The following is a 72,089-nucleotide window of genomic DNA, read 5'->3' as shown; positions in this document are numbered from 1 at the left end:
GCTTTTTGGAAATGTAGCAACCATTTTGGATTGGACTCACCACTTCGTCGTGATGTATGAGGGATTTCGGCCATTTTTTGGAAGAATGAGAACATCCATATGTGAAACGCTTGGAGAGTCGGCGTACGAAGAAGTGAGCGTAACTTTTGCACACGGTGTCCGTTTTGGGCCCATACGTACTTTTCATAAATGTAGCGACCATTTTAAATTGAACTCACGACTTCATCGTGACGTACAAAGGATTTTGGCCATTTTTCAAAAGAATGAGCACTTGCATATTTGGAACGCTTGGAGAGTCGGCGTACGAAGAATTGAGCGTAACTTTTGAACATGGTGTCCATTTTGGGCCCATAAGTGCTTTTTGGAAATGTAGCGACCATTTTGAATTGGACTCACCTCTTTGTCGTGATGTATGAGTGATTTCGGCCATTTTTCGAAAGAATGAGCACTTGCATATTTGGAACGCTTGGATTGCCGGCGTAAGAAGAATTGAGCGTAACTTTTGAAAACGACTTCCGTTTTGGGCCCAAAAGTACTTTTTGGAAATGTAGCGACCATTTTGGATTGAATGCATCGCTTCATCACGATGTATGAGGGATTTCGGCCATTTATTGAAAGAATGAGTACTTTCATATTTGGAACGCTTGGATTGTCGGCATACGAAGAATTGAGTGTAACTTTTGCACATGGTGTTCGTTTCGGGCCCATAAGTACTTTTTGGAAATGTAGCGACTGTTTTGGATTGAACTCAACACTTCGTCGTTACGTATGAGGGATTTCAACCATTTTTTGAAAGAATGAGCACTTGCATATTTAGAATGCTTGGAGATTCGGCGTTCGAAGAATTGGGCGTCACTTTTGCAAACGGCGTCCGTTTTGGGCCCATAAGTACGTTGTAGAAATGTGGCGACTGTTTTGGATTGAAGTCACAATTTCATCGTGACATACGAGGGATTTTGGCTGTTTTTCGAAAGAATGAGCACTTGCATATTTGGAACGCTTGGAGAGTCGGCGTATGAAGAATTGAGCGTAACTTTTGTACGCGTTGTCCTTTATGGGCCCATAAGTACTTTTTGGAAAGGTAGCGACCGTTTTGGATTGAATTCACTGATTCATCATGGTGTATGGGGGATTTCAGCCATTTTTCGAAAGAATGAGCACTTCCATATTTGGAACGCTTGGATAGTCGGCGTACGAAGAAATGAGCGTAACTTTTGCACACGGTGTTCGTTTTGGGCCCACAAGTACTTTTTGGAAATGTAACGACCGTTTTGGATTGAACTCACAACTTCATCATGTCGTATGAGGGATTTTGGCAATTTTTCGAAAGAATGAGCACTTGCATATTTAGAACGCTTGGAGAGTCGGTGGACGTAGAATTGAGCGTAACTTTTGCACACAGTGTCTGTTTTGGGCCCATAAGAACTTTTTTAAAATATAGCGATCATTTTGGATTGAACTCACCACTTCGTCGTGACGTATGAGGGATTTCAGCCATTTTTCAAAAGAATGAGCACTTGCATATTTGGAATGCTTTGATTGTCGGCGTACGAAGAATTGAGCGTAACTTTTGCACACAGTGTCCGTTTTGGGCCCATAAGTACTTTTTGGAAATGTAGCGACCGTTTTGGATTGAACTCAGCACTTCGTCGTGACGTAAGAGGGATTTCAGCCATTTTTCAAACGAATGAGCACTTGTAAATTTGGAGCGCTTGGATTGTCCGTGTTCGAAGAATCGAGTGTAACTTTTGAAAACGGCGTCCGTTTTGGGCCCATAAGTACTTTTCAGAAATGTAGCGACCGTTTTGGATTGAACTCACGACTTCATCGTGACGTATGAGGGACTTTGACCATTTTTAGAAAGAATGAGCACTAGCATATGTGAAACGCTTGGAGAGTCGTTGTACGAAGAATTGAGCGTAACTTTTGCACGCGGTGTCCATTTTGGAGCCATAAGTACATTTTGGAAATGTAGCGACCATTTTGGATTGAACTCACCACTTCATCGTGATATATGAGGGACTTCGGCCATTTTTCGAGAGAAAGAGCACTTTCAAATTTGGTGTAACTTTTGCAAACGACGTCCATTTTGGGCCCATAAGTACTTTTCGAAAATGTTGCGACCGTTTTGGATTGAAGTCATGACTTCATCGTGGCGTACGAGGGATTTTGGCCATTTTTCGAAAGCATGAGCACTTGCATGTTTGTAACGCTTGGAGAGTCGGTGTACGAAGAGTTGAGCATAACTTTTGCACATGGTGTCCGTTTTGGGCCCATAAGTACTTTTTGGAAATGTAGCGACCGTTTTGGATTGAACTCACTGCTTCATCGTGGCATATGAGAGATGTCGGCAATTTTTTGAAAGAATGAGCATTCGCATATTTGGAACGCTTGGAGAGTCGGCGTACGAAGAATAGAGCGTAACTTTTGCAAACGGTGTCCATTTTGGGCCGATAGTACTTTTTTGAAATGTAGCGACCGTTTTGGATTGAACTCACCACTTCATCGTAACGTATGAGGGATTTTGGCCATTTTTTGAAAGAATGAGCATTTGTATATTTGGAACGCTTGGATTGTCGGAGTACGAAGAATTGAGCGTAACTTTTGTACACGGTGTCCGTTTTGTTCCCATAAGTACTTTTTGGAAATGTAGCGACCGTTTTAGATTGAACTCACCACTTCATCGTGACATACGAGAGATTTTGGCCATTTTTTGAAAGAATGAGCACTTGCATATTTGGAACGCTTGGAGAGTCGGCGTACGAAGAATTGAGCGTAACTCTTGCACACGGTGTCCGTTTTGGGCCCATAAGAACTTTTTGGAAATGTAGCGACCGTTTTGGATTGAACTCACCACTTAGACGTGACATATCAGGGATTTCAGCCATTTTTCAAAGGGATGAGCACATGCATATTTGGAAAGCTTGGATTGTCGGCGTACGAAGAATTGAGCGTAACTTTTGCACACGGTGTCCGTTTTGGGCCCATAAGTACTTTTCAGAAATGTAGCGACCGTTTTGGATTGAACTCACAACCTCGTAGTGACATACGTTGATTTTGGCCATTTTTCTAAAGAATAAGCACTTGCATATTTAGAACATTTGGAGAATCGGAGGTCGAAGAATTGAGCGTAACTTTTGCACACAGTGTCCGTTTTGGGCCCATAAGAACTTTTTGGAAATGTAGCGACCGTTTTGGATCGAACTAACCACTTCGTCGTGACGTACGAGGGATTTTGGCCATTTTTTGAAAGAATGAGCACTTTCAAATTTGGGATGCTCGGATTGTTGGCATTCGAAGAATTGTGCGTAAGTTTTGCAAACGACATCCATTTTGGGTCCAAAAGTACTTTTCGGAAATGTAGCGACCGTTTTGGATTGAAATCATGACTTCATCATGGCGTACGAGGGATTTTGGCCATTTTTCAAAAGAATGAGCATTTGCATATTTGGAACGCTTGGATTGTCGGCGTACGAAGAATTGAGCGTAACTTTTGCAAACGGCTTCTATTTTGGGCCCATAAGTACTTTTCGGAAATGTAGCGATCGTTTTGGATTGAACTCACCACTTCATCATGACGTAGGAGGGATTTTGGCCATTTTTCGAACGAATGAGCACTTGCATATTTGTAGCGCTTAGATTGTCGGCGTTCGAAGAATCGAGCGTAACTTTTGAAAACGGCGTCCATTTTGGTCCCATAATTACTTTTCAGAAATGTAGCAACCATTTTGGATAGAACGCACAACTTCATCATGACGTACAAGGGATTTCGGCCATTTTTTAAAAGAATGAGCACTTGCATATTTGGAACGCTTGGAGAGTCGGCGTACGAAGAATTGAGCGTAACCTTTGCACACAGTGTCCGTTTTGGGCCCATAAGTGCTTTTTGGAAATGTAGCGACCATTTTGGATTAGATTCACCGCTTCGTCGTGATGTATGAGGGATTTTTGCCATTTTTTCGAAAGAACGAGAGCGTGCATATTTGGAACGCTTCGAGAGTCGGCGTACGAAGAAGTGAGCATAACTTTTGTACACAGTGTCCATTTTGGGGCCATAAGTACTTTTTGGAAATATAGCGACCGTTTTGGATTGAACTCACCACTTCATTGTGATGTATGAGGGATTTCGGCCATTTATCAAAAGAATGAGCACTTGCATATTTGGAACGCTTGGAGAGTCAACTTATGAAGAGTTGAGTGTAACGTTTGCACACAGTGTTCGTTTTGGGCCCATAAGTACTGTTTGGAAGTGTAGTGACCGTTTTGGATTGAACTCATCGCTTCGTCGTGACGTGTGAGGGATTTTAGCCATTTTTCGAAAGAATGAGCATTTGCATATTTGGAACGCTTGGATTGTCGACGTACAAAGAATTTAGCGTAACTTTTGTACACGGTGTCCGTTTTGGGCCCATAAGTACTTTCTGGAAATGTAGCGACCGTTTTGTATTGAACTCACCACTTCGTCATGACGTAAGAGGGATTTTAGCCATTTTTTGAAAGAATGAGCACTTGCATATTTGTAGCGCTTGGATTGTCGGTGTTCGAAGAATCGAGCGTAACTTTTGAAAACAGCGTCCGTTTTGGCCCTAAAGTAGTACTTTTCAGAAATGTAGCGACCGTTTTGGATTAAACGCACGACTTCATCGTCACGTATGAGGGATTTCGGCCTTTTTTTGAAAGAATGAGCACGGGCATATTTGGAATGCTTGGAGAGTCGTCGTACGAAGAATTGAGCGTAAATTTTGCACACGGTGTCCGTTTTGGGCCCATAAGTGCTTTTTGGAAACGTAGCGACCATTTTGGATTGGACTCACCACTTCGTTGTGATGTATGAGGGATTTCGGCCATTTTTCGAAAGAATGAGAACAAGCATATTTGGAACGCTTGGAGAGTCGGCGTATGAAGAAGTGAGCGTAAATTTTGCACACATTGTCTATTTTGGGCCCATAAGTATTTTTTGGAAATGTAGCGTCCGTTTTGGATTGAACTCACCACTTCGTCATGACGTATGAGGGATTTTGGCAATTTTTCGAAGGAATGACCACTTGCATATTTTGAATGCTTGGATTGTCGGCGTTCGAAGAATAGAGCGTAACTTTTGAAAACGGCGTCCGTTTTGGGCCCATAAGTACTTTTTGGAAATATAGCGTCCGTTGTGGATTGAACTCACCACTTCGTCATGACGTATGAGGGATTTTGGCAATTTTTCGAAGGAATGACCACTTGCATATTTTGAATGCTTGGATTGTCGGCGTTCGAAGAATAGAGCGTAACTTTTGAAAACGGCGTCCGTTTTGGGCCCATAAGTACTTTTTGGAAATATAGCGTCCGTTGTGGATTGAACTCACCACTTCGTCATGACGTATGAGGGATTTTGGCAATTTTTCGAAGGAATGACCACTTGCATATTTTGAATGCTTGGATTGTCGGCGTTCGAAGAATAGAGCGTAACTTTTGAAAACGGCGTCCGTTTTGGGCCCATAAGTACTTTTTGGAAATATAGCGTCCGTTGTGGATTGAACTCACCACTTCGTCATGACGTATGAGGGATTTTGGCAATTTTTCGAAGGAATGACCACTTGCATATTTTGAATGCTTGGATTGTCGGCGTTCGAAGAATAGAGCGTAACTTTTGAAAACGGCGTCCGTTTTGGGCCCATAAGTACTTTTTGGAAATATAGCGTCCGTTGTGGATTGAACTCACCACTTCGTCATGACGTATGAGGGATTTTGGCAATTTTTCGAAGGAATGACCACTTGCATATTTTGAATGCTTGGATTGTCGGCGTTCGAAGAATAGAGCGTAACTTTTGAAAACGGCGTCCGTTTTGGGCCCATAAGTACTTTTTGGAAATGTAGCGACCGTTTTGGATTGAACTCATGACTTCATCATGACGTACAAGGGATTTTGGCCATTTTTTGAAAGAATGAGCACTTGCATATTTGGAACGCTTGGATTGTCGGCGTACGAATAATTGAGTGTAACTTTTGCACGCGTTGTCCGTTTTGGGCCCATAAGTACTTTTTGGAAATGTAGCGACCTTTTTGGACTGAACTCACCACTTCGTCGTGACGTACGAGGGATTTTGAACTTTTTTCGAAAGAATGAGCACTTTCAAATTTGGAACGCTCGGATTGTCGACGTTCGAAGAATTGTGCGCAACTTTTGCACACGGTGTCCGTTTTGGGCCCATAAGTACTTTTTGGAAATGTAGCGACCGTTTTGGATTGAAGTCGTGACTTCATCGTAGCGTATGAGGGATTTTGGTCATTTTCGAAAGAATGAGCACTTGCATATTTGGAAAGCTTGGAGAGTCGGCGTACGGAGAGTTGAGCGTAACTTTTGCACACGATGTCCGCTTTTGGCCCATAAGTACTTTTTGGAAATGTAGCGACCGTTTTGGACTGAACTTACCGCTTCGTCGTGACGTATGAGGGATTTCGGCCATTTTTTGAAAGAAAGAGCATTTGCATATTTGGAACGCTTGGATTGTCGGTGTATGAAGAACTGAGCGTAACTTTTGTACACGGTGTCTGTTTTGGGCCCATAAGTACTTTTTGAAAATGTAGCGACCGTTTTGGATTGAACTCACCACTTCATCATGATGTATGAGGGATTTCGGCCATTTTTCAAAAGAATGAGCACTTACATATATGGAACGCTTGGATAGTCGGCGTATGAAGAAATGAGCGTAACTTTTGCACACGGTTTTCGTTTTGGGCCCGTAAGTACTTTTTGGAAATGTAGCGACCATTTTGAATTGGACTCACCGCTTCGTCGTGACGTACGAGGGATTTTGACGATTTTTTGAATGAATGAGTACTTGCATATTTAGAACGCTTGGAGAGTCGACGGACGAAGAATTGAGCGTAACTTTTGCACACGGTGTCCGTTTTGGGCCCATAAGAACTTTTTGGAAATGTAGCGACCGTTTTGGATTGAACTCACCACTTCATCGTGACGTATGATGGATTTTGGCCTTTTTTCGAAAGAATGAGCACTTGCGCATTTGGAACGCATAGATTGTCGGCGTACGAAGAATTGAGCGTAACTTTTGCACACTGTGTCCGTTTTGGGCCCATAAGTACTTTTTCGAAATGTAGCGAACGTTTTGGATTGAACTCACCACTTCATCATGACGTACGAGGGATTTTGGCCATTTTTCGAAAGAATGAGCACTTGCATATTTAGAACGCTTGGAGAGTCGACGAACGAAGAATTAAGCGTAACTTTTGCACACGGTGTCCGTTTTGGGCCCATAAGAAATTTTTGGAAATGTAGCGACCATTTTGGATGGAACTCACCACTTCATCGTGACGTATGAGGGCTTTCGGCCATTTTTTTAAAGAATGAGCACTTACATATTTGGAACGCTTGGATAGTCGGCGTACGAAAAAATGAGCGTAACTTTTGCACACGATTTTCATTTTGGGCCCGTAAGTACTTTTTGGAAATGTAGCGACCGCTTTGGATTGAACCCACAACTTCATTGTGACGTACGAGGGATTTTGGCGATTTTTCGAATAAATGAGCACTTGAATAATTAGAACGCTTGGAGAGCCGTCGGACGAAGAATTGAGCGTAACTTTTGCACACGGTGTTAGTTTTGGGCCCATAAGATCTTTTTGGAAATGTAGCGACCGTTTTGGATTGAACTCACCACTTCATCGTGATGTATGAGGGATTTCGGCCATTTTTCGAAAGAATGAGCACTTGCGTATTTGGAACGCTAGGATTGTCGGCGTACGAAGAATTGAGCGTAACTTTCGCACACTGTGTCCGTTCTGGGCCCATAAGTAATTTTTGGAAATGTAGCGACTGTTTTGGATTGAACTCACCACTTTGTCGTGACGTATGAGGGATTTTGGCAATTTTTTCAAAGAACGAGCACTTGCATATTTGGAACGCTTGGATAGTCGACGTACGAAGAAATGAGCGTAACTTTTACACACGATGTTCGTTTTGGGCCCATAAGTACTTTTTGGAAGTGTAGCGACCGTTTTGGATTGAACTCACAACTTCATCGTGATGTACGAGGGATTTTGGCAATTTTTTGAAAGAATGAGCACTTGAATACTTAGAATGCTTAGAGAGTCGGTGGGCGAAGAATTTAGCGTAACTTTTGCACACGGTGTCAGTTTTGGGCCCATAAGAACTTTTTGGAAATGTAGCGACCGTTTTGGATTGAACTCACCACTTCATCGTGACGTATGAGGGATTTTGGCAATTTTTTGAAAGAATGAGCACTTACATATTTGGAATGCTTAGATTGTCGGCGTTCGAAGAATTGAGCGTAACTTTTGAAAACGGCATCCGCTTTGGGCCCATAAGTACTTTTCATAAGTGTAGTGATCGTTTTGAATTGAACTCACGACTTCATCGTGACGTACGAGGGATTTTTGCCATTTTTCGAAAGAATGAGCACTTGCATATTTGGAACGCTTGGAGAGTCCGCGTACGAAGAATTGAGCGTAACTTTTGTACACAGTGTCTGTTTTGGGCCCATACGTACTTTTCGAAAACGTAGCGACCATTTAGGATTCGACTCACTGCTTCGTCGTGACGAAGGAGGGATTTCGGCCATTTTCCAAAAGAATGAGCACTTACATATTTGGAACACTTGGAGAGTCCGCGTTCGAAGAATTGAGGTAACTTTTGCACACGGTGTCCGTTTTGGGCCCATAAGTACTTTTTGGAAACGTAGCGACCATTTTGGATTGGACTCACCGCTTCATCATGACGTATGAGGGATTTTGGCCATTTTTCGAAAGAATGAGCACTTGCATATTTGGAACGCTTCGATAGTCGGCATAAGAAGAGTTGAGCATAACTTTTGCACGCGTTGTCCATTTTGGGCCCGTAAGTACTTTTTGGAGATGTAGCGACCGTTTTAAATTGAACTCACCATTTCGTCGTGATGTATGAGGGATTTCAGCCATTTATCGAAAGATAGAGCACTTGCATATATGGAACGCTTGGATAGTCGGCGTACGAAGAAATGAGCGTAACTTTTGCACACGGTATTCGTTTTGGGCCCATAAGTACTTTTTGAAAATGTAACGACCATTTTGGATTGAACTCACAAATTCTTCATAACGTACGAGGGATTTTGGAAATTTTTCGAAAGAATGAGCACTTGTATATTTAGAACACTTGGAGAGTCGACGGATAAAGAATTGAGCGTAACTTTTGCACACAGTGTCCGTTTTAGGCCCATATGAACTTTTTGTAAATGTAGCGACCGTTTTGGATTGAACTCACCACTTCGTCGTGACGTACGAGGGATTTCAGTCATTTTTCGAAAGAATGAGCACTTGTATATTGGGAACGCCTGGAGAGTCCGCGTACGAAGAATTGAGCATAACTTTTGCACACGGTGTTCGTTTTGGGCCCATAAGTACTTTTTGGAAATGTAGGGACAGTTTTGAATTGAATTCACGGCTTCATCATGACGTACGAGGGATTTTGGCAATTTTTCAAAAGAATGAGCACTTGCATATTTGGAACACTTGGAGAGTCGGCGTACATATATTTGAGCGTAACTTTTGCACGCGGTGTCCGTTTTTGGCCCATAAGTACTTTTTGGAAATGTAGCGACCGTTTTGGATTGAACTCACCGCTTCATAGTGACATATGAGGAATTTCGGCCATTTTTCGAAGGAATGAGCATTTGCATTTTTGGAACGCTTGGATTGTCGGCGTATGAAGAATTGAGCGTAACTTTTGTACGCGGTGTCCGTTTTGGGCCCACAAGTACTTTTTGGAAATGTAGCGACCGTTTTCGATTGAACTCACAACTTCATCGTGACGTACTAGGGATTTTGGCGACTTTTCGAAAGAATGAGTACTTGCATATTTAGAAAGCTTGGAGAGTCGACGGATAAAGAATTGAGTGTAACTTTTGCACACAGTATCCGTTTTGGGCCCATAAGAACTTTTTGTAAATGTAGCGACCGTTTTGGATTGAACTCACCACTTCATCGTGACGTATGAGGGATTTCAGCCATTTTTCGAAAGAATGAGCACTTGTATATTTGGAACGCTTGGATTGTCGGCGTACGAAGAATTGAGCGTAACTTTTGCACACGGTGTCCGTTTTGGGCCCATAATTACTTTTTGGAAATGTATCGACCATTTTGGATTGAACTCACCACTTCATCATGACGTACGAGGGATTTTGGAAATTTTTCGAAAGAATAAGCACTTGCATGTTTAGAACGCTTGGAGAGTCGGTGAACGAAGAATTGAGCGCAACTTTTGAACACGGTGTCCGTTTTGGGCCCATAAGAACTTTTTGGAAATGTAGCGATCGTTTTGGATTGAACTCACCACTTCGTCGTTACGTATGAGGGATTTTGGCCATTTTTCGAAAGAATGAGCACTTACATATTTGGAACGCTTGGATAGACGGCGTAGAAGAAATGAGCATAACTTTTGCACACGATTTTTGTTTTGGGCCCATAAGTACTTTTTGGAAATGTAGCGATCGTTTTGGATTGAACTCACAACTTCATTGTGACGTATGAGGGATTTCAGCAATTTTTCGAAAGAATGAGCACTTGCATAGTTAGAACGCTTGGAGAGTCAGCGGACGAATAATTGAGCATAACTTTGGCACACGGTGTCCATTTTGGGCCCGTAAAAATTTTTTGGAAATGTAGCGACCGTTTTGGATTGAACTCACCACTTCGTAGTGGTGTATGAGAGATTTCGGCCATTTTTTGAACGAATGAGCACTTGCGTATTTGGAACGCTTAGATTGTCGGCGTACGAAGAATTGAGCGTAACTTTTGCACACGGTGTCTGTTTTGGGACCATAGGTACTTTTTCGGAAATATAGCGACCGTTTTGGATTGAACTCACCACTTCATTGTAACGTAAGAGGGATTTTGGCAATTTTTCGAAAGAATGAGCAGTTGCACATTTGGAATGCTTGGATAGTCGGCGTACGAAGAAATGAGCGTAACTTTTGCACACGGTGTTCGTTTTGGGCCATAAGTACTTTTTAGAAATGTAGCGACCGTTTTGGATTGAACTCACAACTTCATTGTGACGTACGAGGGATTTTGGCAATTTTTCGAGAGAATGAGTACTTGCATATTTAGAGCGCTTGGAGAGTCGGCGGACAAAAAATTTATCGTAACTTTTGAACACGGTGTCCGTTTTGGGCCCATAAGAACTTTTTGGAAACATAGCGACCATTTTGGATTGAACTCACCACTTCATCGTGACGTATGAGGGATTTTGGCAGTTTTTTGAAAGAATAAGCACTTGCATATTTGGAATGCTTGAATTGTCGGCATTCGAAGAATTGAGCGTAACTTTTGAAAACGGCGTCCGTTTTGGGCCCAGAAGTACTTTTCATAAATGTAGCGACCGTTTTGAATTGAACTCACGACTTCATCGTGACGTACGAGGGATTTTTGCCATTTTTCGAAAGAATGAACACTTGCATATTTGGAACGCTTGGAGAGTCCGCGTACGAAGAATTGAGCGTAACTTTTGCACACAGTGTCCGTTTTGAGCCCATAAGTACTTTTTGGAAATGTAGCAACCATTTAGGATTGGACTCACTGCTTCGTCATGACGAATGAGGAATTTTGGCCATTTTCCAAAAGAATGAGCACTTGCATATTTGGAACGCTTGGAGAGTCGGCGTTCGAAGAGTTGAGGTAACTTTTGCACACGGTGTCCGTTTTGGGCCCATAGGTACTTTTTGGAAACATAGGGACCATTTTGGATTGGACTCGCCGCTTCATCGTAACGTATGAGGGATTTCGGCCATTTTTCGAAAGAATGAGCACTTGCATATTTAGAACGCTTGGATAGTCGGCATAAGAAGAATTGAGCGTAACTTTTGCACGCGTTGTCCGTTTTGGGCCCATAAGTACTTTTTGGAAATGTAGCGACCATTTTAAATTGAACTCACCGCTTTGTCGTGATGTATGAGGGATTTCAGCCATTTATTAAAAGAATGAGCACTTACAGATTTGGAACGCTTGGATAGTCGGTGTACGAAGAAATGAGAGTAACTTTTGCACACGGTGTCCGTTTTGGGCCCACAAGAACTTTTCGTAAATGTAGCGACAGTTTTGGATTGACCTCACCACTTCGTCGTGACGTATGAGGGATTTCGGCCATTTTTCGAAAGAATGAGCACTTGCATATTTGGAACATTTGGATTGTAGGCGTACGAAGAATTGAGTGTAACTTTCGCACACAGTGTCCATTTAGTACTTTTTCGAAATGTAACGACCATTTAGGATTTGACTCACCACTTCGTCGTGACGAATGAGGGATTTCGACCATTTTCCAAAAAAATGAGCACTAGCATATTTGGAACGCTTGGAGAGTTGGCGTTTGAAAAATTGAGGTAACTTTAGAAAACGGCGTCTGTTTTGGCCCCATAAGTACTTTTCATAAATGTAGCGACCGTTTTGAATTGAACTCACGACTTCGTCATGACGTACAAGGGATTTTGACCATTTTTCGAAAGAATGAGCACTTACATATTTGGAACGCCTGGAGAGTCCGCGTACGAAGAGTTGAGCGTAACTTTTGCACACGTTGTCCGTTTTGGGCCCATAAGTACTTTTTGGAAATGTAGCGACCCATGTATGAGGGATTTCAGCCATTTGTCGAAAGAATGAGCACTTGCGTATTTGGAATGCTTGGAGAGCTATAAGTACTTTTTGGAAATGTAGCGATCGTTTTGGATTGAACTCATAACTACGTCGTGACGTATGAGGGATTTCAGCCATTTGTCGAAAGAATGAGCACTTGCGTATTTGGAATGCTTGGAGAGCTATAAGTACTTTTTGGAAATGTAGCGATCGTTTTGGATTGAACTCATAACTACGTCGTGACGTATGAGGGATTTCAGCCATTTGTCGAAAGAATGAGCACTTGCGTATTTGGAATGCTTGGAGAGCTATAAGTACTTTTTGGAAATGTAGCGATCGTTTTGGATTGAACTCATAACTACGTCGTGACGTATGAGGGATTTCAGCCATTTGTCGAAAGAATGAGCACTTGCGTATTTGGAATGCTTGGAGAGCTATAAGTACTTTTTGGAAATGTAGCGATCGTTTTGGATTGAACTCATAACTACGTCGTGACGTATGAGGGATTTCAGCCATTTGTCGAAAGAATGAGCACTTGCGTATTTGGAATGCTTGGAGAGCTATAAGTACTTTTTGGAAATGTAGCGATCGTTTTGGATTGAACTCATAACTACGTCGTGACGTATGAGGGATTTCAGCCATTTGTCGAAAGAATGAGCACTTGCGTATTTGGAATGCTTGGAGAGCTATAAGTACTTTTTGGAAATGTAGCGATCGTTTTGGATTGAACTCATAACTACGTCGTGACGTATGAGGGATTTCAGCCATTTGTCGAAAGAATGAGCACTTGCGTATTTGGAATGCTTGGAGAGCTATAAGTACTTTTTGGAAATGTAGCGATCGTTTTGGATTGAACTCATAACTACGTCGTGACGTATGAGGGATTTCAGCCATTTGTCGAAAGAATGAGCACTTGCGTATTTGGAATGCTTGGAGAGCTATAAGTACTTTTTGGAAATGTAGCGATCGTTTTGGATTGAACTCATAACTACGTCGTGACGTATGAGGGATTTCAGCCATTTGTCGAAAGAATGAGCACTTGCGTATTTGGAATGCTTGGAGAGCTATAAGTACTTTTTGGAAATGTAGCGATCGTTTTGGATTGAACTCATAACTACGTCGTGACGTATGAGGGATTTCAGCCATTTGTCGAAAGAATGAGCACTTGCGTATTTGGAATGCTTGGAGAGCTATAAGTACTTTTTGGAAATGTAGCGATCGTTTTGGATTGAACTCATAACTACGTCGTGACGTATGAGGGATTTCAGCCATTTGTCGAAAGAATGAGCACTTGCGTATTTGGAATGCTTGGAGAGCTATAAGTACTTTTTGGAAATGTAGCGATCGTTTTGGATTGAACTCATAACTACGTCGTGACGTATGAGGGATTTCAGCCATTTGTCGAAAGAATGAGCACTTGCGTATTTGGAATGCTTGGAGAGCTATAAGTACTTTTTGGAAATGTAGCGATCGTTTTGGATTGAACTCATAACTACGTCGTGACGTATGAGGGATTTCAGCCATTTGTCGAAAGAATGAGCACTTGCGTATTTGGAATGCTTGGAGAGCTATAAGTACTTTTTGGAAATGTAGCGATCGTTTTGGATTGAACTCATAACTACGTCGTGACGTATGAGGGATTTCAGCCATTTGTCGAAAGAATGAGCACTTGCGTATTTGGAATGCTTGGAGAGCTATAAGTACTTTTTGGAAATGTAGCGATCGTTTTGGATTGAACTCATAACTACGTCGTGACGTATGAGGGATTTCAGCCATTTGTCGAAAGAATGAGCACTTGCGTATTTGGAATGCTTGGAGAGCTATAAGTACTTTTTGGAAATGTAGCGATCGTTTTGGATTGAACTCATAACTACGTCGTGACGTATGAGGGATTTCAGCCATTTGTCGAAAGAATGAGCACTTGCGTATTTGGAATGCTTGGAGAGCTATAAGTACTTTTTGGAAATGTAGCGATCGTTTTGGATTGAACTCATAACTACGTCGTGACGTATGAGGGATTTCAGCCATTTGTCGAAAGAATGAGCACTTGCGTATTTGGAATGCTTGGAGAGCTATAAGTACTTTTTGGAAATGTAGCGATCGTTTTGGATTGAACTCATAACTACGTCGTGACGTATGAGGGATTTCAGCCATTTGTCGAAAGAATGAGCACTTGCGTATTTGGAATGCTTGGAGAGCTATAAGTACTTTTTGGAAATGTAGCGATCGTTTTGGATTGAACTCATAACTACGTCGTGACGTATGAGGGATTTCAGCCATTTGTCGAAAGAATGAGCACTTGCGTATTTGGAATGCTTGGAGAGCTATAAGTACTTTTTGGAAATGTAGCGATCGTTTTGGATTGAACTCATAACTACGTCGTGACGTATGAGGGATTTCAGCCATTTGTCGAAAGAATGAGCACTTGCGTATTTGGAATGCTTGGAGAGCTATAAGTACTTTTTGGAAATGTAGCGATCGTTTTGGATTGAACTCATAACTACGTCGTGACGTATGAGGGATTTCAGCCATTTGTCGAAAGAATGAGCACTTGCGTATTTGGAATGCTTGGAGAGCTATAAGTACTTTTTGGAAATGTAGCGATCGTTTTGGATTGAACTCATAACTACGTCGTGACGTATGAGGGATTTCAGCCATTTGTCGAAAGAATGAGCACTTGCGTATTTGGAATGCTTGGAGAGCTATAAGTACTTTTTGGAAATGTAGCGATCGTTTTGGATTGAACTCATAACTACGTCGTGACGTATGAGGGATTTCAGCCATTTGTCGAAAGAATGAGCACTTGCGTATTTGGAATGCTTGGAGAGCTATAAGTACTTTTTGGAAATGTAGCGATCGTTTTGGATTGAACTCATAACTACGTCGTGACGTATGAGGGATTTCAGCCATTTGTCGAAAGAATGAGCACTTGCGTATTTGGAATGCTTGGAGAGCTATAAGTACTTTTTGGAAATGTAGCGATCGTTTTGGATTGAACTCATAACTACGTCGTGACGTATGAGGGATTTCAGCCATTTGTCGAAAGAATGAGCACTTGCGTATTTGGAATGCTTGGAGAGCTATAAGTACTTTTTGGAAATGTAGCGATCGTTTTGGATTGAACTCATAACTACGTCGTGACGTATGAGGGATTTCAGCCATTTGTCGAAAGAATGAGCACTTGCGTATTTGGAATGCTTGGAGAGCTATAAGTACTTTTTGGAAATGTAGCGATCGTTTTGGATTGAACTCATAACTACGTCGTGACGTATGAGGGATTTCAGCCATTTGTCGAAAGAATGAGCACTTGCGTATTTGGAATGCTTGGAGAGCTATAAGTACTTTTTGGAAATGTAGCGATCGTTTTGGATTGAACTCATAACTACGTCGTGACGTATGAGGGATTTCAGCCATTTGTCGAAAGAATGAGCACTTGCGTATTTGGAATGCTTGGAGAGCTATAAGTACTTTTTGGAAATGTAGCGATCGTTTTGGATTGAACTCATAACTACGTCGTGACGTATGAGGGATTTCAGCCATTTGTCGAAAGAATGAGCACTTGCGTATTTGGAATGCTTGGAGAGCTATAAGTACTTTTTGGAAACATAGGGACCATTTTGGATTGGACTCACCGCTTCGTCGTGACGAATGAGGGATTTCGACCATTTTCCAAAAAAATGAGCACTAGCATATTTGGAACGCTTGGAGAGTTGGCGTTTGAAGAATTGAGGTAACTTTAGAAAATGGCGTCTGTTTTGGCCCCATAAGTACTTTTCATAAATGTAGCGACCGTTTTGAATTGAACTCACGACTTCGTCATGACGTACGAGGGATTTTGACCATTTTTCGAAAGAATGAGCACTTGCATATTTGGAACGCCTGGAGAGTCCGCGTACGAAGAATTGAGCGTAACTTTTGCACACGTTGTCCGTTTTGGGCCCATAAGTACTTTTTGGAAATGTAGCGACCATTTAGGATTGGATTCACCGCTTCGTCCTGACGAATGAGAAATTTTGGCCATTTTCCAAAAGAATGAGCACTTGCATATTTGGAACGCCTGGAGAGTCCGCGTACGAAGAATTGAGCGTAACTTTTGCACGCGTTGTCCGTTTTGGGTCCATAAGTACTTTTTGGAAATGTAGGGCCCATTTTGGATTGGACTCACCGCTTCGTCGTGACGTATGAGGGATTTCAGCCATTTTTCGAAAGAATGAGCACTTGCATATTTAGAACGCTTGGATAGTCGGCGTAAGAAGAATTGAGCGTAACTTTTGCACGCGTTGTCCGTTTTGGGTCCATAAGTACTTTTTGGAAATGTAGCGTCCATTTTAAATTGAACTCACCGCTTTGTCGTGATGTATGAGGGATTTCAGCCATTTATTGAAAGAATGAGCACTTACAGATTTGGAACGCTTGGATAGTCGGTGTACGAAGAAATGAGCGTAACTTTTGCACACGGTGTTCGTTTTGGGCCCATAAGTACTTTTTGGAAATGTAGCGACCCTTTCGAATTGAACTCACAAGTTCTTCATCACGTACGAGGGATTTTGATGATTTTTCATAAGAATGAGCACTTCCATATTTAGAACGCTTGGAGAGTTGGCGGATAAAGAATTGGTCGTAACTTTTGCACACGGTGTCCATTTTGGGCCCATAAGAACTTTTTGTAAATGTAGCGACAGTTTTGGAATGAACTCACTACTTCATCGTGACGTTTGAGGGAATTCGGCCATTTTTCGAAAGAATGAGCACTTGCATATTTGGAATGCTTGGATTGTAGGCGTACGAAGAATTGAGCGTAAACTTTTGCACATGGTGTCCATTTTGGGCCCATAAGTACTTTTTGGAAACTTAGCGACCATTTAGGATTGAACTCACCACTTCGTCATGACGTACGAGGGATTTTGGCCATTTTTTGAAAGAATGAGCACTTGCGTATTTAGAATGCTTGGAGAGTCGGCGGACGAAGAATTGAGTGTAACTTTTGCACACGGTGTCCGTTTGGGCCCATAAGAACTTTTTGGAAATGTAGCGACCATTTAGGATTGGACTCACCACTTCGTCGTGACGAATGAGGGATTTTGGCCATTTTCCAAAAGAATGAGCACTTGCATATTTGGAACACTTGGATTGTCGGCGTACGAAGAATTGAGCGTAACTTTTGCACACGGTGTCCGTTTTGGGCCCATAAGTACTTTTTGGAAATGTAGCAACCGTTTAAAATTGAACTCACCGCTTCGTCATGATGTATGAGGGATTTCGGCCATTTATTGAAAGAATGAGCACTTGCAGATTTGGAACGCTTGGATAGTCGGTGTACGAAGAAATGAGCGTAACTTTTGCACACGGTGTCCGTTTTGGGCCCATAAGTACTTTTTGGAAATGTAGCAACCGTTTAAAATTGAACTCACCGCTTCGTCATGATGTATGAGGGATTTCGGCCATTTATTGAAAGAATGAGCACTTGCAGATTTGGAACGCTTGGATAGTCGGTGTACGAAGAAATGAGCGTAACTTTTGCACACGGTGTCCGTTTTGGGCCCATAAGTACTTTTTGGAAATGTAGCAACCGTTTAAAATTGAACTCACCGCTTCGTCATGATGTATGAGGGATTTCGGCCATTTATTGAAAGAATGAGCACTTGCAGATTTGGAACGCTTGGATAGTCGGTGTACGAAGAAATGAGCGTAACTTTTGCACACGGTGTCCGTTTTGGGCCCATAAGTACTTTTTGGAAATGTAGCAACCGTTTAAAATTGAACTCACCGCTTCGTCATGATGTATGAGGGATTTCGGCCATTTATTGAAAGAATGAGCACTTGCAGATTTGGAACGCTTGGATAGTCGGTGTACGAAGAAATGAGCGTAACTTTTGCACACGGTGTCCGTTTTGGGCCCATAAGTACTTTTTGGAAATGTAGCAACCGTTTAAAATTGAACTCACCGCTTCGTCATGATGTATGAGGGATTTCGGCCATTTATTGAAAGAATGAGCACTTGCAGATTTGGAACGCTTGGATAGTCGGTGTACGAAGAAATGAGCGTAACTTTTGCACACGGTGTCCGTTTTGGGCCCATAAGTACTTTTTGGAAATGTAGCAACCGTTTAAAATTGAACTCACCGCTTCGTCATGATGTATGAGGGATTTCGGCCATTTATTGAAAGAATGAGCACTTGCAGATTTGGAACGCTTGGATAGTCGGTGTACGAAGAAATGAGCGTAACTTTTGCACACGGTGTCCGTTTTGGGCCCATAAGAACTTTTTGTAAATGTAGCGACAGTTTTGGAATGAACTCACCACTTCGTCGTGACGTTTGAGGGAATTTGGCCATTTTTTGAAAGAATGAGCACTTGCATATTTGGAACGCTTGGATTATAGGCGTATGAAGAATTGAGCGTAACTTTTGCACATAGTGTCCATTTTTGGCCCATAAGTACTTTTTGGAAACTTAGCGACCGTTTAGGATTGAACTCACCACTTCGTCGTGACGTACGAGGGATTTTGGCCATTTTTTGAAAGAATGAGCACTTGCGTATTTAGAACGCTTGGAGAGTCGGTGGACGAAGAATTGTGTGTAACTTTTGCACACGGTGTCCGTTTGGGCCCATAAGAACTTTTTGGAAATGTAGCGACCATTTAGGATTGGACTCACCACTTCGTCATAACGAATGAGGGATTTTGGCCATTTTCCAAAAGAATGAGCACTTGCATATTTGGAACGCTTGGAGAGTCAGTGTTCGAAGAGTTGAGGTAACTTTTACACACGGTGTCCGTTTTGTGCCCATAAGTACTTTTTGGAAACATAGGGACCATTTTGGATTGGACTCACCGCTTCGTCGTGACGTATGAGGGATTTCAGCCATTTTTCGAAAGAATGAGCACTTGCATATTTAGAACGCTTGGATAGTCAGCGTAAGAAGAATTGAGCATAACTTTTGCACGCGTTGTCCATTTAGGGCCCATAAGTACTTTTTGGAAATGTAGCAACCGTTTAAAATTGAACTCACCGCTTCGTCATGATGTATGAGGGATTTCGGCCATTTATTGAAAGAATGAGCACTTGCAGATTTGGAACGCTTGGATAGTCGGTGTACGAAGAAATGAGCGTAACTTTTGCACACGGTGTTCGTTTTGGGCCCATAAGTACTTTTTGGAAATGTAGCGATCCTTTCGAATTGAACTCACAAGTTCTTCGTCACGTATGAGGGATTTTGATGATTTTTCAAAAGAATGAGCACTTGCATATTTAGAACGCTTGGAGAGTTGGCGGATACAGAATTGGGTGTAACTTTTGCACACGGTGTCCGTTTTGGGCCCATAAGAACTTTTTGTAAATGTAGCGACAGTTTTGGAATGAACTCACCACTTCGTCGTGATGTTTGAGGGAATTTGGCCATTTTTTGAAAGAATGAGCACTTGCATATTTGGAACGCTTGGATTATAGGCGTACGAAGAATTGAGCATAACTTTTGCACAAGGTGTCCGTTTTGGGCCCATAAGTACTTTTTGGAAATGTAGCGACCGTTTAGGAATGAACTCACCACTTCGTCGTGACGTACGAGGGATTTTGGCCATTTTTTGAAAGAATGAGCGCTTCCATATTTAGAACGCTTGGAGAGTCGGCTGACGAAGAATTGAGTGTAACTTTAGCACACGGTGTCCGTTTGGGCCCATAAGAACTCTTTGGAAATGTAGCGACCATTTAGGATTAGACTCACTGCTTCGTCGTGACGAATGAGGGATTTTGGCCATTTTCCAAAAGAATGAGCACTTGCATATTTGGAACGCTTGGAGAGTCGGCGGTCGAAAAGTTGAGGTAACTTTTACACACGGTGTCCGTTTTAGGCCCATAAGTACTTTTTGGAAACATAGGGACCATTTTGGATTGGACTCACCGCTTCGTCGTGACGTAGGAGGGATTTTGGCGATTTTTTGAAAGAATGAGAACTTGCATATTTAGAACGCTTGGAGAGTCGGTGGATAAAGAATTGAGTGTAATTTTCGCACACGGTGTTCGTTTTGGGCCCATAAGTACTTTTTGGAAATGTAGCGACCGTTTTGGAATGAACTCACCACTTCGTCGTGACGTAAGACAAATTTTGGCCATTTTTCGAAAGAATGAGCACTTGCATATTTGTAGCACTTGGATTGTCGGCGTTCGAGGAATCGAGCGTAACTTTTGAAAATGGCGTCTGTTTTGGTCCCATAAGTACTTTTCAGAATTGTAGCGATCGTTTTGGATTGAACGCACGACTTTATCATGACGTATGTGGGATGTTGGCCATTTTTGGAAAGAATGAGCACTTGCATATTTGGAACGGTTGGAGAGTCGGCGTACGAAGAATTGAGCGTAACTTTTGCACATAGCGCCCGTTTTGGGCCCATAAGTGCTTTTTGGAAATGTAGCTACCATTTTCGATTGAACTCACCACTTCGTCATGACGTATGAGAGATTTTGGCCATTTTTCAAAAGGATGAGCACTTGCATATTTGGAACGCTTGGAGAGTCGGCGTACGAAGCGTTGAGCGTAACTTTTGCACACGGTGTCCGTTTTGGGCCCATAAGTACTTTTTGGAAAATGTAGCGACCGTTTTGGATTGAACTCACGACTTCATCGTGGCGTACGAGGGATTTCAGCCATTTTTCAAAAGAATGAGCATTTGCATATTTGGAATGCTTGGATTGTCGGCGTACAAAGAATTGAACGTAACTTTTGAAAACGGCGTCCGTTTTGGGCCCATAAGTACTTTTCAGAAATGTAGCGACCGTTTTGGATTGAACTCACGACTTCATCATGACATACGAGTGATTTTGACCATTTTTCAAAAGAATGGGCACTTGCATATTTGTATCGCTTGGAGAGTCGGCGTACGAATAATTGAGCGTAACTTTTGCACACGGCGTCCGTTTCGGGCCCATAAGTACTTTTTAGAAATGTAGCGACCGTTTTAGATTGAACTCACCACTTCGTCTTGACGTGCGAGGAATTTCGGCCATTTTTCAAAAGAATGAGAACTTTCAAATTTGGAACGCTCGGATTGTCGGCGTTCCAAGAATTGTGCGTAACTTTTGCAAATGACGTCCATTTTGGGCCCATAAGTACTTTTCGGAAATGTAGCGACCGTTTTGGATTGAAGTCACAACTTCGTCGTGGCGTACGAGGGATTTTTGCCATTTTTTGAAAGAATGAGCACTTGCATATTCGGAACGCTTGGAGAGTCGGCGTACAAAGAGTTGAGCGTAAGTTTTGCACACGGTGTCCGTTTTGGGCCCATAAGTACTTTTTGGAAATGTAGCGACCGTTTTGGATTGAACTCACCGCTTCGTCATGACATATGAGGGATTTTGGCCATTTTTCAAAAGAATGAGCATTTGCATATTTGGAACGCTTGGATTGTCGGCGTATGAAAAATTGAGCGTAACTTTTGCACACGGTGTCCGTTTAGGGCCCGTAAGTAATTTTTGGAAATGTAGCGACCGTTTTAGATTGAACTCACCACTTCATCTTGACGTGTGAGGGGTTTCGGCTATTTTTCGAAAGAATGAGCACTTTCAAATTTCGAACGCTCGGATTGTCGGCGTTCGAAGAATTGTGCGTAACTTTTACAAATGACCCCCATTTTGGGCCCATAAGTACTTTTCGAAAATGTAGCGACCGTTTTGGATTGAAGTCACGACTTCGTCGTGGCGTACGAGGGATTTTGGCCATTTTTTGAAAGAATGAGCATTTGCATATTTGGAACACTTGGAGAGTCGGCGTACGAAGAGTTGAACGTAAGTTTTGCACACGGTGTCCGTTTTGGGCCCATAAGTACTTTTTGGAAATGTAGCGACCATTTTTGATTGAACTCACCGCTTCATCGTGACGTATGAGGGATTTTGGCCATTTTTCGAAAGAATGAGCATTTGCATATTTGGAACGCTTGGATTGTCGGCGTACGAAGAATTGAGCGTAACTTTTGCACACGGTGTCCGTTTAGGGACTATAAGTACTTTTTGGAAATGTAGCGACCGTTTTAGATTGAACTCACCACTTCATCTTGACGTGTGAGGGATTTCGGCCATTTTTCGAAAGATTGAGCACTTTCAAATTTGGAACGCTCGGATTGTCGGTGTTCGAAGAATTGTGCGTAACTTTTGCAAATGACGGCCATTTTAGGCCCATAAGTACTTTTCAAAAATGTAGCGACCATTTTGATTTGAAGTCACGACTTCATCGTGGCGTACGAGGGATTTTGTCCATTTTTGGAAAGAATGAGCACTTGCATATTTGGAACGCTTGGAGAGTCGGCGTACGAAGAGTTGAGCGTAGGTTTTGCACACGGTGTCCGTTTTGGGCCCATAAGTACTTTTTGGAAATGTAGCGACCGATTTGGATTGAACTCACCACTTCGTCATGACGTATGAGGGATTTCGGCCATTTTTCGAAAGAATGGGCATTTGTATATTTGGAACGCTTGGATTGTCGGCGTACGAAGAATTGAGCATAACTTTTGTACACGGTGTCCGTTTTGGGCCCTTAAGTACTTTTTGGAAATGTAGCGACCGTTTTGGATTGAAATCACCACTTCGTCGTGACGTATTAGGGATTTTGGCCATTTTTCAAAAAAATGTGCAATTGCATATTTGGAGCGCTTCGATTGACGACGTTCAAAAAATCGAGCGTAACTTTGGAAAACGGCGTCCATTTTGGGCCCATAAGTACTTTTCAGAAATGTAGCGACCATTTTAGATTGAACTCATGACTTTGTCCTGACGTACGAGGGATTTCAACCATTTTTCGAAAGAATGAGCACTTACATATTTGGAACGCTTGGAGAGTCGGCGTAGGAAGAATTGTGCGTAACTTTTGCACACGGTGTCCGTTTTGGGCCCATAAGTACTTTTTGGAAATGTAGCGACCATTTTGGATTGGACTCCCCACTTCATCGTGACATAAGAGGGATTTTGACCATTTTTCCAAAGAATGAGCACTTGCATATTTGGAACGCTTGGAGAGTCGGCGTACGAAGAGTTGAGCGTAACTTTTGCACACGGTGTCCGTTTTGGGCCCATAAGTACTTTTTGGAAGTGTAGCGACCATTTTAGATTGAACTCACCACTTCTTCGTGATGTATGAGGGGTTTTGGCCATTTTTTGAAAGAATGAGCACTTGCGTAATTGTAGAGCTTGGATTGTCGGCGTTCGAGGAATCGAGCGTAACTTTTGAAAACAATGTCCGTTTTGGGCCCTTAAGTACTTTTTGGAAATGTAGCGACCATTTTGGATTGAACTCACCACTTTGTAGTGACGTATTAGGGATTTCGGCCATTTTTCAAAAAAATGTGCACTTGCATATTTGGAGCGCTTTGATTGACGGCGTTCGAAAAATCGAGCGTAACTTTTGAAAACGGCGTCCGTTTTGGTCCCACAAGTACATTTCAGAAATGGAGCAACCATTTTGGATTGAACGCACGACTTCATCATGACGTATGAGGGATTTTGGCCATTTTTTGAAAGAATGAACACTTGCATATTTGGAACGCTTTGAGAGTTGGCGTACGAAGAATTGAGCGTAACTTTTGCACACGGTGTCTGTTTTGGGCGCATAAGTGCTTTTTGGAAATGTAGCGACCATTTTGGATTGGGCTCACCGCTTCATCGTGATGTATGAGAGATTTTGGCCATTTTTTGAAAGAACGAGAACATCCATATTTGGAACGCTTGGAGAGTCGGCGTACGATGAAGTGAGCGTAACTTTTGCAAACGGTGTCCGTTTTGGGCCCATAAGTACTTTTTGGAAATGTAGCGACCATTTTGGAATGAACTCACCACTTCGTAGTTACGTATGTTGGATTTTGGCCATTTTTCAAAAGAATGAGCATTTGCATATTTGGAACGCTTGGATTGTCGGCGTACGAAGAATTGAGCGTAACTTTTGCAAACGACGTCCATTTTGGGCCCATAAGTAGTTTTTGAAAATGTAGCGACCGTTTTGGATTGAAGTCATGACTTCATCGTGGTGTACAAGGGATTTTGGCCATTTTTCGAAAGAATGAGCACTTGCATATTTGGAGCGCTTGGAATGTCGGCGTTCGAAAAATGGAGCGTAACTTTTGAAAACGACGTCCGTTTTGGGCACATAAGTACTTTTCAAAAATGTAGCGACCGTTTTGGATTGAACTCACGAGTTCGTCATGACGGACGAGGGATTTCGACCATTTTCTGAAAGAATAAGCACTTGCATACTTGGAACGCTTGGAGAGTCGGCGTACAAAGAATTGAGCGTAACTTTTGCACACGGTGTCCGTTTTGGGCCCATAAGTGCTTTTTGGAAATGTAGCGACCATTTTGGATTGGACTCTCTGCTTCGTCATGAATTATGAGGGATTTCAGCCATTTTCAAAAGAATGAGAACATGCATATTTGGAATGCTTGGAGAGTCGGCGTACGATGAAGTGAGCGTAACTTTTGCACACGGTGTCCGTTTTGGGCCCAAAAATACTTTTTGGAAATGTAGCGACCGTTTTGGATTGAACTCTCCATTTCGTCATTACATATGAGGGATTTTGGCCATTTTTCGAAAGGATAAGCATTTGTATATTTGGAACGCTTGGATTGTCGGCGTACGAAGAATTGAGCGTAACTTTTGCACACGGTGTTTGGTTTGGGCCCTTAAGTACATTTTGGAAATGTAGCGACCGTTTTAGATTGAACTCACCACTTCGTCATGACGTACTAGGGATTTCAGCCATTTTTCGAAAGAATGAGCACTTGCATATTTTGAGCGCTTGGATTGTCGACGTTCGAAAAATCGAGCGTAACTTTTGAAAACGACGTCCGTTTTGGGCCCATAAGTACTTTTCAGAAATGTAGCGACCGTTTAGTATCGAACTCATGACTTCGTCAGGATGAACGAGGAATTTTGACCATTTTTCAAAAGAATGAGTACTTGCATATTTGGAACGCTTGGAGAGTCGACGTACGAAGAATTGAGCGTAACTTTTGCGCACGGTGTCCATTTTGGGCCCATAAGTACTTTTTGGAAATGTAGCGACCGTTATGGATTGAAGTCACGACTTCAGCGTGGTGTACGAGGGATTTTGGCCATTTTTTGAAAGAATTAGCATTTGCATATTTGGAACGCTTGGATTGTCGGCTTACGAAGAATTGAGCGTAACTTTTGTACACGGTGTCCGTTTTGGGCCCTTAAGTACTTTTTGGAAATGTAGCGACCGTTTTGGATTGAACTCACCCCTTCGTCATGACGTATTAGGGATTTTAGCCATTTTTCAAAAGAATGAGCACTTGCATATTTGGAGCGCTTGGATTGTCGGCATTCGAAAATCGAGCATAACTTTTGAAAACGACATCCGTTTTGGGCCCATAAGTACTTTTCAAAAATGTAGCGACCGTTTTAGATTGAACTCATGACTTCGTCATGACGTACGAGGGATTTCGACCATTTTTTGAAAGAATGAGCACTTGCATATTTGGAACGCTTGGAGAGTCGGCGGACGAAGAATTGAGCGTAACTTTTGCACACGGTGTCGTTTTTGGGCCCATAAGTACTTTTTGGAAATGTAGCGCCCGTTTTGGATTGAACTCACAACATCGTCGTGACGTACGAGGGTTTTTGGCCATCTTTCGAAAGAATGAGCACTTTCAAATTTGGAACGCTCGGATTGTCGGCGTTCGAAGAATTGTGCGTAACTTTTGCAAACGACGTCCATTTTGGGCCCATAAGTACTTTTCGAAAATGTAGCGACCGTTTTGGATTGAAGTCATGTCTTCATCGTGGCGTACGAGGGATTTTGGCCATTTTTTGAAAGAATGAGCACTTTCAAATTTAGAGCGCTTGGATTGTCGACGTTTGAAAAATCGGGCATAACTTTTGAAAACGACGTCCGTTTTGGGTCCATAAGTACTTTTCAGAAATGTAGCGACCGTTTTGGATTGAACTCACGACTTCGTCGTGACGTACAAGGGATTTCGGCCATTTTTCGAAAGAATGAGCACTCTCAAATTTGGAATGCTCGGATTGTCGGCTTCGAAGAATTGTGCGTACTTTTACAAACGACGTCCCTTTTCGGCCCATAAGTACTTTTTGAAAATGTAGCGAACATTTTGGATTGAAGTCATGACTTCATCGTGGCGTACAAGGGATTTTGGCCATTTTTCGAAAGAATGAGCACTTGCATATTTGGAACGCTTGGAGAGTCCGCGTACGAAGAGTTGAGCATAACTTTTGCACACGGTGTCCGTTTTGGGCCCATAAGTACTTTTTGGAAATGTAGCGACCGTTTTGAATTGAACTCACTACATCGTCGTGACGTACGAGGTTTTTCGGCCATTTTTCGAAAGAATGAGCACTTTCAAACTTGGGACGCTCGGATTGTCGGCGTTCGAAGAATTTTGCGTAACTTTTGCAAACGATGTCCATTTTGAGCCCATAATTACTTTTCGAAAATGTAGCGAGCGTTTTGGACTGAAGTAACGACTTCATCGTGGCGTACAAGGAATTTTGGCCATTTTTCGAAAGAATGACAACTTGCATATTTGGAGCGCTTGGATTTTCGGCTTTCAAAAAATTGAGCGTAACTTTTAAAAACGACGTTCGTTTTGGGTCCATAAGTACTATTCAGAAATGTAGCGACCGTTTTGGATTGAACTCACGACTTCATCATGATGTATGAGGGATTTCAACCATTTTTTGAAAGAATGAGCACTTACATATTTGGAACGCTTGGAGAGTCGGCGTACGAAGAATTGAGCGTAACTTTTGCACACGGTGTCCGTTTTGGGCCCATAAGTACTATTTGGAAATGTAGCGACCGTTTTGGATGAACTCACAACTTCGTCGTGACGTACCAGGGATTTCGGCCATTTTTCGAAAGAATGAGCACTTTCAAATTTGGAACGCTTGGATTGTCGGCGTTCGAAGAATTGTGCGTGATTTTTGCAAACGATGTCCATTTTGGGCCCATAAGTAATTTTGGAAAATGTAGCGACCGTTTTGGATTGAAGTCACGACTTCATCGTGGCGTACTAGGGATTTTGGCCATTTTTCGAAAGAATGAGCGCTTGCATATTTGGAGCGCTTGGATTGTCGGCGCTCAAAAAATCGAGCGTAACTTTTGAAAACGATGTCCATTTTGGGCCCATAAGTACTTTTCAGAAATGTAGCGACCGTTTCGGATTGAACCCATGAGTTCGTCATGACGTACGAGGGATCTTGATCATTTTTCAAAAGAATGAGCACTTGCATATTTGGAACGCTTGGAGAGTCGGCTTACGAAGAATTGAGTGTAACTTTTGCACACGGTGTCCGTTTTGGGCCCATAAGTACTTTTTGGAAATGTAGCGACCGTTTTGGATTGAACTCACAACTTCGTCATCTCGTACGAGGAATTTTGGCCATTTTTCAAAAGAATGAGCACTTTAAAATTTGGAACGCTCGGATTGTCGGCGTTCGAAGAATTGTGCGTAACTTTTATAAACGACGTCCATTTTGGGCCCATAAGTACTTTTCGACAATGTAGCGACTGTTTTGGATTGAAGTAACGACTTCATCGTGGCGTATGAGGGATTTTGGCTATTTTTCGAACGAATGGGCACTTGCATATTTGGAGCGCTTGGATTGTCGGCGTTCGAAAAATCGAGCATAACTTTTGAAAACGACGTCCGTTTTGGGCCCATAAGTACTTTTCAGAAATGTAGCGACCATTTTTGATTGAACTCACAACTTCGTCGTGACGTACGAGGGAGTTCAGCCATTTTCCGAAAGAATGAGCACTTTCAAATTTGGAACGCTCGGATTGTCAGCGTTCGAAGAATTGTGCGTAACTTTTGCGAACGACGTCCATTTTGGGCCCACAAGAACTTTTAGAAAATGTAGCGACCATTTTGGATTGAAGTCACGACTTCATCGAGGCGTACAAGAGATTTTGGCCATTTTTCGAAAGAATGAGCACTTCCATATTTGGAACGCTTGGAGAGTCAGCGTACGAAGAGTTGAGCGTAACTTTTGCACACAGTGTCCATTTTGGGCCCATAAGTACTTTCTGGAAATGTAACGACCATTTTGGATTGAACTCACCGCTTCGTCGTGACGTATGAGAGATTTCGACCATTTTTCGAAAGAACGAGCACTTGCATTTTTGGAACGCTTGGAGAGTCGGCGTAAGAAGAATTGAGCGTAACTTTTGCACGTGTTGTCCGTTTTGGGCCCATAAGTACTTTTTGAAAATGTAGCGAACGTTTTGGATTGAACTCACCGCTTCATCATGATGTATGAGGGATTTCGGCAATTTTTCGAAAGAATGAGCACTTGCATATTTGGAATGCTTTGATAGTCGGCGTACGAAGAATTGAGCGTAACTTTTGCACATGGTGTCCGTTTTGGGTCCATAAGTACTTTTCAGAAATGTAGCGACCGTTTTGGATTGAACTCACGACTTCATCATGACGTATGAGGGATTTCAACCATTTTTTGAATGAATGAGCACTTGCATATTTGGAACGCTTGGAGAGTCGATGTACGAAGAGTTGAGCGTAACTTTTGCACACGGTGTCCATTTTGGGCCCATAAGTACTATTTGGAAATGTAGCGACCGTTTTGGATTGAACTCACAACTTCGTCGTGACGTACCAGGGATTTCGGCCATTTTTTGAAAGAATGAGCACTTTCAAAGTTGGAACGCTTGTATTGTCGGCGTTCGAAGAATTGTGCGTGATTTTTGCAAACGACGTTCATTTTGGGCCCATAAGTAATTTTGGAAAATGTAGCGACCGTTTTGGATTGAAGTCACGACTTCATCGTGGCGTACTAGGGATTTTGGCCATTTTTCCAAAGAATGAGCACTTGCATATTTGGAGCGCTTGGATTGTCGGCTCTCAAAAAATAGAGCGTAACTTTTGAAAACGATGTCCATTTTGGGCCCATAAGTACTTTTCAGAAATGTAGCGACCATTTCGGATTGAACCCATGAGTTCGTCATGACGTACGAGGGATCTTGATCATTTTTCAAAAGAATGAGCACTTGCATATTTGGAACGCTTGGAGAGTCGGCGTACGAAGAATTGAGCGTAACTTTTGCACACGGTGTCCATTTTGGGCCCATAAGTACTATTTGAAAATGTAGCGACCGTTTTGGATTGAACTCACAACTTCGTCGTGTCGTACGAGGAATTTTGGCCATTTTTCAAAAGAATGAGCACTTTAAAATTTGGAACGCTCGGATTGTCGGCGTTCGAAGAATTGTGCGTAACTTTTGCAAACGACGTCCATTTTGGGCCCATAAGTACTTTTCGACAATGTAGCGACTGTTTTGGATTGAAGTAACGACTTCATTGTGGCGTTTGAGGGATTTTGGCTATTTTTCGAACGAATGGGCACTTGCATATTTGGAGCGCTTGGATTGTCGGCGTTCGAAAAATCGAGCATAACTTTTGAAAACGACGTCCGTTTTGGGCCCATAAGTACTTTTCAGAAATGTAGCGACCATTTTTTATTGAACTCACAACTTCGTCGTGACATACGAGGGAGTTCAGCCATTTTCCAAAAGAATGAGCACTTTCAAATTTGGAACGCTCGGATTGTCAACGTTCGAAGAATTGTGCGTAACTTTTGTGAACGACGTCCATTTTGGGCCCACAAGTGCTTTTCGAAAATGTAGCGACCGTTTTGGATTGAAGTCATGACTTCATCATGGCGTACAAGAGATTTTGGCCATTTTTCGAAAGAATGAGCACTTCCATATTTGGAATGCTTGGAGAGTCAGCGCACGAAGAGTTGAGCGTAACTTTTGCACACTGTGTCCATTTTGGGCCTATAAGTACTTTCTGAAAATGTAACGACCATTTTAGATTGAACTCACCACTTCATCGTGACGTATGAGAGATTTCGATCATTTTTCGAAAGAACGAGCACTTGCATTTTTGGAACGCTTGGAGAGTCGGCGTAAGAAGAATTGAGCGTAACTTTTGCACGTGTTGTCCGTTTTGGGCCCATAAGTACTTTTTGGAAATGTAGCGACCGTTTTGGATTGAACTCACCGCTTCATCATGATGTATGAGGGATTTCGGCCATTTTTCGAAAGAATGAGCACTTGCATATTTGGAATGCTTTGATAGGCGGTGTACGAAGAATTGAGCGTAACTTTTGCACATGGTGTCCGTTTTGGGCCCATAAGTACTTTTTGGAAATGTAGCGACCGTTTTGGATTGAACTCACCGCTTCGTCATGACGTATGAGGGATTACGGCCATTTTTCGAAAGAATGAGTACTTGCATATTTGGAACGCTTGGATTGTTGGCGTACGAAGAATTGAGCGTAACTTTTGCACACGGTGTCTGTTTTGGGCCCATAACTACGTTTTGGAAATGTAGCGACCATTTTGGATTGAACTCACCAGTTCGTCGTGACATACGAGGGATTTTGGCCATTTTTTGAAAGAATGAGCACTTGCATATTTAGAACGCTTGGATAGTCGGCGGACGAAGAATTGAGCGTATCTTTTCCACACGGTGTCCGGTTTGGGCCCATATGACCTTTTTGGAAATGTAGCGACCGTTTTGTATTGAACTCACCACTTCATCGTGACGTACGAGGGATTTTGGTAATTTTTTGAAAGAATGATCACTTGCATATTTAAAATGCTTGGAGAGTCGGCGGACGAAGAATTTAGCGTAACTTTTGCACACGGTGTCCGTTTTGGGCCAATAAGAAATTTTTGGAAATATAGCGACCGTTTTGGATTGAACTCACCACTTCGTCGTGACGTATGAGGGATTTTGGCCATTTTTCGAAAGAATGAGCACTTGCATAGTTGGAACGCTTGGATAGTCGGCGTACGAAGAAATGAGCGCAACTTTTGCACACGGTGTTCATTTTGGGCCCATTAGTACTTTTTCGAAATGTAGCGACCGTTTTGGATTGAACTCAGCACTTCGTCATGACGTAAGAGGGATTTCGGCCATTTTTCAAAAGAATGAGCACTTGCATATTTGGTGCGCTTGGATTGTCAGCGTTCGAAGAATCGAGCGTAACTTTTGAAAATGGCGTCCATTTTGGGCCCATAAGTACTTTTTTGAAATGTACAGACCATTTTGGATTGAACTCACAACTTCATCGTAACGTACGAGGGATTCCAGCCATTTTTCGAAAGAACGAGCACTTGCATATTTGGAACGCTTGAAGAGTCGGCGTACGAGGAATTGAGTGTAACTTTTGCACACAGTGTCCGTTTTGGGCCCATAAATACTTTTTGGAAATGTAGCGACCATTTTGGATTGAACTCATGACTTCATCGTGACGTACGAGGGATTTTGACCATTTTTCTAAAGAATGAACACTTTCAAATTTGGAATGCTCGGATTGTCGGCGTTCGAAGAATTGTGCGTAACTTTAGTAAACGGCGTCCATTTTGGGCCCATAAGTACTTTTTGGAAATGTAGCAACCGTTTTGGTTTAAACTCACCACTTCGTCATGACATATGAGGGATTTTGGCCATTTTTCGAAAGAATGAGCACTTGCATATTCGGAACGCTTGGATAGTCGGCGTACGAAGAAATGAGCGTAACTTTTGCACACGGTGTTCGTTTTTGGCCAATAAGTACTTTTTGGAAATGTAGCGATCGTTTTGGATTGAACTCACAGCTTCATCGTGACATACAAGGGATTTTGGTGATTTTTCGAAAGAATGAGCACTTGCATATTTAGAACACTTGGAGAGTCGCCCGACGAAGAATTGAGCGTAACTTTTGCACATGGTGTCCGTTTTGGGCCCATAAGAACTTTTTGAAAATGTAGTGACCATTTTGGATTGAATGCACCACTTCATCGTGACGTACGAGGGATTTTGGCGATTTTTAGAAAGAACGAGCACTTGCATATTTAGAATGGTTGGAGAGTCGACGGACGAAGAATTGAGCGTAACTTTTGCACACGGTGTCCGTTTTGGGCCCATAAGAACTTTTTGGAAATGTAGCGATCGTTTTGGATTGAACTCACCACTTCGTCGTGACGTAGGAGGGATTTCAGCCATTTTTCGAAAGAATGAGCACTTGCATATTTGGAACGCTTGGATTGTCGACGTACAAAGAATTGAGCGTAACTTTTACACACGGTGTCCATTTTGGGCCCGTAAGTACTTTTTGGAAATGTAGCGACTGTTTTGGATTGAACTCACCACTTCGTCGTGACGTAGGAGGGATTTTGGCCATCTTTCGAAAGAATGAGCACTTGCCTATTTAGGTCGCTTGGAGAGTCAGCGGACGAAGAATTGAGTGTAACTTTTGCATACGGTGTCCATTTTGGGCCCATAAGTACTTTTTGGAAATGTAGCGACCGTTTTGGATTGAACTCACCACTTCATCATGACGTATGAGGGATTTTGGCTATTTTTCAAAAGAATGAGCACTTGCATATTTGGAACGCTTGGATAGTCAGCGTATGAAGAAATGAGCGTAACTTTTGCATGCGGTGTTCGTTTTGGGCCCATAAGTACTTTTTGGAAATGTAGCGACCGTTTTGGATTGAACTCACCACTTCGTCATGACGTATTTGGGATTTTGGCCATTTTTCGAAAGAATGAGCACTTGCATATTTGGAGCGCTTGGATTGTCGGCATTCGAAAAATCGAGCGTAACTTTTGAAAACGGCGTCCGTTTTGGGCCCATAAGTATTTTTTAGAAATGTAGCGACCATTTTGGATTGAACTCTCGACCTCATCGTGACGTACTAGGGATTTCAGCCATTTTTTGAAAGAATGAGCACTTGCATATTTAGAATGCTTGGAGAGTCGGCATAAAAAGAATTGAGCGTAACTTTTGCACGCATTGTCCTTTTTGGGCCCATAAGTACTTTTTGGAAATGTAGCGACCATTTTGGATTGAACTCACCGCTTCGTCGTGAGGTATGAGGGATTTCGCCCATTTTTCGAAAGAACGAGCACTTGCATATTTGGAACGCTTAGATAGTCGGCGTATGAAGAAATGAGCGTAACCTTTGCACACGGTGTTCGTTTTGGGCCCATCAGTACTTTTTGGAAATGTTACGGTAGTTTTGGATTGAACTCACAATTTCATTGTGACGTATGAGGGATTTTGGCTATTTTTCGAACGAATGAGCACTTGCATATTTAGAAAGCTTGGAGAGTTGGCGGACGAAGAATTGAGCGTAACTTTTGCACACGTTGTCCGTTTTGGGTCCATAAGAACTTTTTGGAAATGTAGCGACCGTTTTGGATTGAACTCACCACTTCGTCGTGACGTATGAGGGATTTCGGCCATTTTTTGAAAGAATGAGCACTTGCATATTTGGAATGCTTGGATTGTGTGCGTACGAAGAATTGAGCGTAACTTTTGCACACGGTGTCTGTTTTGGGCCCATAAGTACTTTTTGGAAATGTAGCGACCATTTTGGATTGAACTAACCACTTCATCGTGACGTAAGAGGGATTTCGGCCATTTTTCGAAAGAATGAGCACTTGCATATTTGGAGCGCTTGGATTGTCAGCGTTCGAAGAATCGAGCATCACTTTTGAAAACGGCGTCCGGTTAGGGCCCATAAGTAATTTTCAGAAATGTAGCGACCGTTTTGGATTGAACTCATGACTTCATCGTGACGTACGATGAATTTTGGCCATTTTTCGAAAGAAAGAGCACTTGCATATTTGGAACGCTTGTAGAGTCGGCGGATGAAGAATTGAGCATTACTTTTGCAAATGGTGTCCATTTTAGGCCCATAAGTACTTTTTGGAAATGTTGCGACCGTTTTGGATTGAACTCACCACTTCATCGTGACGTACGAGGGATTTCGGCCATTTTTCGAAGGAATGAGCACTAGCATATTTGGAACGCTTGGAGAGTCGGCGTAAGAAGAATTGAGTGTAACATTTGCACGCGTTATCCATTTTTGGCCCATAAGTACTTTTTGGAAATGTAGCGACCGTTTTGGATTGAACTCACCGCTTCATCGTGATGTATGAGGGATTTTGGACTTTTTTCGAAAAAATGAGCACTTCCATATTTAGAACGCTTGGATTGTCGGCGTACGAAGAATTGAGGTAACTATTGCGCACGGTGTCCATTTTGGGCCCATAAGTACTTTTTGAAAATGTAGCGACCATTTTGGATTGGACTTACTGCTTCATCGTGATGTATGAGGGATTTCGTCCATTTTTCGAAAGAATGAGCACTTGCATATTTGGAACGCTTGGAGAGTCGGCGTACGAAGAATTGAGCGTAACTTTTGCACACGGTGTCCGTTTTGGGCCCATAAGTGCTTTTTGGAAATGTAGCGACCATTTTGGATTGGACTCACTGCTTCGTCGTGATGTATGATGGATTTCGGCCATTTTTCGAAAGAATGAGAACATGCATATTTGGAACGCTTGGGGAGTCGGCGTACGAATGACTGAGCTTAACTTTTGCACACGGTGTCCGTTTTGGGCCATATGTACTTTTTGGAAATGTGGCGACCATTTTGGATTGGACTCATCGCTTCGCGTGATGTCCGCAGGATTTTGGCCATTTATCGAAAGAATGAGCACTTGCATATTTGAAATGCTTCGAGAGTCGGTGTACGAAGAATTGAGCGTAACTTTTGCACACGTTGTCCTTTTTGGGCCCATAAGTACTTTTTGGAAATGTAGCGACCATTTTGGATTGAACTCACCGCTTCGTCATGAGGTATGAGAGATTTCAGCCATTTTTTGAAAGAACGGGCACTTGCATATTTGGAACGCTTAGATAGTCAGCGTATGAAGAAATGAGCGTAACCTTTACACACGGTGTTCGTTTTGGGCCCATAAGTACTTTTCAAAAATGTTGCGACAGTTTTGGATTGAACTCACAACTTCATCGTGACGTATGAGGGATTTTGGCTATTTTTCGAACGAATGATCACTTGCATATTTAGAACGCTTGGAGAGTCGACGGACGAAGAATTGAGCTTAACTTTTGCACACGGTGTCCGTTTTGGGTCCATAAGAACTTTTTGGAGAAGTAGCGACCGTTTTGGATTGAACTCACCACTTCATCGTGACGTATGAGGGATTTCGGCCATTTTTCGAAGGAATGAGCACTTGCATATTTGGAACGCTTGGATTGTTGGCGTAAGAAGAATTGAACGTAACTTTTGCATGCGTTGTCCATTTTGGGCCCATAAGTAATTTTTGGAAATATAGCGACCATTTTGGATTGAACTCACCGCTTCATTATAACGTAAGAGGGATTTTGGCCATTTTTCGAAAGAATGAGCACTTGCATATTTGGAGCGCTTGGATTGTCAGCGTTCGAAGAATCGAGCGTAACTTTTGAAAACGATGTCCGTTTAGGGCCCATAAGTACTTTTCAAAAATGTAGCGACCGTTTTGGATTGAACTCATGATTTCATCGCGACGTATGAGGGATTTCGGCCATTTTTCAAACGAATGAGCACCTGCATATTTGGAACGCTTGGAGAGTCGGCGTACGAAGAATAGAGTATAACTTTTGCACACGGTGTCCGTTTTGGGCCCATAAGTACTTTTTGGAAATTTAGCGGCCGTTTTGGATTGAACTCATGACTTCGTCATAACGTACGAGGGATTACGGCCATTTTTCAAAAGAGTGAGCCCTTTCCAATTTGGAATGCTCGGATTGCCAGCGTTCGAAGAATTGTGCGTAACTTTTACAAACGGCGTCCATTTTCAGCCCATAAGTACTTTTCAGAAATGTAGCGACCCTTTTGGATTGAAGTCATGACTTCAACATGGCGTACGAGGTATTTTGATCATTTTTCGAAAGAATGAGCACTTGCACATTTGGAACGCTTGGAGAGTCGGCGTATGAAGAGTTGAGCGTAACTTTTGCACACGGTGTCTGTTTTGGGCCCATAAGTACTTTTTGGAAATGTAGCGGCCATTTTGGATTGAACTCACCGCTTCGTCGTGACGTATGAGGGATTTTCGCCATTTTTTGAAAGAATGAGCATTTGCATATTTGGAACGCTTCGATTGTCGGCGTACGAAGAATTGAGCGTAACTTTTGTACACGATGTCCATTTTGGGCCCATAAGTACTTTTTAGAAATGTAGCAACCGTTTTGGATTGAACTCGCCACTTCATCGTGACGTAAGAGGGATTTTGGCCAATTTTCGAAGGAATGTGCACTTGCATATTTGTAGCGTTTGGATTGTCGGCGTTCGAAGAATCGAGCGTAACTTTTGAAAATGGCGTCCGTTTTGGTCCCATAAGTGCTTTTCAGAAATGTAGCGACCGTTTCTGATTGAACGCACGACTTTATCATAACGTACGAGGGATTTCAGCCATTTTTCAAAAGAATGAGCACTTGCATATTTGGAACGCTTGGAGAGTCGGCATAAGAAGAATTGAGCGTAACTTTTGCACACGGTGTCCGTTTTGGGCCCATAAGTGCTTTTTGGAAATGTAGCGACCATTTCGGATTGGACTCACCGCTTCATCATGATGTATGACGGATTTTGACCATTTTTCAAAAGAATGAGAACATACATATTTGGAACGCTTGGGGAGTCGGCGTACGAAGGAGTGAGCTTAACTTTTGCACACGGTGTTTTTTTGGGCACATAAGTACTTTTTGGAAATGTAGCGACCGTTTTGGATTGAACTCACCACTTCATCGTGATGTATGAGGGATTTTGGCAATTTTTCGAAAGAATGTGCACTTACATATTTGGAACGCTTGGAGAGTCGGCGTACGAAGAATAGAGTGTAACTTTTGCACACAGTGTCCGTTTTGGGCCCATAAGTGCTTTTTGGAAATGTAGCGACCATTTTGGATTGGACTCACCGGTTGGTCATGATGTATGATAGATTTCGGCCATTTTTCGAAAGAATGGGAACATGCATATTTGGAACGCTCGGGAAGTCGGCGTACGAATGACTGAGCTTAACTTTTGCACACGGTGTCCTTTTTGGGCCCATAAGTACTTTTTGAAAATGTAGCGACCATTTCGGATTGGACTCACCACTTCGTCGTGGCGTATGAGGGATTTCGGCCATTTTCTGAAAGAATGAGCACTTGCATATTTGGAATGCTTAGAGAGTCGACGTACGAAGAATTGAGGTAACTTTTGCGCACGGTGTCCGTTTTGGGTCCATAAGTACTTTTTTGAAATGTAGCGACCATTTTGGATTGGACTCACTGCTTCATCGTGACGTATGAGGGATTTTGGCCATTTTTTGAAAGAATGAGCACTTGCATATTTTGAACGCTTGGATAGTCGACGTAAGAAGAATTGAGCGTAACTTTTGCACGCGTTGTCCGTTTTGGGCCCATAAGTACTTTTTGGAAATGTAGCGACCGTTTTGGACTGAACTCACCACTTCATCGTGACGTACGAGGGATTTTGGCCATTTTTCGAAGGAATGAGCACTTGCATACTTGGAACGCTTGGAGAGTCGGCGTAAGGAGAATTGAGCATAACGTTTGCACGCGTTGTCCGTTTTGGGCCCATAAGTACTTTTTGGAAATGTAGCGGCCGTTTTGGATTGAACTGAGGGATTTTGGCCATTTTTCGAAAGAATGAGCATTTGCATATTTGGAGCGCTTGGATTGTCAGCGTTCGAAAAATCGAGCCTAACTTTTGAAAACAACATCCGTTTTGCGCCCATAAGTACTTTTCAGAAATGCAGCGACAGTTTTGGATTGAACTCACGACTTCATCGTGACGTACGAGGGATTTTGGCCATTTTTCAAAAGATTGAGCACTTGCATATTTTGAATACTTGGAGAGTCAGCGTACGAAGAATTGAGCGTAACTTTTGCACACGATGTCCGTTTTGGGCCCATAAGTACATTTTGGAAATGTAGCAACCATTTTGGATTGGACTCACTGCTTCATAGTGACGTATGAGGGATTTCGACCATTTTTCGAAAGAATGAGCACTTGTATACTTGGAACGCTTGGAGAGTCGGCGTAAGAAAAAATGAGGGTAACTTTTGCACGCATTGTCCATTTTGGGCCCATAAGTACTTTTTGGAAATGTAGCGACCGTTTTGGATTGAAATCACCACTTCATCGTGATGTACGAGGGATTTTGGCCATTTTTTGAAAGAATGAGCACTTGCATATTTGGAACGCTTGGATTGTCGGCGTACGAAGAATTGAGCGTAACTTTTGCGCACGGTGTCCGTTTTGGGCCCATAAGTACTTTTTGGAAATGTAGCGACCGTTTTGGATTGAACTCACCACTTCGTCATGACATATGAGGGATTTCGGCTATTTTTCGAAATAATGAGTACTTGCATATTTGGAATGCTTGGATAGTCGGGGTAAGAAGAATTGAGCGTAACTTTTGCACGCGTTCTCCGATTTGGGCCCATAAGTACTTTTTGGAAATGTAGCGACCGTTTTGGAGTGAACTCACCGCTTCATCGTGACGTGTGGGGGATTTCGGCCATTTTTTGAAAGAATGAGCATTCGCATATTTGGAACGCTTGGATTGTCGGCGTACGAAGAATTGAGCGTAACTTTTGTACACGGTGTCCGTTTTGGGACCTTAAGTACTTTTTGGAAATGTAGCGATTGTTTGGGATTGAACTCACCACTTCGTCGTGACGTATGAGTGATTTCGGCCATTTTTTGAAAGAATGAGCACTTACGTATTTGGAACGCTTGGATTGTCGGCGTACGGAGAATTGAGCGTAACTTTCGCACACGGTGTCCGTTTTGGGCCCATAAGTACTTTTTCAAAATGTAGCGACCGTTTTGGATTGAATTCAGCACTTCGTCATGACGTAAGAGGGATTTCAGCCATTTTTTGAAAGAATGAGCACTTGCATATTTGGCGCGCTTGGATTGTCAGCGTTCGAAGAATCGAGTGTAACTTTTCAAAACGGCGTCCATTTTGGACCCATAAGTACTTTTTTGAAATGTACAGACCGTTTTGGATTGAACTCACGACTTCATCGTGATGTACGAGGAATTTCAGCCATTTTTCGAACGAATGAGCACTTGAATATTTGGAACGCTTGGAGAGTCGGCGTACGGAGAATTGAGCGTAACTTTTGGACAAGGTGTCCGTTTTGGGCCCATAAGTACTTTTTGAAAATGTAGCGACCGTTTTGGATTGAACTCACTGCTTCATTGTGACGTATGAGGGATTTTTGCCATTTTTTGAAAGAACGAGCACTTGCCCATTTGGATCGCTTGGAAAGTCGGCGGATGAAGAATTGAGCGTAACTTTTGCACATGGTGTCCGTTTTGGGCCCATAAGTACTTTTTGGAAATGTTGCGACCGTTTTGGACTGAACTCACCACTTCATCGTGACGTACGAGGGATTTTGGCCATTTTTTGAAGGAATGAGCACTTGCATACTTGGAACGCTTGGAGAGTCGGCGTAAGGAGAATTGAGCATAACATTTGCACGCGTTGTCCGTTTTGGGCCCATAAGTACTTTTTGGAAATGTAGCGACCGTTTTGGATTGAACTCACCACTTCATCATGATGTATGAGGGATTTTGGTCATTGTTTGAAAGAATGAGCACTTGCATATTTGGAACGCTTCGAGAGTCGGCGTACGAAGAATTGAGCATAACTTTTGTACACGGTGTCCGTTTTGGGCCCATAAGTACTTTTTGGAAATGTAGCGACCGTTTTGGATTGAGCTCACCACTTCATCATGATGTATGAGGGATTTTGGTCATTGTTTGAAAGAATGAGCACTTGCATATTTGGAACGCTTCGAGAGTCGGCGTACGAAGAATTGAGCATAACTTTTGTACACGGTGTCCGTTTTGGGCCCATAAGTACTTTTTGGAAATGTAGCGACCGTTTTGGATTGAGCTCACCACTTCATCATGATGTATGAGGGATTTTGGTCATTGTTTGAAAGAATGAGCACTTGCATATTTGGAACGCTTGGATTGCCGGCGTGCGAAGAATTGAGTGTGACTTTTGCACACGGTGTCCGTTTTGGGCCCATAAGTGCTTTTTGGAAATGTAGCGACCATTTTGGATTGGACTCACCACTTCGTCATGATGTAGGAGGGCTTTCAGCCATTTTTCGAAAGAATGAGAACATGCATATCTGGAACGCTTGGAGAGTCAGCGTACGAAGAAGTAAGCGTAACTTTTGCACACGGTGTCCGTTTAGGGCCCATAAGTAGTTTTTGGAAATGTAGCGACCATTTTGGATTGGACTCACCCCTTCATCGTGACGTATGAGGGATTTCGTCCATTTTTTGAAAGAATGGGCACTTGCATATCTGGAACGCTTGGAGAGTCGGCGTATTAAGAATTGAGTGTAACTTTTGCACACGGTGTCCGTTTTGGGCCCATAAGTACTTTTTGGATATGTAGCGACCATTTTGGATTGGACTCATCGCTTCGTCATGATGTAGGAGGGATTTCGGCTATTTTTCAAAAGAATGAGAACATGCATATCTGGAACGCTTGGAGAGTCGGTGTACGAAGAAGTGAGCGTAACTTTTGCACACGGTGTCCGTTTAGGGCCCATAACTACTTTTTGGAAATGTAGCGACCGTTTTGGATTGAACTCACCACTTCGTCGTGACGTCCGAGGCATTTTGGCCATTTTTCGAAAGAATGAGCACTTGTATATTTGGAACGCTTCGAGAGTCGGCGCACGAAGAATTGAGCATAACTTTTGTACACGGTGTCCGTTTTGGACCCATAAGTACTTTTTGAAAATGTAGCGACCGTTTTGGATTGAACTCACCACTTCGACGTGACGTACGAGGGATTTCGACCATTTTTCGAAATAATGAGCACTTGCATATTCGGAACGCTTCGAGAGTCGGCGTACGAAGAATTGAGCATAACTTTTGTACACGGTGTCTGTTTTGGGCCCATAAGTACTTTTTGAAAATGTAGCGACCATTTTGGATTGGACTCACCCCTTCATCGTGACGTATGAGGGATTTTGTCCATTTTTCGAAAGAATGAGCACTTGCATACTTGGAATGCTTGGAGAGTCGGCATACGAAGAATTGAGCGTAACTTTTGCACAAGATGTCCATTTTGGGCCCATAGTGCTTTTTGGAAATGTAGCGACCATTTTGGATTGGACTCACCGCTTCGTCATGATGTGTGATGGATTTCGGCCATTTTTCGAAAGAATGAGAACATCCATATCTGGAACGCTTGGAGAGTCGGCGTACGAAGAAGTGAGCGTAACTTTTGCACACGGTGTCCGTTTAGGGCCCAGAAGTACTTTTTGGAAATGTAGCGACCGTTTTGGATTGAACTCACCACTTCGTCGTAACATCCAAGGGATTCTGGCCCTTTTTCGAAAGAATTAGCACTTGCATATTTGGAACGCTTCGAGAGACGGCGTACGAAGAATTGAGCATAACTTTTGTACACGGTGTCCGTTTTGGGCCCATAAGTACTTTTTGAAAATGTAGAGATCATTTTGAAAATGTAGGGACCATTTTGGATTGGACTCACCATTTCATCATGACGTATGAGGGATTTCGTCCATTTTTCGAAAGAATGACCACTTGCATATCTGGAACGCTTGGAGAGTCGGCGTATTAAGAATTGAGCGTAACTTTTGCACACGGTGTCCGTTTTGGGCGCATAAGTGCTTTTTGGAAATGTAGCGACCATTTTGGATTGGACTCACCGCTTCGTCATGATGTAGGAGGGATTTCGGCCATTTTTCGAAAGAATGAGAACATGCATATCTGGAACACTTGGAGAGTCAGTGTACGAAGAAGTGAACGTAACTTTTGCACACGGTGTCCGTTTAGGGCCCATAAGTACTTTTTGGAAATGTAGCGACCGTTTTGGATTGAACTCACCACTTCGTCGTCACGTCCGAGGGATTTTGGCCATTTTTTGAAAGAATGAGCACTTGTATATTTGGAATGCTTCGAGAGTCGGCATACGAAGAACTGAGCATAACTTTTGTACACGGTGTCCTTTTTGGGCCCATAAGTACTTTTTGAAAATGTAGCGACCGTTTTGGATTGACCTCACCACTTCGACGTGACGTACGAGGGATTTTGACCATTTTTCAAAAGAATGAGCACTTGCATATACGGAACGCTTCGAGAGTCGGCGTACGAAGAATTGAGCATAACTTTTGTACACGGTGTCTGTTTTGGGCCCATAAGTACTTTTTGAAAATGTAGCGACCATTTTGGATTGGACTCACCCCATCATCGTGACGTATGAGGGATTTCGTTCATTTTTCGAAAGAATGAGCACTTGCATATTTGGAATGCTTGGAGAGTCGGCATACGAAGAATTGAGCGTAACTTTTGCACAAGATGTCCGTTTTGGGCCCATAGTGCTTTTTGGAAATGTAGCGACCATTTTGGATTGGACTCACCGCTTCGTCATGATGTATGAGGGATTTCGGCCATTTTTCGAAAGAATGAGAACATGCATATCTGGAACGCTTGGAGAGTCGGCATACGAAGAAGTGAGCGTAACTTTTGCACACGGTGTCCGTTTAGGGCCCATAAGTACTTTTTGGAAATGTAGCGACCGTTTTGGATTGAACTCACCACTTCGTCTTGACGTCCGAGGGATTTTGGCCATTTTTCGAAAGAATGAGCGCTTGCATATTTGGAACGCTTTGAGAGCCGGCGGCTGAAGAATTGAGAATAACTTTTGCAAATGGTGTCCGTTTTGGGCCCATAAGTACTTTTTGGAAATGTTGCGACCGTTTTGGATTAAACTCACCACTTCATCGTGACGTACGAGGGATTTCGGCCATTTTTCGAAAGAATGAGCACTTGCATATCTGGAACGCTTGGAGAGTCGGCGTATTAAGAATTGAGTGTAACTTTTGCACACGGTGTCCGTTTTGGGCCCATAAGTACTTTTTGGATATGTAGCGACCATTTTGGATTGGACTCACCGCTTCGTCATGATGTAGGAGGGATTTCGGCTATTTTTCAAAAGAATGAGAACATGCATATCTGGAACGCTTGGAGAGTCGGTGTACGAAGAAGTGCGCGTAACTTTTGCACACGGTGTCTGTTTAGGGCCCATAAGTACTTTTTGGAAATTTAGCGACTGTTTTGGATTGAACTCACCACTTCGTCGTGACGTCCGAGGCATTTTGGCCATTTTTCGAAAGAATGAGCACTTGTATATTTGGAACGCTTCGAGAGTCGGCGTACGAAAAATTGAGCATAACTTTTGTACACGGTGTCCGTTTTGGGCCCATAAGTACTTTTTGAAAATGTAGCGACCGTTTTGGATTGAACTCACCACTTCGACGTGACGTACGAGGGATTTCAACCTTTTACGAAAGAATGAGCACTTGCATATTCGGAACGCTTCGAGAGTCGGCGTACGAAGAATTGAGCATAACTTTTGTACACGGTGTCTGTTTTGGGCCCATAAGTACTTTTTGAAAATGTAGCGACCATTTTGGATTGGACTCACCGCTTCGTCATGATGTGTGATGGATTTCGGCCATTTTTCGAAAGAATGAGAACATGCATATCTGGAACGCTTGGAGAGTCGGCGTACGAAGAAGTGAGCGTAACTTTTGCACACGGTGTCCGTTTAGGGCCCAGAAGTACTTTTTGGAAATGTAGAGACCGTTTTGGATTGAACTCACCACTTCGTCGTAACATCCGAGCGATTCTGGCCATTTTTTGAAAGAATGAGCACTTGCATATTTGGAACGCTTCGAGAGACGGCGTACGAAGAATTGAGCATAACTTTTGTACACGGTGTCCATTTTGGGCCCATAAGTACTTTTTGAAAATGTAGAGATCATTTTGAAAATGTAGGGACCATTTTGGATTGGACTCACCATTTCATCGTGACGTATGAGGGATTTCGTCCATTTTTCGAAAGAATGACCACTTGCATATCTGGAACGCTTGGAGAGTCGGCGTATTAAGAATTGAGCGTAACTTTTGCACACGGTGTCCGTTTTGGGCCCATAAGTGCTTTTTGGAAATGTAGCGACAATTTTGGATTGGACTAACCGCTTCGTCATGATGTAGGAGGGATTTCGGCCATTTTTCGAAAGAATGAGAACATGCATATCTGGAACACTTGGAGAGTCAGTGTACGAAGAAGTGAGCGTAACTTTTGCACACGGTGTCCGTTTAGGGCCCATAAATACTTTTTGGAAATGTAGCGACCGTTTTGGATTGAACTCACCACTTCGTCGTGACGTCTGAGGGATTTTGGCCATTTTTCGAAAGAATGAGCACTTGTATATTTGGAACGCTTCGAGAGTCGGCGTACGAAGAACTGAGCATAACTTTTGTACACGGTGTCCGTTTTGGGCCCATAAGTACTTTTTGAAAATGTAGCGACTGTTTTGGATTGAACTCACCACTTCGACGTGACGTACGAGGGATTTTGACCATTTTTCAAAAGAATGAGCACTTGTATATTCGGAACGCTTCGAGAGTCGGCGTACGAAGAATTGAGCATAACTTTTGTACACGGTGTCCGTTTTGGGCCCATAAGTACTTTTTGAAAATGTAGCGACCATTTTGGATTGGACTCACCCCTTCATCGTGACGTATGAGAGATTTCGTCCATTTTTCGAAAGAATGAGCACTTGCATATTTGGAATGCTTGGAGAGTCGGCATACGAAGAATTGAGCGTAACTTTTGCACAAGATGTCCGTTTTGGGCCCATAGTGCTTTTTGGAAATGTAGCGACCATTTTGGATTGGACTCACCGCTTCGTCATGATGTATGAGGGATTTCGGCCATTTTTCGAAAGAATGAGAACATGCATATCTGGAACGCTTGGAGAGTTGGCGTACGAAGAAGTGAGCGTAACTTTTGCACACGGTGTCCGTTTAGGGCCCATAAGTACTTTTTGGAAATGTAGCGACCATTTTGGATTGAACTCACCACTTCGTCGTGACGTCCGAGGGATTTTGGCCATTTTTCGAAAGAATGAGCACTTGCATATTTAGAACGCTTCGAGAGTCGGCGTACGAAGAATTGAGCATAACTTTTGTACACGGTGTCCGTTTTGGGCCCATAAGTACTTTTTGAAAATGTAGCGACCGTTTTGGATTGAACTCATCGCTTCATCATGATGTATGATGGATTTTGGCCTTTTTTCAAAAGAATGAGAACATGCATATCTCGAACGCTTGGAGAGTCGGCGTACGAAGAAGTGAGCGTAACTTTTGCACACGGTGTCCGTTTTGGGCCCATAAGTACTTTTTGGAAATGTAGCGACCGTTTTGGATTGAACTCACCACTTTGTTGTAACATTTGAGGGATTTTGTCCATTTTTCGAAAGAATGAGCACTTGCATATTTGGAACGCTTCGAGAGACGACGTAAGAAGAATTGAGCATAACTTTTGTACACGGTGTTCGTTTTGGGCCCATAAATAGTTTTTGAAAATGTAGCGACAATTTTGGATTGGACTCACCACTTCATCGTGACGTATGAGGGATTTCGTCCATTTTTTGAAAGAATGAGCACTTGCATATTTGGAGCGCTTGGAGAGTCGGCGGATGAAGAATTGAGCGTAACTTTTGCACATGGCGTCCTTTTTGGGCCCATAAGTGCTTTTTGGAAATGTAGCGACCATTTTGGATTGGACTCACCGCTTTATCATGATGTATGAGGGATTTCGGCCATTTTTCGAAAGAATGAGAACATGCATATCTGAAACGCTTGGAGAGTCGGAGTACGAAGAAGTGAGCGTAACTTTTGCACACGGTTTTCGTTTTGGGCCCATAAGTACTTTTTGGAAATGTAGCGACCGTTTTGGATTGAACTCACCACTTCGTCGTGAATCCGAGGGATTTTGGCCATTTTTCAAAAGAATGAGCACTTGCATATTTGGAACGCTTGGAGAGTCGGCGGATGAAGAATTGAGCATAACTTTTGGAAATGGTGTCCGTTTTGGGCCCATAAGTACTTTTTGGAAATGTTGCGACCGTTTTGGATTGAACTCACCACTTCATTGTGACGTACGAGGGATTTCGGCCATTTTTTGAAGGAATGAGCACTTGCATATTAGGTACGCTTGGAGAGTCGGCGTAAGAGGAATTGAGCGTAACATTTGCACGCGTTATCCGTTTTGGGCCCATAAGTACTTTTTGGAAATGTAGCGACCGTTTTGGATTGAACTCACCCCTTCACCATGATGTATGAGGGATTTTGGCCTTTTTTTGAAAGAATGAGAACATGCATATCTGGAACGTTTGGAGAGTCGGCGTACGAAGAAGTGAGTGTAACTTTTGCACACGGTGTCCGTTTTGGGCCCATAAGTACTTTTTGAAAATGTAGCGACTATTTTGGATTGAACTCACCACTTCCTCGTGACATTCAAGGGATTTTGGCCATTTTTTGAAAGAATGAGTACTTGCATATTTGGAACGCTTGGAGAGTCGACGTACGAAGAATTGAGCGTAACTTTTGCACACGGCGTCCGTTTTGGGCGCATAAGTTCTTTTCAGAAATGTAGCGACCATTTTGAATTGAACTCACCACTTCGTCCTGACTTAAGAGGGATTTCGATCATTTTTCAAAAGAATGAGCACTTGCATATTTGGAGTGCATGGATTGCCGGCGTTCGAAGAATCGAGCGTAACTTTTGCACATGATGTCCGTTTTGGGCCCATAAGTACTTTTTGGAAATGTAGCGACCATTTTGGATTGAACACACCACTTCGTCTTGACGTAGGAGGAATTTTGGCCATTTTTTGAAAGAATGAGCACTTTTATATTTGGAACGCTTGGATTGTCAACGTTCGAAGAATTGAGCATAACTTTTGTAAACGGCGTCCGTTTTGGGCGCATAAGTACTTTTCAGAAATGTAGCGATCGTTTTGGATTGAAGTCTCGACTTCATCATGATGTACAAGGGATTTTGGCCATTTTTCAAAAGAATGAGCACTTGCATATTTGGAAATCTTGAAGAGTCGGCGTACGAAAAATTGAGCGTGACTTTTGCACACGGCGTCCGTTTTGGGACCATAAGTACTTTTTGGAAATGTAGCAACCATTTTGGATTGAACTCACAACTTCGTTGTGATGTATGAGGGATTTTGGCCATTTTTAGAAATAATGAGCACTTGCATATTTGGAACGCTTGGAGAGTCGGCGTAAGAAGAATTGAGCGTAACTTTTGCACACATTGTCCGTTTTGGGCCCATAAGTACATTTTGGAAACGTAGCGACCGTTTTGGATTGAACTCACCACTTCGTCGTGACTTAAGAGGGATTTCGGTCATTTTTCAAAAGAATGAGCACTTGCATATTTGGAGTGCATGGATTGTCGGCGTTCGAAGAATCGAGCGTAACTTTTGAAAACGGCGTCCGTTTTGGGCCCATAAGCACTTTTCAGAAATGTAGCGACCATTTTGGATTGAACTCACGACTTCATCGTGACGTACAAGGGATTTCAGCAATTTTTCGAATGAAGGAGCACTTTTGCACACGGTGTCCATTTTAGGCCCATAAGTACTTTTTGGAAATTTAGCGACCGTTTTGGATTGAACTCACTACTTCGTTGTGACGTACCAGGGATTTCGGCCATTTTTCAAAAGAACGAGCACTTTTAAATTCAGAACGCTCGGATTGTTGGCGTTCGAAGAATTGTGCGTAACTTTTGCAAACGGCGTCCGTTTTGGGCCCATAAGTACTTTTCAGAAATGTAGCAACCGTTTTGGATTGAATTCATGACTTCATTGTGGTGTAGGAGGGATTTTGTCCATTTTTCGAAAGAATGAGCACTTGCATATTTGGAAAGCTTGAAGAGTCGGCGTACGAAGAATTGAGCGTAACTTTTGCACACGGCGTCTGTTTTGGGCCCATAAGTACTTTTCAGAAATGTAGCGACCGTTTTGGATTGAACTCATGACTTCATCGTGACGTACGAGCGATTTCGGCCATTTTTCGAAAGAATGAGCACTTGTATATTTGGAACGCTTGGAAAGTCGGCGTACGAAGAATTGAGCGTAACTTTTGCACACGGTGTCCGTTTTGGGCCCATAAGTACTTTTTGGAAATGTAGCGATCGTTTTGGATTGAGCTCACAACTTTATCATAACGTACGAGGGATTTTGACCATTTTTTGAAAGAATGAGTACTTGCATATTTGGAACGCTTGGATAGTCGGCACACGAAGAATTGAGCGTAACTTTTGCACACGATGTCTGTTTTGGGCCCATAAGTACTTTTTCGAAATGTAGCATCCGTTTTGGATTGAGCACACCACTTCATCATGACGTAGGACGGATTTTGGCCATTTTTCGAAAGAATGAGCACTTTTATATTTGGAACGCTTGGAATGTCAGCGTTTGAAGAATTGAGCGTAACTTTCGTAAACGGCGTCCGTTTTGGGCGCATAAGTACTTTTCAGAAATGTAGCGACCGTTTCGGATTGAAGTCACGACTTCATAGTGACGTACGAGGGATTTTGGCCATTTTTCGAAAGAATGAGCACTTGCATATTTGGAAAGCTTGAAGAGCCGGCGTACGAAGAATTGAGCGTAACTTTTGCACACGGCGTCGGTTTTGGGCCCATAAGTACTTTTCAGAAATGTAGCGACCATTTTGGATTGAACTCATGACTTCATCGTGATGTACGAGGGATTTTGGCCATTTTTCGAAAGAATGAGCACTTGTATATTTGGAACGCTTGGAAAGTCGGCGTACGAAGAATTGAGCGTAACTTTTGCACACGGTGTCCGTTTTGGGCCCACAAGTACTTTTTGTAAATGTAACGACCATTTTGGATTGAACTCACAACTTTATCGTAACGTACGAGGGATTTTGGCCATTTTTTGAAAGAATGAGTACTTGCCTATTTGTAACGCTTGGATAGTCGGCGCGCGAAGAATTGGGCGTAACTTTTGCACACGATGTCCGTTTTGGGCCCATAAGTACTTTTTCGAAATGTAGCATCCGTTTTGGATTGAACACACCACTTCGTCATGACGTAGGAGGGATTTTGGACATTTTTCAAAAGAATGAGCACTTTTATATTTGGAACTCTTGGAATGTCAGCGTTCGAAGAATTGAGCGTAACTTTCATAAACGACGTCCGTTTTGGGCGCATAAGTACTTTTCAGAAATGTAGCGACCATTTTGGGTTGAAGTCATGACTTCATCGTGACGTACGAGGGATTTTGGCCATTTTTAGAAAGAATGAGCACTTGCATATTTGGAAAGCTTGAAGAGCCGACGTACGAAGAATTGAGCGTAACTTTTGCACACGGCATCTGTTTTGGGCCCATAAGTACTTTTCAGAAATGTAGCGATCGTTTTGGATTGAACTCATGACTTCATCGTGACGTACGAGGGATTTCGGCCATTTTTCGAAAGAATGAGCACTTGTATATTTGGAACGCTTGGAAAGTCGGCGTACGAAGAATTGAGCGTAACTTTTGCACACGGTGTCCGTTTTGGGCGCACAAGTACTTTTTGTAAATGTAGCGACCATTTTGGATTGAACTCACAACTTTATCGTAACGTACGAGGGATTTTGGCCATTTTTTGAAAGAATGAGTACTTGCATATTTGGAACGCTTGGATAATCGGCGCGCGGAGAATTGGGCGTAACTTTTGCACACGATGTCCGTTTTGGGCCCATAAGTACTTTTTCGAAATGTAGCATCCGTTTTGGATTGAACAAACCACTTCGTCATGACGTAGGAGGGATTTTGGCCATTTTTCAAAAGAATGAGCACTTTTATATTTGGAACGCTTGGAATGTCAGCGTTCGAAGAATTGAGCGTAACTTTCATAAACGGCGTCCGTTTTGGGAGCATAAGTACTTTTTAGAAATGTAGCGACCATTTTGGATTGAAGTCATGACTTCATCGTGACGTACGAGGGATTTTGGCCATTTTTCGAAAGAATGAGCACTTGCATATTTGGAAAGCTTGAAGAGCCGGCGTACGAAGAATTGAGTGTAACTTTTGCACACGGCATCTGTTTTGGGCCCATAAGTACTTTTCAGAAATGTAGCGACCGTTTTGGATTGAACTCATGACTTCATCGTGACGTACGAGGGATTTTGGCCATTTTTCGAAAGAATGAGCACTTGCATATTTGGAAAGCTTGAAGAGCCGACGTACGAAGAATTGAGCGTAACTTTTGCACACGATGTCCGTTTTGGGCCCATAAGTACTTTTTGGAAATGTAGCGACCGTTTTGGATTGAACTCACAACTTTATCGTAACGTACAAGGGATTTTGGCCATTTTTTGAAAGAATGAGCACTTGCATATTTGGAAAGCTTGAAGAGCCGACGTACGAAGAATTGAGCGTAACTTTTACACACGACGTACATTTTGGGCCCATAAGTACTTTTCGAAAATATAGCGACCGTTTTGGATTGAATTCATGACTTCATTGTGGTGTAGGAGGGATTTTGGCCATTTTTCGAAAGAATGAGCACTTGCATATTTGGAAAGGTTGAAGAGTCGGCGTACGAAGAATTGAGCGTAACTTTTGCACACGGCGTCGGGTTTTGGCCCATAAGTACTTTTCAGAAATGTAGCGACCGTTTTGGATTGGACTCATGACTTCATCGTGACGTACGAGGGATTTCGGTCATTTTTCGAAAGAATGAGCACTTGTATATTAGGAACGCTTGGAAAGTCGGCGTACGAAGAATTGAGAGTAACTTTTGTACACGGTGTTCGTTTTGGGCCCATAAGTACTTTTCGGAAATGTAGCGACCGTTTTGGATTGAACTCACAACTTTATCATAACGTACGAGGGATTTTGGCCATTTTTTGAAAGAATGAGTGCTTGCATATTTGGAACGCTTGGATAGTCGGCGCTCGAAGAATTGAGCATAACTTTTGCACACGATGTCCGTTTTGGGCCCATAAGTACTTTTTCGAAATGTAGCATCCGTTTTGGATTGAACACACCACTTTGTCATGACGTAGGAGGGATTTTGGCCATTTTTCGAAAGAATGAGCACTTTTATATTTGGAACGCTTGGAATGTCAGCGTTCGAAGAATTGACCGTAACTTTCATAAACGGCGTCCGTTTTGGGCGCAGTAGTACTTTTCAGAAATGTAGCGACCATTTTGGATTGAAGTCACGACTTCATCGTGACGTACGAGGGATTTTGGCCATTTTTCGAAAGAATGAGCACTTGCATATTTGGAAAGCTTGAAGAGCCGGCGTACGAAGAATTGAGCGTAACTTTTGCACACGAAGTCCGTTTTGGGCCCATAAGTACTTTTCGAAAATATAGCGACCGTTTTGGATTGAATTCATGACTTCATTGTGGTGTAGGAGGGATTTTGGCCATTTTTCGAAAGAATGAGCACTTGCATATTTGGAAAGCTTGAAGAGTCGGCGTACGAAGAATTGACCGTAACTTTTGCACACGGCGTCTGTTTTGGGCCCATAAGTACTTTTCAGAAATGTAGCGACCGTTTTGGATTGAACTCATGACTTCGTCGTGACGTACGAGGGATTCGGCCATTTTTCGAAAGAATGAGCACTTGTATATTTGGAACGCTTGGAAAGTCGGCGTACGAAGAATTGAGCGTAACTTTTGCACACGGTGTCCGTTTTGGGCCCATAAGTACTTTTTGGAAATGTAGCTACCATTTTGGATTGAACTCACCGCTTCGTCGTGACTTAAGAGAGATTTTGATCATTTTTCGAAATAATGAGCACTTGCATATTTGGAGTGCATGGATTGTCAGTGTTCGAAGAATCAAGCATAACTTTTGAAAACGACGTCCGTTTTGGGCCCATAAGTACTTTTCAGAAATGTAGCGACCGTTTTGGATTGAACTCACGACTTCATCGTGACATACAAGGGATTTTAGCAATACTTCGAACGAATGAGCACTTGTATATTTGGAATGCCTGGAGTGTCGGCGTACGAAGAATTGAACGTAACTTTTGTACACGGTGTCCGCTTTGGGCCCATAAGTACTTTTTGAAAATTTAGCGACCGTTTTGGATTGAACTCACTACTTCGTCGAGACGTACCAGGGATTTTAGCCATTTTTCAAAAGAAAGAGCACTTTTAAATTCGGAACGCTCGGATTGTCGGCGTTCGAAGAATTGAGCGTAACTTTTGAAAACGGCGTTTGTTTTGGGCCCATAAGTACTTTTCAGAAATGTAGCGACCGTTTTGGATTGAATTCATGACTTCATCGTGGCGTAGGAGGGATTTTGGCTATTTTTTGAAAGAATGAGCACTTGCATATTTGGAGCGCTTGGATTGTCGGCGTTCGAAGAATTGAGCGTAACTTTTGAAAACGGCGTTTGTTTTGGGCCCATAAGTACTTTTCAGAAATGTAACGACCATTTTGGATTGAACTCACGACTTCATCATGACGTACGAGGGATTTCGGCCATTTTTCAAAAGAATGAGCACTTGCATATCTGGAATGTTTGGAGAGCCGGCGTACGAAGAATTCAGCGTAACTTTTGCACACGGTGTCCGTTTTGGGCCCATAAGTACTTTTTGGAAATGTAGCGACCATTTTGGAATGAACTCACAACTTCATTGTGACATATGAGGGATTCTGGTCATTTTTTAAAAGAATGAGTACATGCATGTTTGGAACGCTTGAAGAGTCGGCGGAGGAAGAATTGAGCGTAACTTTTGCACACAGTGTCCGTTTTGGACCCAAAAGTGCTTTTTGGAAATGTAGTGACCATTTTGGATTGGACTCACCGCTTCATCGTGATGTATGATGGATTTTAGCCATTTTTCGAAAGAATGAGCACTTGCATATTTGGAACGCTTGGATAGTCAGCGTACGAAGAATTGAGCGTAACTTTTGCACACGATGTCCGTATTGGGCCCATAAGTACTTTTTGGAAATGTAGCGTCCGTTTTGGATTGAATACACCACTTCGTCTGACGTAGGAGGGATTTTGACCATTTTTCAAAAGAATGAGCACTTTTATATTTGGAACGCTTGGATTGTCAGCGTTCGAAGAATTGAGCGTAACTTTTGTAAACGGCGTCCGTTTTGGGCGCATAAGTACTTTTCAGAAATGTAGCGACCGTTTTCGATTGAAGTCACGATTTCATCGTGATGTACGAGGGATTTTGATCATTTTTTGAAAGAATGAGCACTTGCATATTTGGAAAGTTTGAAGAGTCGGCGTACGAAGAATTGAGCGTAACTTTTGCACACGGCGTCCGTTTTGGGCCCATAAGTACTTTTTGGAAATGTAGCGACCGTTTTGGATTGAACTTACCTCTTCATCGTGACGTATGAGGGATTTTGGCCATTTTTTGAAATAATGAGCACTTGTATATTTGGAACGCTTGGAGAGTCGGCGTAAGAAGAATTGAGCATAACTTTTGCGAGTGTTGTCCGTTTTGGGCCCATAAGTACTTTTTGGAAATGTAGCGACCGTTTTGGATTGAACTCACCACTTCGTCATGACTTAAGAGGGATTTCGGTCATTTTTTGAAAGAATGAGCACTTGCATATTTGGAATGCATGGATTGTCGGCGTTCGAAGAATCGAGCGTAACTTTTGAAAACGACATTCGTTTTGGGCCCATAAGTACTTTTTCAGAAATGTAGCGACTGTTTTGGATTGACCTCATGACTTCATCGTGACGTACAAGGGATTTCAGCAATTTTTCGAACGAATGAGCACTTGCATATTTTGAACGCCTGGAGTGTCGGCGTACGAAGAATTGAACGTAACTTCTGCCCACGGTGTCCGTTTTGGGCCCATAAGTACTTTTTGGAAATGTAGCGACCGTTTTGGATTGAACTCACCACTTCGTCGTGACATAAGAGGGATTTCGGTCATTTTTCGAAAGAATGTGCACTTGCATATTTGGAGTCCATGGGTTGTCGGCGTTCGAAGAATCGAGCGTAACTTTTGAAAATGGCATTCGTTTTGGGCCCATAAGTACTTTTCAGAAATGTAGCGACCGTTTTGGATTGAACTCATGACTTCATCGTGACGTACAACGGATTTTAGCTATTTTTCGAACGAATGCGGACTTGGATATTTGGAACGCCTGGAGTGTCGGCGTACGAAGAATTGAACGTAACTTTTGCACACAGTGTCCGTTTTGGGCCCATAAGTACTTTTTGGAAATTTAGCGACCGTTTTGGATTGAACTCACTACTTCGTCGTGACGTACCAGGGATTTCGGCCATTTTTCAAAAGAAGGAGCACTTTTAAATTCGGAATGCTCGGATTATTGACGTTTGAAGAATTGTGCGTAACTTTTGCAAACGACGTTCGTTTTGGGCCCATAAGTACTTTTCGGAAATGTAGCGACCGTTTTGGATTGAATTCATGACTTCATTGTGGTGTAGGAGGGATTTTGGCCATTTTTCGAAAGAATGAGCACTCGCATATTAGGAGCGCTTGGATTGTCGGCGTTCGAAGAATTGAGCGTAACTTTTGAAAACGGCTTCCGTTTTGGGCCCATAAGTACTTTTCAGAAATGTAGCGACCGTTTTTGATAGAACTCATGACTTTGTCGTGACGTACGAGGGATTTTGACCATTTTTCAAAAGAATGAGCACTTGCATATTTGGAACGCTTGGAGAGTCGGCGTACGAAGAATTGAGCTTAACTTTTGCACACGGTGTCCGTTTTGGGCCCATAAGTACTTTTTGGAAATGTAGCGACCGTTTTGGATTGAACTCACAACTTCATCGTGACGTACGAGGGATTTTGGTCATTTTTTAAAGGAATGAGTACTTGCATATTTGGAACACTTGGAGAGTCAGCGGACGAAGAATTGAGCATAACTTTTACACACAGTGTCCGTTTTGGGCCCATAAGTACCTTTTGGAAATGTAGCGATCATTTTGGATTGAACTCACAACTTCATCGTGACGTACGAGGGATTTTTGCCATTTTTTTAAAGAATGAGTACTTGCATATTTGGAACGCTTGGAGAGTCGGTGGACGAAGAATTGAGCTTGACTTTTGCAACGCTGTCTGTTTTGGGACCATAAGTACCTTTTGGAAATGTAGCGACCATTTTGGATTGAACTCACAAAATCATCGTGACGTATGAGGGATTTCGGCCATTTTTCGAATGAATAGGCACTTGCATATTTGGAACGCTTGGATTGTCGGCGTTCGAGGAATTGAGCGTAACTTTTGAAAACGACGTCCGTTTTTGGCCCATAAGTACATTTTCAGAAATGTAGAGACTGTTTTGGATTGAACTCACGACTTCATCGTGACGTATGAGGGATTTTGGCCATTTTTCGAAAGAATGAGCTCTTACATATTTGGAATGCTTGGAGAGTCGGCGGACGAAGAATTGAGCGTAACTTTTGCACACGGTGTCCGTTTTGGACACAAAAGTGCTTTTTGGAAATGGAGCGACCATTTTGGATTGGACTCACCGCTTCATCGTGATGTATGAGAGATTTTGGCCATTTTTCGAAAGAATGAGCGCTTACATATTTGGAACGCTTGGATAGTCGGCGTACGAAGAATTGAGCGTAACTTTTGCATATGATGTCCGTTTTGGGCCCATAAGTACTTTTTGGAAATGTAGCGTCCATTTTGGATTGAACACACCACTGCATCATGATGTAGGAGGGATTTTGGCCATTTTTTGAAAGAAGGAGCACTTTTATATTTGGAACACTTGGATTGTCAGCGTTCGAAGAATTGAGCGTAACTTTTGTAAACGACGTCCGTTTTGGGTGCATAATTACTTTTCAGAAATGTAGCGACCATTTTGGATTGAAGTCACGACTTCATCGTGACGTATGAGGGATTTTGGCCATTTTTCAAAAGAATGAGCACTTGCATATTTGGAAATCTTGAAGAGTCGGTGTACGAAGAATTGAGCGCAACTTTTGTACACGGCGTCCGTTTTGGGCCCATAAGTACTTTTTGGAAATGTAACGACCATTTTGGACTGAACTCACCACTTCGTCGTGACGTATGAGGGATTTTGGCCATTTTTTGAAATAATGAGCACTTGCATATTTGGAACGCTTGGAGAGTCGGTGTAAGAAGAATTGAGCATAACTTTTGCACGCGTTGTCCGTTTTGGGCCCATAAGTACTTTTTGAAAATGTAGCGACCGTTTTGGATTGAACTCACCACTTCGTCATGACGTAAGAGGGATTTCGGTCATTTTTCGAAAGAATGAGCACTTGCATATTTGGAGTGCACGGATTGTCGACGTTCGAAGAATCGAGCGTAACTTTTGAAAATGGCGTTCGTTTTGGGCCCATAAGTACTTTTCAGAAATGTAGCGATCGTTTTGGATTGAACTCACGACTTCATCGTGACGTACAAGGGATTTCGACAATTTTTTAAACGAATGAGCACTTGCATATTTGGAACGCCTGGAGTGTCGGCGTACGAAGAATTGAACGTAACTTTTGCACACGGTGTCCATTTTGAGCCCATGAGTACTTTTTGGAAATTTAGCGATCGTTTTGGATTGAACTCACTACTTCATCGTGACGTACCAGGGATTTCAGCCATTTTTCAAAAGAATGAGCACTTTTAAATTCTGAACGCTCGGATTGTCAGCGTTCGAAGAATTGTGCGTAACTTTCGCAAACGGTGTCCGTTTTGGGCCCATAAGTACTTTTCGGAAATGTAGCAATCGTTTTGGATTGAATTCATGACTTCATTGTGGTGTAGGAGGAATTTTGGCCATTTTTCGAGAGAATGAGCACTTACATATTTGGAGCGTTTGGATTGTCGGCGTTCGAAGAATTGAGCTTAACTTTTGAAAACGGCGTCTGTTTTGGGCCCATAAGTACTTTTCAGAAATGTAGCGACCGTTTTGGATTGAACTCACGACTTCATCGTGACGTACGAGGGATTTTGGCCATTTTTCGAAAGAATGAGCACTTGCATATTTGGAACGCTTGGAGAGTCGGCGTACGAAGAATTTAGCGTAACTTTTGCACACGGTGTCCGTTTTGGGCCCGTAAGTACTTTTTAGAAATGTAGCGACCGTTTTGGATTGAACTCACAAGTTCATCGTGACGTACGAGGGATTTTGGTCATTTTTTTAAAAAATGAGTACTTGCATATTTGGAACGCTTGGAGAGTCGACGGACGAAGAATTGAGCGTAACTTTTGCACATGGTGTCCATTTTGGGCCCGTAAGTACCTTTGGAAATGTTGCAACCATTTTGGATTGAACTCACAACTTCATCGTGACGTACCAGGGATTTTTGCCATTTTTTAAAAAAATTAGTACTTGCATATTTGGAACGCTTGGAGAGTTAGCGGACGAAGAATTGAGCTTGACTTTTGCACACGGTGTCCGTTTCGGGCCCATAAGTACCTTTTGGAAATGTAGCGACCATTTTGGATTGAACTCACAACATCATTGTGATGTATGAGGGATTTCGGCCATTTTTTGAATGAATGAGTACTTGCATATTTGGAACGCTTGGATTGTCGGCGTTCGAAGAATTGAGCGTAACTTTTGAAAACGGTGTCCGTTTTGGGCCCTTAAGTACATTTTCAGAAATGTAGCCACCCTTTTGGATTGAACTCACGACTTCATCGTGACGTACAAGGGATTTTGGCCATTTTTTGAAAAAATTAGTACTTGCATATTTGGAACGCTTGGAGAGTTAGCGGACGAAGAATTGAGCTTGACTTTTGCACACGGTGTCCGTTTCGGGCCCATAAGTGCCTTTTGGAAATGTAGCGACCATTTTGGATTGAACTCACAACATCATCGTGATGTATGACGGATTTCGGCCATTTTTTGAATGAATGAGTACTCGCATATTTGGAATGCTTGGATTGTCGGCGTTCGAAGAATTGAGCGTAACTTTTGAAAACGGTGTCCGTTTTGGGCGCTTAAGTACATTTTCAGAAATGTAGCCACCCTTTTGGATTGAACTCACGACTTCATCGTGACGTACGAGGGATTTTGGCCATTTTTTGAAAGAATAAGCACTTGCATACTTGGAACACTTGGAGAGTTGGCGAATGAAGAATTGAGCGTAACTTTTGCACACTGTGTCCATTTTGGACCCAAAAGTGCTTTTTGGAAATGTAGCGAACATTTTGGATTCGACTCACAGCTTCGTCATGATGTATGAGGGATTTTGGCCATTTTTCGAAAGAATGAGCGCTTGCATATTTGGAACGCTTGGATAGTCGGCGTACGAAGAATTGAGCGTAACTTTTGCACACGATGTCCGTTTTGGGCCCATAAGTACTTTTGGAAATGTAGCGTCCGTTTTGGATTGAACACACCACTTTATCATGACGTAGGAGGGATTTTGGCCATTTTTCGAAAGAATGAGCACTTTTATATTTGGAACGCTTGAATTGCCACCGTTCAAAGAATTGAGCATAACTTTTGTAAACGGCGTCCGTTTTGGGCGCATAAGTACTTTTCAGAAATGTAGCGACCGTTTTGGATTGAACTCAAGACTTCATCGTTATGTATAAGGGATTTCAGCAATTTTTGGAACGAATGAGCACTTGCATATTTGGAATGAGTGGAGTGTTGGCGTACGAAGAATTGAACGTTGCTTTTGCACACGGTGTCCGTTTTGGGCCCATAAGTACTTTTTGGAAATGTAGCGACCGTTTTGGATTGAACTCACCACTTCATCATGATGTACCAAGGATTTCAGCAATTTTTCAAAAGAATGAGCACTTTTAAATTCGCAACGCTCGGATTGTCGACGTTCGAAGAATTGTGCGTAACTTTTGCAAACGGTGTCCGTTTTGGGCCCATAAGTACGTTTCTGAAATGTAGCGACCGTTTTGGATTAAATTCATGACTTCATTGCGGTGTAGGAGAGATTTTGGCCATTTTTCAAAAGAATGAGCACTTGCATATTTGGAGCGCTTGGATTGTCGGCGTTTGAAGAATTGAGCGTAACTTTTGAAAACGACGTTTGATTTGGGCCCATAAGTACTTTTCAGAAATGTAGCGACCATTTTGAATTGAACTCATGACTTCATCGTGACGTACGAGGGATTTCGGCCATTTTTTAAAAGAATGAGTACTTGCATATTTGGAACGCTTGGAGAGTCGGCGTACTAAGAATTGAGCGTAACTTTTGTAAACGGCGTCCGTTTTGGGCCCATAAGTACATTTTGGAAATGTAGCGAACGTTTTGGATTGAACTCACAACTTCATCGTGACTGATGAGGGATTTTAGCTATTATTTGAAAGAATGAGAACTTGCGTATCTGGAACGCTTGGAGAGTCGGCGGAGGAAGAATTGAGAGTAACTTTTGCACACGGTGTCCGTTTTGGGCCCATCAGTACCTTTCAGAAATGTAGCGACCATTTTGCATTGAACTCACAACATCATTTTGGATTCGACTCACAGCTTCGACATGATGTATGAGGGATTTTGGCCATTTTTCGAAAGAATGAGCGCTTGCATATTTGGAACGCTTGGAAAGTCGGCGTACGAAGAATTGGGCGTAACTTTTGCACACGGTGTCCGTTTTGGACCCAAAAGTGCTTTTTCGAAAAGTAGTGACCATTTTTGGATTGGACTCACCACTTCGTCGTGATGTATGAGGGATTTTGAAAATTTTTCGAAAGAATGAGCACTTGCATATTTGGAACGCTTGGACAGTCGGCGTACGAAGAATTGAGTGTAACTTTTGCACACGATGTCCGTTTTGGGCCCATAAGTACTTTTTGGAAATGTAGCGTCCGTTTTGGATTGAACACACCACTTCATCATGACGTAGTAGGGATTTTGGCCATTTTTCGAAAGAAGGAGCACTTTTATATTTGGAACGCTTGGATTGTCAGCGTTCGAAGGATTGAGAGTAACTTTTGTAAACGGCGTCCGTTTTGGGCGCATAAGTACTTTTCAGAAATGTAGCCACCATTTTGGATTGAAGTCACGACTTCATCGTGATGTACGAGGGATTTTGGCCATTTTTCGAAAGAATGAGCACTTGCATATTTTGAAAGCTTGAAGAGTCGGCGTACGAAGAATTGAGCGCAACTTTTGCACACGGCATCCATTTTGGGCCCATAAGTACTTTTTGGAAATGTAGCGACCATTTTGGATTGAACTCACCACTTCGTCGTGACGTATGAGGGATTTTGGCCATTTTTTGAAATAACGAGCACTTGCATATTTGGAACGCTTGGAGAGTCGGCGTAAGAAGAATTGAGCATAACTTTTGCACGCATTGTCTGTTTTGGGCCAATAAGTACTTTTTGGAAATGTAGCGATCGTTTTGGATTGAACTCACCACTTCGTCGTGACATAAGAGGGATTTCGGTCATTTTTCAAAAGAATGAGCACCTGCATATTTGGAGTGCATGGATTGTCGGCGTTCGAAGAATCTAGCGTAACTTTTGAAAATGGCATTCGTTTTGGGCCCATAAGTACTTTTCAGAAATGTAGCGATCGTTTTGGATTGAACTCATGACTTCATCGTGACGTACAAGGGATTTTAGCTTTTTTTCGAACGAATGCGGACTTGCATATTTGGAACGCCTGGAGTGTCGGCGTACGAAGAATTGAACGTAACTTTTGCACACAGTGTCCGTTTTGGGCCCATAAGTACTTTTTGGAAATTTAGCGACCGTTTTGGATTGAACTCACTACTTCATCATGACGTACCAGGGATTTCAGCCATTTTTCAAAAGAAGGAGCACTTTTAAATTCGGAATGCTCGGATTATCGACGTTTGAAGAATTGTGCGTAACTTTTGCAAACGGCGTCCGTTTTGGGCCCATAAGTACTTTTCGGAAATGTAGCGACCGTTTTGGATTGAATTCATGACTTCATTGTGGTGTAGGAGGGATTTTGGCCATTTTTCGAAAGAATGAGCACTTGCATATTTGGAGCGCTTGGATTGTCGGCGTTCGAATAATTGAGCGTAACTTTTGAAAATGGCGTCTGTTTTGGGCCCATAAGTACTTTTCAGAAATGTAGCGACCGTTCTGGATTGAAGTCACGACTTCATCGTGACGTACGCGGGATTTCGGCCATTTTTCGAAAGAATGAGCACTTGCATATTTGGAACGCTTGGAGAGTTGGCTTACGAAGAATTGAGCATAACTTTTGCACACGGTGTCCGTTTTGGGCCCATAAGTACTTTTTGGAAATGTAGCGACCGTTTTGGATTGAACTCACAACTTCATCGTGATGTACGAGGGATTTTGGTCATTTTTTGAAAGAATGAGTACTTGCATATTTGGAACGCTTGGAGAGTCGACGGACGAAGAATTGAGCGTAACTTTTGCACATGGTGTCCGTTTTGGGCTCATAAGTACCTTTGGAAATGTAGCGACCGTTTTGGATTGAACTCACAACATCATCGTGACATATGAGAGATTTCGGCCATTTTTTGAATGAATGAGCACTTTCATATTTGGAACGCTTGGATTGTCGACGTTCGAAGAATTGAGCGTAACTTTTGAAAACGGCGTTCGTTTTGGGCCCATAAGTACATTTTCAGAAATGTAGCGACCATTTTGGATTGAACTCAAGACTTCATCATGATGTATGAGGGATTTTGGCCGTTTTTTGAAAAGAATGAGCACTTACATATTTGGAACGCTTGGAGAGTCGGCATACGAAGAATTGAGCATAACTTTTGCACGCGTTGTCCGTTTTGGACCCAAAAGTGCTTTTTGGAAATGTAACGACCGTTTTGGATTAAACTCACCCCTTCGTCGTGACTTAAGAGGGATTTCGATCATTTTTCGAAAGAATGAGCACTTGCGTATTTGGAGTGCATGGATTGTCGGCGTTCGAAGAATTGAGCGTAACTTTTGAAAACGGCCTCCATTTTGGGCCCATAAGTACTTTTTGGAAATGTAGCGACAATTTTGGATTGAACTCACCAGTTCGTCGTGACGTATGAGGGATTTTGGCCATTTTTTGAAATAATGAGCACTTGCATATTTGGAACGCTTGGATAGTCGGCGTATGAAGAATTGAGCATAACTTTTGCACGAGTTGTCCGTTTTGGGCCCATAAGTACTTTTTGGAAATGTAGCGTCCGTTTTGGATTGAACACACCACTTCGTCATGACGTAGGAGGGATTTTGGCCATTTTTTGAAAGAAGGAGTACTTTTATATTTGGAACGCTTGGATTGTCAGCGTTCGAAGAATCGAGCGTAATTTTTTTAAACGGTGTCCATTTTGGGCGCATAAGTACTTTTCAGAAATGTAGCGACCGTTTTAGATTGAAGTCACGACTTCATTGTGACGTACGAGGGATTTTGGCCATTTTTCGAACGAATAAGCACTTGCATATTTGGAACGCTTGGAGAGTCGGCGTACGAAGAATTGAGCGTAACTTTTGCACACGGTGTCCGTTTTGGGCCAATAAGTACTTTTTGGAAATGTAGCGACCGTTTTAGATTGAACTCACAACTTCATCGTGACATACGAGGGATTTTGGTCATTTTTTGAAAGAATGAGTACTTCCATATTTAGAACGCTTGGAGAGTCGACGGACGAAAAATTGAGCGTAACTTTTGCACACGGTGTCCGTTTTGGGCCCATAAGTACCTTTTCGAAATGTAGCGACCATTTTGGATTGAACTCACAACATCATCGTGACGTATGAGAGATTTCGGCCATTTTTCAAATGAATGAGCACTTGCGTATTTGGAACGCTTGGATTGTTGGCGTTCGAAGAATTGAGCGTAACTTTTGAAAACGGCGTCCATTTTGGGCCCATAAGTACATTTTCAGAAATGTAGCGACCGTTTTGGGTTGAAGTCATGAGAACGCTTGGAGAGTCGGCGTAACCCATAAGTACTTTTTGAAAAGGTAGCGACCGTTTTGGGTTGAAGTCATGAGAACGCTTGGAGAGTCGGCGTAACCCATAAGTACTTTTTGAAAAGGTAGCGACCGTTTTGGGTTGAAGTCATGAGAACGCTTGGAGAGTCGGCGTAACCCATAAGTACTTTTTGAAAAGGTAGCGACCGTTTTGGGTTGAAGTCATGAGAACGCTTGGAGAGTCGGCGTAACCCATAAGTACTTTTTGAAAAGGTAGCGACCGTTTTGGGTTGAAGTCATGAGAACGCTTGGAGAGTCGGCGTACGAAGAATTGAGCGTAACTTTTGCACACAGTGTCCGTTTTGGACCCAAAAGTGCTTTTTGGAAATGTAGCGACTGTTTTGGATTGAACTCACCACTTTGTCGTGACATAAGAGGGATTTCGGTCATTTTTCAAAAGAATGAGCACCTGCATATTTGGAGTGCATGGATTGTCGGTGTTCGAAGAATCGAGCGTAACTTTTGAAAATGGCGTTCGTTTTGGGCCCATAAGTACTTTTCAGAAATGCAGCGACCGTTTAGGATTGAACTCACGACTTCATCGTGACGTACAAGGGATTTTAGCAATTTTTTGAACGAATGAGCACTTGCATATTTGGAACGCCTGGAGTGTCGGCGTACGAAGAATTGAACGTAACTTTTGCACACGGTGTCCCTTTTGGGCCCACAAGTACTTTTTGGAAATTTAGCGACCGTTTTGGATTGAACTCACTACTTCGTCGTGACGTACCGGGGATTTCGGCCATTTTTCAAAAGAATGAGCACTTTTAAATTCGGAACGCTCGGATTGTCAGCGTTCGAAGAATTGTACATTACTTTTGCAAACGGCGTCCGTTTTGGGCCCATAAGTACTTTTCGAAAATGTAGAGAACGTTTTGGATTGAATTCATGACTTCATTCTGGTGTAGGAGGGATTTTGGCCATTTTTCAAAACATGAGCACTTGCATATTTGGAGCACTTGGATTGTCGGCGTTCGAAGAATTGAGCGTAACTTTTGAAAACGGCGTCCGTTTTGGGCCCATAAGTACCTTTCAAAAATGTAGCGACCGTTTTACATTGAACTCAGGACTTCATCGTGATGTACGAGGGATTTCGGCCGTTTTTCGAAAGAATGAGCACTTGCATATTTGGAACACTTGGAGAGTCGGCGTACGAAGAGTTTAGCGTAACTTTTACACACGGTGTCCGTTTTGGGCCCCTAAGTACTTTTTGGAAATGTAGCGACCGTTTTGGATTGAACTCACAACTTCATCGTGACGTACGAGGGATTTTGCCCATTTTTTGAAAGAATGAGCACTTGCATATTTGGAACGCTTGGATTGTCGGCGTTCGAAGAATTGAGCATAACTTTTGAAAACGGCGTCTGTTTTGGGCCCATAAGTACATTTTTAGAAATGTAGCAACCGTTTTGGATTGAACTCACGACTTCATCGTGACGTACGAGGGATTTTGGCTATTTTTTGAAAGAATGAGCACTTGCATATTTGGAACGCTTGGAGAGTCGGCGTACGAAGAATTGAGCGTAACTTTTGCACACGGTGTCCATTTTGGACCCAAAAGTGCTTTTTGGAAATGTAGTGACCATTTTGGATTGGACTCACCTCTTCGTTGTGATGTTTGAGGGATTTTAGCCATTTTTTGAAAGAATAAGCACTTGGATATTTGGAACGCTTGGATAGTCGGCGTACGAAGAATTGAGCGTAAGTTTTACAGACGATGTCCATTTTGGGCCCATAAGTACTTTTTGGAAATGTAGCGTCCGTTTTGGATTGAACACACCACTTCGACATGACATAGGAGGGATTTTGGCCATTTTTCGAAAGAATGAGCACTTTCATATTTGGAATACTTGGATTGTCAGCGTTCGAAGAATTGAGCGTAACTTTTGTAAACGGCGACCGTTTTGGGTGCATAAGTACTTTTCAGAAATGTAGCGACCATTTTGGATTGAAGTCACGATTTCATCGTGACGTACAAGGGATTTTGGTCATTTTTTGAAAGAATGAGCACTTGCATATTTGGAAAGCTTGAAGAGTCGACGTACGAAGAATTGAGTGTAACTTTTGCACACGGTGTCCGTTTTGGGCCTATAAGTACTTTTTGGAAATGTAGCGACTGTTTTGGATTGAACTCACCGCTTCGTCATGACGTAAAAAGTATTTCGACCATTCTTCAAAAGAATGAGCACTTGCATATTTGGAATGCTTGGAGAGTCGGCGTACGAAGAATTAAGCGTAACTTTTGCACACAGTGTCCGTTTTGGGCCCATAAGTACTTTTTGGAAATGTAGCGACTATTTTGGATTGGAGTCACCGCTTCGTCGTGACGTATGAGGGATTTCAGCCATTTTTAGAAAGAATGAGCACTCGCATATTTGGAATGCTCGGATAGTCGGCGTACGAAGAATTGAGCGTAATTTTTGCAAACGGCGTCCATTTTGGGCCCATAAGTACTTTTCGGAAATGTAGCGACCGTTTTGGATTGAAGTCAGGACTTCATCATGGCATACGAGGGATTTTGGCCATTTTTAGAAAGAATGAGCTCTTGCATATTTGGAACACTTGGAGAGTCAGCGTACGAAGAGTTGAGAGTAACTTTTGCACACGGTGTCAGTTTTGGGCCCATAAGTACTTTTTGGAAATTTAACGACCGTTTTGGATTGAACTCACCACTTCGTCTTGACGTATGAGGGATTTTGGCCATTTTTTGAAAGAATGAGCTCTTGCATATTTGGAGCACTTGGATTGTCGGTGTTCGAAGAATTGGGCGTAACTTTTGAAGACGGCGTCCGTTTTGGGCCCATAAGTACTTTTCAGAAATGTAGCGACCTTTTTGGATTGAACTCACGACTTCCTCATGGTGTACGAGGAATTTTGGCTATTTTTTGAAAGAATGAGCACTTGCATATTAGGAACGCTTGGAGAGTCGGCGTACGAAGAATTGCGCGTAACTTTTGCACACGGTGTCCGTTTTGGGTCCATAAGTAGTTTTTGGAAATGTAGCGACCATTTTGAATTGGACTCACCGCTTCGTCGTGATGTATGTGGGATTTCTACCATTTTTTGAAAGAATGAGCACTTGCATATTTGGAACGCTTGGAGAGTCGGCGTACGAAGAATTGAGCGTAACTTTTGCACACGGTGTCCGTTTTGGGTCCATAAGTAGTTTTTGGAAATGTAGCGACCATTTTGAATTGGACTCACCGCTTCGTCGTGATGTATGTGGGATTTCTACCATTTTTTGAAAGAATGAGCACTTGCATATTTGGAACGCTTGGAGAGTCGGCGTACGAAGAAATGAGCTTAACTTTTGCACACAGTGGTCGTTTTGGGTCAATAAGTACTTTTTGGAAATGTTGCGACGATTTTGGATTGGACTCACCACTTTGTCGTAATGTAGGAGGGATTTCGGCCATTTTTCAAAAGAATGAGCACTTGCATGTTTGGAGTGCTTGGATTGTCGGCGTTTGAAGAATCGAGCGTAACTTTTGAAAACGGCGTCTGTTTTGGGCCCATAAGTACTTTTCAAAAATGTAGGAACCATTTTGGATTGAACTCATGACTTCATCGTGATGTACAAGAGATTTCAGCCATTTTTCGAAAGAATGAGCACTTGCATATTTGGAACGCTTGGAGAGTCGGCGTACGAAGAATTGAGCGTAACTTTTGCACACGGTGTCCGTTTTGGGCCCATAAGTACTTTTTGGAAATATAGCGACCATTTTGGATTAAACTCTCTACTTCGTCGTGACGTACGAGGGATTTTGGCCATTTTTCGAAAGAATGAGTACTTTTAAATTTGTAATGCTCGAATTGTCAGCGTTCGAAGAATTGAGCGTAACTTTTGCAAACATTGTCCATTTTGGGCCCATAAGTACTCTTCGAAAATATTGTAACCGTTTTGGATTGAAGCCATGACTTCATCATGTCGTACGAGGGATTTTGGCCATTTTTCGAAAGAATGAGAAGTTGAATATTGGAACGCTTGGAGAGTCGGCTTACGAAGAGTTGACCGTAACTTTTGCACACGGTGTCCGTTTTGGGCCCATAAGTACTTTTTGGAAATGTAGCGACCGTTTTGGATTGAACTCACCACTTCGTCGTGACGTATGAGCGATTTTGACCATTTTTCGAAAGAATGAGCACTTACATATTTAGTGCGCTTGGATTGTCGGAGTTCGACGAATTGGGCGTAACTTTTGAAAACGGCGTCCATTTTGGGCCCATAAGTACTTTTCTGAAATGTAGCGACCATTTTTGATTGAACTCACGACTTCATCGTGATGTACAAGGGATTTCAGCCACTTTTCAAAAGAATGAGCACTTGCATATTTTGAACGCTTGGAGAGCCGGCGTACGAAGAATTGAGCATAACTTTTGCACACGGCGTCCGGTTTGGGCCCATAAGTACTTTTTGGAAATGTAGCGACTGTTTTGGATTGAACTCACGACTTCATCGTGACGTACGAGGGATTTTGGAAATTTTTTGAAAGAATGGCACTTGCATATTTAGAACGCTTGGAGAGTCGGCGGACGAAGAATTGAGCGTAACTTTTGCACACGGGGTCCATTTTTGGCCCATAAGAATTTTTTGGAAATGTAACGATTGTTTTGGATTGAACTCACCAATTCGTCGTGACGTATGAGGGATTTCGGCCATTTTTCGAAAGAATGAGCACTTGCATTTTTGGAACACTTGAAGAGTCTGTGTACGAAGAATTGAGCGTAACTTTTACACACGGTGTCCGTTTTTGGCCCATAAATACTTTTTGGAAATGTAGCGACCATTTTGGATTCGACTCACTGCTTCATCGTGATGTATAAGGGATTTCGGCCATCTTTCGAAAGGGTGAGCACTTGCATATTTGGAACGCTTGGATTGTCGGTATTCGAAGAATTGAGTGTAACTTTTGAAAATGGTGTCCGTTTTGGGCCCAAAAGTAGTTTTCAGAAATGTAGCGATCGTTTTGGATTGAACTCATGACTTCATCGTGACGTACAAAGAATTTCGGCCATTTTTTGAAAGAACGAGCACTTGCATATTTGGAACGCTTGGAGAGTTGGTGCACGAAGAATTGAGCGTAACTTTTACACACGGTGACTGTTTTGGGCCCATAAGTAAATTTTGGAAATGTAGCGACCATTTTGGATTGGACTCGCCGCTTCATTGTGATGTATGATGGATTTCGGCCATTTTTCATAAGAATGAGCCCTTGCATATTTGGAACGCTTAGATACTCGGTGTACGAAGAATTGAGCGTATCGTTTGCATACGGTGTTCGTTTTGAGGCCATAAGTACTTTTTGAAAATGTAGCGACTGTTTTGGATTGAACTCACCACTTCGTCATGATGTATGAGGGATTTCGGCCATTTTTCGAAAGAATGAGCACTTTTATATTTGGAAAGCTTGGATTGTCGGCGTTCGAAGAATTGTGATTAACGTTTACAAACGGCTACCGTTTTGGGCGCATAAGTACTTTTTAGAAATGTAGAGACCGTTTTGGATTGAAGTCATGACTTCATCGTGACGTACGAGGGATTTTGGCCATTTTTCAAAAGAATGAGCACTTGCATATTTGGAACGCTTGGAGAGTCGGCATAAGAATTGAGCGTAACTTTTGCACACGGTGACCGTTTTGGGCCTATAAGTACTTTTAGGAAACGTAGCGACCATTTTGGATTGGACTCACTGCTTCGTCGTTATGTATGGGAGATTTCGGCCATTTTTCGAAAGAATGAACACTTGCATATTTGGAACGCATGGATAGCCGGCGTATGAAAAATTAAGCGTAACTTTTGCACACAATGTCTATTTTGGGCCCATAAGTACTTTTTGGAAATGTAGCGACCGTTTTGGATTGAACTCACCACTTTGTCATGACGTATGAGGGATTTCGGCCATTTTTCGAAAGAGTGAGCACTTGCATATTTGGAACGCTTGGATAGTCGGCGTACGAAAAATTGAGCGTAACTTTTGCACATGGTGTCCATTTTGGGCCCATAAGTACTTTTTGGAAATGTAGCGACCGTTTTGGATTGAACACACAACTTCATCGTGACGTACTAGGGATTTTTACCATTTTTTGAAAGAATGAGCACCTGCATATTTGGAACGCTTGGAGATTAGGTGGATGAAGAATTGAGCGTAACTTTTGCACACGGTGTCCGTTTTGGGCCCATAAGTACTTTTTGGAAATGTAACGACCGTTTTGGATTGAACTCACAACTTCATCGTGATGTACGAGGGATTTTGGACATTTTTGAAAGAATGAGCACTTTCATATTTGGAACGCTTGGAGAGTTGGCGGACGAAGAATTGAGCGTAACTTTTGCACACGGTGTCCGTTTTTGGCCCATAAGTACTTTTTGGAAATGTAGCGACCGTTTTGGATTGAACTCACAAATTCATCGTGACGTATGAGGGATTTTGGCCATTCTTCGAAAGAATGAGCACTTTCATATTTGGAACGCTTGGAGAGTTGGCGGACGAAGAATTGAGTGTAACTTTTGCACACGGTGTCCGTTTTGGGCCCATAAGTACTTTTTGGAAATGTAGCGACCATTTTGGATTGAACTAAATACTTCATCGTGACGTATGAGGGATTTTGGCCATTTTTCGAACGAATGAGCACTTGCATATTTGGAACGCTTGGAGAGTCGGTATACGAAGAATTGAGCGTTACTTTTGCAGACGGTGTCCGTTTTGGGCCCGTAAGTACTTTTTGGAAGTGTAGCGACCATTTTGGATTGGACTCACCGCTTCATCGTGACGTATGAGGGATTTCGGCCAGTTTTCGAAATAATGAGCACTTGCATATTTGGAACGCTTCGATAGTCGGCGTACAATGAATTGAGCGTAACTTTTGCAGACGGAGTCCTTTTTTGGGCCCATAAGTACTTTTTCGAAATGTAGCAACCGTTGAACTCACAACTTCATCGTGACGTACAAGGTATTTTGGCCATTTTTGGAAAGAATGAGCACTTGCATGTTTGGAATGCTTGGAGAGTAGGCGGACGAAGAATTGAGAGTAACTTTTGTACACGGTGTCCGTTTGGGACCATAAGTACTTTTTGGAAATGTAGCGACCATTTTGGATTGAACTCACAACTTCATCGTGACGTACTGGGGATTTTTGCCATTTTTTGAAAGAATGAGCACCTGCATATTTGGAACGCTTGGAGAGTAGACGGATGAAGAATTGAGCGTAACTTTTGCACACGGTGTCCGTTTTGGGCCCATAAGTACTTTTTGGAAATGTAGCGACCATTTTGGATTGAACTCACAACTTTATCGTGACGTACGAGGGATTTTTGCCATTTTTAAAAGAATGAGCACTTGCATATTTGGAATGCTTGGAGAGTTGGCGGACGAAGAACTGAGCGTAACTTTTGCACACGGTGTCCGTTTTGGGCCCATTAGTACTTTTTGGAAATGTAGCTACCATTTTGGATTGAACTAACCACTTCATCGTGACGTATGAGGGATTTTCACCATTTTACGAATGAATGAGCACTTCCATATTTGGAACGCTTGGATTGTCGGCGTTCGAAGAATTGAGCGTAACTTTTTCAAACAGCATCCGTTTTGGGCCCATAAGTACTTTTTCAGAAATGTAGCGACCGTTTTGGATTGAACTCACGACTTCGTCATGACGTGTGAGGGACTTTGGCCATTTTTCGAAAGAATGAGCACTTGCATATTTTGAACGCTTGGAGAGTCGGCGTACGAAGAGTTGGGTGTAACTTTTGTACACGGTGTTCGTTTTGTGTCCATAAGTACTTTTTGGAAATGTAGCGATCGTTTTGGATTGAACTCACCACTTCATCGTGACGTACTAGTGATTTTGTTCATTTTTTGAAAGAATGAGCACTTGCATATTTGGAACGCTTGGAGAGGCGGCGTACGAAGTATTGAGCGTAACTTTTGCAGACGGTGTCCGTTTTGGGCCCATAAGTACTTTTTGGAAATGTAGCGACCATTTTGGATTGGACTCACCGCTTCATCGTTATGTATGAGGGATTTCGACCAGTTTTCGAAAGAATGAGCACTTGCATATTTGGAACGCTTCGATAGTCGGCGTACAATGAATTGAGCGTAACTTTACAGACGGAGTCCGTTTTGGGCCCATAAGTACTTTTTCGAAATGTAGCAATCGTTGAACTCACAACTTCATCGTGTTGTACAAGGGATTTTGGCCATTTTTGGAAGGAATGAGCACTTGCATGTTTGGAACGCTTGGAGAGTAGGCTGACGAAGAATTGAGCATAACTTTTGCACACGGTGTCCGTTTGGGACCATAAGTACTTTTTGAAAATGTAGCGACCGTTTTGGATTGAACTCACAACTTCATCTTGACGTACTGGGGATTTTTGCCATTTTTTGAAAGAATGAGCACCTGCATATTTGGAACGCTTGGAGAGTAGGGGGTGAAGAATTGAGCATTACTTTTGCACACGATGTCCTTTTTGGGCCCATAAGTACTTTTTGGAAATGTAGAGATCGTGTTGGATTGAACTCACAACTTTATCGTGATGAATGAGGGATTTAGGCCATTTTTTGAAAGAATGAGTACTTGCATATCTGGAACGCTTGGATGGTCGGCGTACGAAGAATTGAGCGTAACTTCTAGCAAAAGGTGTCCGTTCTGGGCCCATAAGTACTTTTTGGAAATGTAGCGACCTTTTGGACTAAACTTACAACTTCATCATGACGTACGAGGGATTTTGGCCATTTTTCAAAAGAATGAGCACTTGCATATTTGGAAAGCTTGGAGAGTCGGCAGATTAAGAATAGAGCGTAACTTTTGCA

The sequence above is a fragment of the Olea europaea genome, unplaced genomic scaffold (genome assembly GCF_002742605.1).
Source record: "Olea europaea var. sylvestris unplaced genomic scaffold, O_europaea_v1 scaffold761, whole genome shotgun sequence".
In the NCBI taxonomy this organism is placed as follows: domain Eukaryota; kingdom Viridiplantae; phylum Streptophyta; class Magnoliopsida; order Lamiales; family Oleaceae; genus Olea; species Olea europaea.
Note: the sequence above shows the minus strand (reverse complement) of the source record.